This window comes from Myotis daubentonii, chromosome 1 (genome assembly GCF_963259705.1).
Source record: "Myotis daubentonii chromosome 1, mMyoDau2.1, whole genome shotgun sequence".
Lineage (NCBI taxonomy): Eukaryota > Metazoa > Chordata > Mammalia > Chiroptera > Vespertilionidae > Myotis > Myotis daubentonii.
This window is the reverse complement of record NC_081840.1, coordinates 95,872,262-95,944,350: the sequence shown is the minus strand read 5'-3', so window position 1 is coordinate 95,944,350 and position 72,089 is coordinate 95,872,262. Positions and strand designations below refer to the sequence as shown.

The window sequence follows — 72,089 nt, the reverse complement described above, 5'->3', positions numbered from 1 at the left end:
ATGTGGGATACAAAACCCAAAGAGTCCACGTATGGAAAATGGAAAATGTTCGAAGGGATATCTGAAAAAATTTCAAAATACAGCCATTGGAAATATTGATGGATATCCCAAAGACAAACGTAGATCTAGTAGCACCATATCTATTGGAAGTAAAATTGTTGATAATGCTTGGATTGTCCCTTACCCCTTGTCCCTTATAAGGCACACCTGTATTTGTGCCTTAAGTATAACTGTCATATGAATGTTGAAGTCTGCGCATCAATGAAAAGTGTCAAATATTTATTTAAATACATCTATAAAGGGCACGATTGTGCAAATACTCAGATTTCTGAAAAAAAATTATTATCAATCATGACGAAGTACAGGACTTCACTGACTCCAGGATGTGAGTGCTCCTGAGGCTGATTGGAGACTTTTTGCAATGCAAATGCATGACCAATCTCATGTAGTCACAAGATTAGCTATTCATTTGCCAAATGAACAGAATTTGTATTTTCATACGGACGATTTTGCTGAAGTTATAGATAGGGCTAAAAGACGTAACTCGATTTTGATGGCTTGGTTCTTACTGAATAGAGAAGATTCTTATGCACATAATTATTATTATTGGGAGATTCCACAACATTATGTGTTTAATAATTCTTTGTGGACAAAATGCCAAAAGAGTGGGAATAAACTATTAGGTAGACTGTTCACTGTGAGCTTTAGAGAACCAGAACAATATTACCTTAGACTTTTGCTTCTGCATGTAAACGGTGTGATAAATTTTGATGATTTGCTTCTACATAATAGGAGGTGCAATTTATGATACATTTTGTGAAGCTGCTAAACATCGAGGATTATTGATGACACTATTTGTAAAGATATGATTGACGATGCGATCATCATTAATATGTCCAAACTACTACGGCAACTTTTTGCATACATATGTGTGTTTGGATGTCCTTCTGATGCAAATTATGAGATGAGAATAAATGTCATTTTATTGAAGATTTTTGTTGGAAATTACACTGAAGAGAAGGTGCCTGTGTGAACTGTGAAATGCATGCCCTTAACGAAATTCAAGAGGTATTCACATTGTATGGAATGAAATGTTCACATTTCAAACTTCCAGACTATCCTTTACTTATGAATACAAATACATGTGATGAATCGTACAAGCGACAATAGGCAAAGGTTTTGATAAATTCTCTGAATGATGAATAGTTGGCAGCTTTTCAGACTATAACTTTAGCCATCGAAGATCAAACTGTATACCCCAAATGCTTTTTCTTAGATGGTCCAGGCAGTAGTGGAAAAACATATCTTTATAAAGTTTTAATACATTATATTAGAAGTCATGGTGGTGGTACTGTTTTACCCACAGCGTCTACAGGAATTGCTGCAAATTTACTTCTCAGTGGAAGAACCTTTCATTCCCAATATAAATGAACAATCCCATTAAATGAAACTTCAATTTCTAGACTCGATATAAAGAGTGAAGTTGCTAAAACCATTAAAAAGGCCCAACTTCTGCCCTAACCGGTTTGGCTCAGTGAATAGAGCGTCAGCCTGCGGACTCAAGGGTCCCAGGTTCGATTCCAGTCAAGGTCATGTACCTTGGTTGCAGGCACATCCCCAGTGGGTGATGTGCAGGAGGCAGCTGATCAATGTTTCTAACTCTCTATCCCTCCCCCTTCCTCTCTGTAAAGAATCAATAAAATATGTATTTTCTCATTATTGATGAATGCACCCATGGCATTCAGTCATGCTATAAATGCCATAGACAGATTACTAAGAGAAATTATGAGTCTGAATGTTGTATTTGGTGGGAAAGTTCTCCTTCTTGGAGGGGATTTTTGACAATGTCTCAGTATTGTACCGCATGCTATGCGATCAGTCATAGTAGAAACGAGTTTAAAGTACTGTAATGTTTGGGGATGTTTCAGAAGTTGTCTCTTACAACAAATATGAGATCAGAGGATTCTGCTTGAGTGAATGGTTAGTAACACTTGAAGATGGCAAACTTGATAGCAGTTTTCATTTAGGAATGGATATTACTGAAATCCCCTATGATTTGTAACTGATCTATTATTGAAGCTACCTTTGGAAATACTATATCTATAGATAATATTAAAAATATATCTAAACATGCAACTCTTTGTCCAAAAAATGAGCACGTTCAAAAATTAAATGAAGAAATTTTGGATATACTCGATGGAGATTTTCACACATATTTAAGTGATGATTCCATTGATTCAATGGATGATGCTGAAAAGGAAAATTTTCCCATCAAATTTCTTAATAGTATTAACTCCTGTGGGAATGCTGTGTCATAAATTAAAAGTGAAAGTGGATGCAATCATCATGCTACTGAGAAATCTTAATAGTAAATGGGGTTTTTGTAATGGCACTAGATATTTTATCAAAAGATTGTGACCTAACATTATTGAAGCTGAAGTATTAACAGGATCTGCAGAAGAAGAGGTTGTTCTGATTCCAAGAATTGATTTGTCCCCATCTGACAATGGCCTCTCATTTAAATTAATTCAAAGACAGTTTCGCATGATGCCAGCATTTGTGATGATTATCAGTAAATCACAAGGACAAACTCTAGACAGAATAGGAATATTTCTACCTGAACCCGTTTTCAAACATGGTCAGTTATATGTTGCTTTCTCTCGAGTTCAAAGAGCATGTGATGTTGAAGTTCTAAGTACTTCATCACAAGGGAAATTAGTCAAGCACTCTGAAAGTGTTTTCACTCTTACTGTGGTATACAGGGAGATATTAGAATAAGTTTAATCAATTTATCAGTCATTGTTTGTATCAATGTTTTTATATCATGTTTTTGTTGCTTTCACATGTTTTTGTTGTTTTATATCATGTCTTTGTTGTTATATCATATTGTTATTGTTTACCTATATTAATAAATTTATATATTATTTTCATATACATTTTACTAATTTTCTTTAATCTCTGATACATCTATTATAGAGAAAGGGCAAATAGCAATATTAAAATATTTACTCTAATTAATTTCCTTTCAATGTGCACAAATTCGTTCACCAGGCCACTAGTATCAAATAATAGGGCAGTATGTTTTATATTACAGTCAGAATATAATATGGCTAAAATATAGTAAAAATTTCTATAACTTTCAGTTTTGTACATTGTATATCATTTGGGGGAACTGACCCACTGTCATCTTGTATAGGGTACTTTCAAAAATCAAAACTAGCAAAAGCTTCTCCTGTTAACAGCCCAGATTAGAGGTGAAAGTTAACTCTACCTTCTTGTCACTCTCTTCCCTCTGCTTCTGTCCACCACCAACAAGTAAATTACAAGTCAAGAGTCTAACAGAAATCAGGTCAAGTGTAGTGAAAGTCAAACACTGGTTTTTGAATGGGCTTTTTTCCTTCCTGCACTCCTACTGGGAATGCAGATGTGGTTATTTTTGGCTCTTTTTTTTTTTTTTTTTTTTTTTTACTAAAGCTAAATTTTAAAAAATATCTTCCTCACACTTAGGGCTACAGGGGAGTTAAACTAGTAACTTCCACAATCACCTCTTTAACAGCAGATATTGGCTCACATACATAGTTTGTGGTATCAGCCTCATTATTTTATGTAACAACTTATAAATTATTGCTGTGAAGAAAGATTAATGTGGGTACATTAAATAGACCTCAAATGACTTCAAGAAGTCTAACAGCTACAATTATTTATGAATAACGCACTGAACACACCTTTTCTCCTAATATTTTAAATGTATCTCTCACCTTTTCAATTTTTCTAAGACTAAGTTTTCTTCTTGTTTGTTCCCACTGTCCATCCGGAGGCAGTGCTGCTCTTCTGCTCTGCGCTCACATTGTTCTAATTTCCTACTTATCCAAACCCTACATCGTAAAACCCTAATATGCAATTTGAATAAATGGCGGAACGACCGGTTGCATGATGCGCATTGACCACCAGGGAGCAGACGTTCAATGCAGGAGCTGCCCCCTGGTGATCAGTGCACTCCCACAGGGGGAGCACCACTCAGCCAGAAGCCGGGCTCACGGCTGGTGAGCACAGTGGTTGTGGCAGGAATCTCTCCCGCCTCCACGGCAGCGCTAAGGACTCCTTGGGCAATGTCCAACTGCTGGCTTAGGTCTGCATACCACATACCCCAAGGAGTCCCAGACTGTGAGAGGGTGCAGGCCGGGCTGAGGGACCCCTCTACAGTGCACAAATGTCGTGCACCAGGCCTCTAGTATCTACATAAAAGTACAAATGCAAGTGAAGGTTAATTGGGTGTACCCATTATAGTGACATCAGCTGCTTTGATATGCCCAAACCACCTCCTTACTCAATTTTTATTTCTTGAACTACAGGAATTTTACAGTTTTTCTATCAGCTCTGTTCATGGATTTGTAAGCCAGCTCTCACCACCATGTTCTTATGGCCAAGACAATGGTAAAATGTGGAGCAGGCTCATTAAAAACATTTCGCACAGTAATATCCATAATTCAGTGGGTTTAGGGATAAGTTTTCAAAGAAGGCTGGGATGACTGAAAATTGATTTCATATCTAGAAAAAAAAAAACAGATTTGAATTTCCTAAGAAAAAGATGTATCCTGGGTCCCCTGTGACTTACAGAGCCTTGAACAAATCTTCCATCTATAGTCAGGTCTTGGTATGTCAATATGCTTATGGAATTACCACAAAATGAACCCACAGAATATAAAAGTCAGGCTGTGCAGCCTAATCCCTCACCTTAGAGAAGGAGGAGAGAGGAGGAGGAAAAAACTATAATGTTCCTTCACTTCCTAAGATATGCGCTTGACCGCAGAATGGTAATGGTTGACCACGAAGAGGTAATATCTGAAGAGGTACACATTTTCACTTAGGGACAATGCATATTTATACTGGCATTAGATATAGTTTAATCAGACATCTATTTTTGACTTTGCACTAATAACTTCCTCAAATTTGATGCTGTCAACCATTAAAGATGAATCATAAAAAGCATGTGCTAAAAGATTCTTTTCCTCCATTTCCAATTATATGAAGGATTTTGGATCTGATTCTCCCTTTAGTTATCAGTTTGGATTACCTCTGGGACTCCCAGGAAGCCTGGTGGACATTGCTCTTCCTTCCCTTGCCATCTAAGTTCCCAATTTCTGTACCTCTTGGTCTCTCCCTTCCTCTCTATCCTGAGGGCAGTAGTGGAGTTAGTGTCTAGTACAATAAAAAAATTCCTAACTCCAATTCTTTCTTGAATTTTTCCAATGTATTTGAGTTCACAACCTATACATAAAATATGCATTAACTTCAATTTCACCTGGGCCTTATTAATTGCTCCTGGTCCTTAAAAGCTTGGGTGTCTTCCCATAACAACCAATTTTGGAACTGTGCAGCATCAGAAAATCCAGGTAGTTGATTGTTTCCTTGTAGTTTACTTGTTTTGAAAGCAATTTCTATTTTTAAAAAGTGTATTTCATATATATGCACATATATTGTATATGTGTATATGTAAATATGAAGTGTTTTTAAGGTTTATAGAAATAAAACTGTTCTTTGACCTACCTTTTTATATTTAGTGTTTAGTAAAATTCCTGTACTTTCTAAATAACTAATTCTGTTTAGCTGCATTTAAATCTATTTTGAATCCATTACAGACATGGGTAACTGAACCAAAGTAAAAGTTTCTCTCTCTGAAAATGAAAGATAAATATCTCATCATACATTTCCATCCATTCTAAAAAAAAATTAATGAAAATATGGAAGAAGGGCAGAAGCTATAGACACAGAAGGGAAAATGGGGGATGATATAGAACACTTAAAGGTATAGGAAAGTTATTCTCATTTCTATACTACTCTCTTACCTTAGAACATACATTTGTAAAAGTACACATATGCATACCTTTCTAATTTTTATTCAACCCTCTTGATTCTAAAATCAAATGCACTCACTCACTAACTCCTTTCAAAAATAATGTTATGAGGAGAAATTACCCGCGAGACAGGCAACCACGGCAAGCCAAGAATTTGGTGAAACAGGTCCTCTCCCAAGCCAATCTGGAGAGGGAGTTTCTTTATTAGCAGATTTGAATCCGGGCTGCCGCCGGCAAGACGCGCGCAGAAAAGCAGCAGCAGCCCCGAGCGGCTACAGTTACAGCTTTTTATACACAATTCAAAATAGGGGTGGGGTGTAACGGGGACAAAGTGGATTCATGCATCAGCCAGGGGTCTCCTGGAACATTTGTTATCTTCTGACAAGACATCCTGTCTGCTAGGTCAGCTTGACCTGTTGGCCAAGACTCCGGGCCAAATGGCCAATCAAGGAAACTAAAATCTTTCATGTAGGAGGGAGTAAAGGGAACAAAGAAATTCCAGAGGGGTCTGTGCTGTGTCCTAAGGGCATGGGAGTTTTATCACTCCTGCCTGGTATTCTCACCTCCCGCTTATTTTGACAATTAATCGGAGCCTAACTTCTTCAGCCTGTTCCTGGTGCCGACTATCCATCTCCGGGGACAGCTTCAAGGTCTGCACTCCCCTCCGTGCAGGGCTGGTAATTTTCCACTGCCCTACAACTAACTCCTTTCAAAAATTGAAAGGAGCCTGGCCAGTGTGGCTCAGTTGGTTGTGTGTTGTCTCATGCACTGAGAGGTTGCTGGATTAATTCTCTGTCAGGGCACCTGCCCGGCATGGACTTGAACCCCATTAGGGGGCACGCAGGAGGCAGCTGATTGATGTGATGTTTCGCCCTCACATCAATCTTTACCTTTTCTACCTCCCTCTCTCTCTAAAAAAAATTAAAATTGCCGAAACCGGTTTGGCTCAGTGGATAGAGCGTCGGCCTGTGGACTGAAAGGTCCCAGGTTCGATTCCGGTCAAGGGCATGTACCTTGGTTGTGGGCACATCCCCAGTAGGAGATGTGCAGGAGGCAGCTGATCGATGTTTCTAACTCTCTATCTCTCTCTCTTCCTCTCTGTAAAAAATCAATAAAATATATTTGAAAAAAAATTAAAACTGTTTTTTAAAAATAATAAAATGAAAGGATATCACTATTTATACCCACTCACTCTACACCTAATCATTCACTTTACTTTTATCATATAACTAGAGGCCTGGTGCACACGTACACCAGTGGGGTTCCTTGGCCTGGCCTGTGGGGATCGGGCCAAAACCAGCTCTCAGACATTCTCTGAGGGGTCCTGGGTTGTGAGAAGGCACAGGCTAGGCCATGGGACCCCACCAATGCACGATCAGGGCCAGGGAGAGACCGACCGCAGGAGGGCTCTAGGGCGTGTCTGGCCTGTCTCACCCAGTCCCGATTGGCCAGGCCACAGCAGCAAGCTAACCTACTGGTTGGAGTGTCTGCTCCCTGGTGGTCAGTGAGCGTCATAGCGACCAGTCGAATGAAAGATCGGATACTTAGGATATTAGGCTTTTATTATATAGGATTTTTTACTGGCTGAACATAGCTGCATGTGTGTGGGTGCAAACACACAGTGTGCATGTTCTTGAGTCACCCATAGGACATTATAACTGTGCTAACTGTTCCTCTCCTGTCACACAGGCTGGTTTTGGTTCCAGCTTAAGAATTGTGCTGCCATACATAGGTTAACACCGGAGTTTGCTGCTTTGAACAACTACTTCAAAAGTGAAACCAAAAAATGGAAGGGACATCACCCAGAACCACAGGAACGCTGGCTGAGTGGAAGTCCTACAACTAGGAGGAAAGAGAAACGCATACGGACACTCAGAGGAGCCACAGTGCTGAAGTCAAATTCTGAGGTGTGGAGTGCTCAGAGCGGGCTGGCGGCGGAGGGCGCGGTTGGCGTTTTCAATCGGGAGGGAGTCGCAGACTCTGAGCTCCAGATCCGGGCAAGTCTTTAGGGACCCAGACTCAAACGGGAGAAGCGGGACTGTCTGGCTTCGGTCAGAGCGAGTGCAGCTTTCTCTCCGAGGTTTGCAGCGGGTGCTGGGACTCAGAGAGGCAGAGCCCCTGGGGACAGGACTGAGAGCCGCCATAACTGCTCTCTCCGGCCCACCCTATTGATCCTGTGCGACCCGCTCCGCCCAAGCCCTGCACAGAGGCATTTGCCAGATAGCCTCAGGCAAAGGCTAGATTAGCACCTCCCTAGAGGACAGAAGTTCTCTAACTGCTGACACAGCTGATTCTCATAGCCACTTGGCCTGGAGGTCAAACCCTCCCTGGAATTAGCTACAACAATCAAGATTTAACTATAAGACTGCAAACAAAGACCACTAGGGGGTGCACCAAGGAAGCATAACAAAATGCGGAGACAAAGAAACAGGACAAAATTGTCAATGGAAGATATAGAGTTCAGAACCACACTTTTAAGGTCTCTCAAGAACTGTTTAGAAGCCGCCGATAAACTTAATGAGATCTACAAGAAAACTAATGAGACCCTCGATCTTATATTGGGGAACCAACGAGAAATTAAGCATACATGGACTGAAATAATGAATATTATACAGACTCCCAACAGCAGACCAGAGGAGCGCAAGAATCAAGTCAGTGATTTGAAATGCAAGGAAGCAAAAAACACCCAACCGGAAAAGCAAAATGAAAAAAGAATCCAAAAATGCGAGGATAGTGTAAGGAGCCTCTGGGACAGCTTCAAGCGTACCAACATCAGAATTATAGGGGTGCCAGAAGATGAGAGAGAGCAAGATATTGAAAACCTATTTGAAGAAATAATGACACAAAACTTCCCCCACCTGGTTAAAGAAATAGACTTACAAGTCCAAGAAGCACGGAGAACCCCAAACAAAAGGAATCCAAAGAGGACCACACCAAGACACATCATAATTAAAATGCCAAGAGCAAAAGATAAAGAGAGAATCTTAAAAACAGCAAGAGAAAGAAACTCAGTTACCTACAAGGGAATACCCATACGACTGTCAGCTGATTTCTCAACAGAAACTTTGCAGGCCAGAAGGGAGTGGCAAGAAATATTCAAAGTGATGAATACCAAGAACCTACAACCAAGATTACTTTATCCAGCAAAGCTATCATTTAGAATTGAAGGTCAGATAAAGAGCTTCACAGATAAGGAAAAGCTAAAGGAGTTCATCACCACCAAACCAGGATTATATGAAATGCTGAAAGGTATCCTTTAAGAAGAGGAAGAGTGCCGAAACCGGTTTGGCTCAGTGGATAGAGCGTCGGCCTGCGGACTGAAGGGTCCCAGGTTCGATTCTGGTCAAGGGCATGTACCTGGGTTGCGGGCACATCCCCAGTAGGGGATGTGCAAGAGGCAGCTGATCGATGTTTCTCTCTCATCGATGTTTCTAACTCTCTATCTCTCTCCCTTCCTCTCTGTAAAAAATCAATAAAATATATTAAAAAAAAAAAAGAAGAGGAAGAAAAGGTAAAGATACAAATTATGAACAACAAATATGCATCTATGAACAAGTGAATCTAAGAATCAAGTGAATAAATAATCTGATGAACAGAATGAACTGGTGATTATAATAGAATCAGGGACATAGAAAGGGAATGGACTGACTATTCTTGGGGGGGAAAGGGGTGTGGGAGATGCGGGAAGAGACTGGACAAAAATCGTGCACCTATGGATGAGGACAGTGGGTGGGGAGTGAGGGCGGAGGGTGGGGCGGGAACTGGGAGGAGGGGAGTTATGGGGGGGAAAAAAAGAGGAACAAATGTAATAATCTGAACAATAAAGATTTAATTTAAAAAAAAAAAAAGAATTGTGCTGCCATAATAGACTCTTCCTATTGGCCCCAGCTCTGATAGAAGGAACACATTGGAATAGCAACTGAATTACTAAATTATTCCATTTACCACTGACATATTAATAGATGACTTGGTCCCTTTCCTTTTCTTGGCCAAATAAAGCAACCTCAAATTATTCTTTATTCCTGTTCAAAATTTTCATTTGGAAAAAATATTTAATTAGTCTGTCAAAATTAAGGTAAAAATATTTTAAGAAAGTACTTGTCATACAAGTAAAGCTTTCTTCCAAACCCTATGTAGGAAAACAAATTAAGTATTTTACTTACATGTTCTTTTATGTAGTTTTCTTTTGAAATTTAACTTTAGACTTGTTAAGATATGGCCTGTACCTATTAAATTCTCTCAAGTTACATGCAAGCTAAAAAACAAAACAATAACAAAAAATATAAATACAAACATTTAAAAATCATAGCAATCACTTTCAGGAGGAAAATAGTAATAATATAAAATTTGCTAACATTATAGTATCAAGTAATAAATTTAGTACACACAATTGAAGTTATTAGAATAAAATACCAATGAAATAATAATATCCAATACAAATCTACACTAATAAGAAACATGCAATCAAACAAAAGCCCAGGACCAGACGGCTTCACAGGGGAGTTTTACCAAACATTCAAGGAAGAACTAAAACCTATCCTCCTCAGACTACTACAAAAAATTCAAGAGGAAGGAACACTTCCAAGCTCATTCTATGAAGTCAGCATCACCCTAATACCAAAACCAGGTAAAGACAACACAATGAAAGAGAATTACAGGCCAATATCCCTCATGAACATAGATGCCAAAATCCTCAACAAAATCTTAGCAAATCGGATCCAGCAGTACATCAGAAAGATCATACACCATGACCAAGTAGGATTTATCCCAGGGATGCAAGGATGGTACAATATCCGCAAATCAATAAACGTGATACATCACATAAACAAATTGAAAGAAAAAAACCACATGGTCATATCAATTGATGCAGAAAAAGCATTTGACAAAATTCAACACCCATTTTTGATAAAAACTCTCAGCAAGGTGGGAGTAGAAGGATCATACCTCAACATAATAAAAGCCATATATGACAGGCCCACAGCCAACAACATACTCAACGGACAAAAACTAACACCATTTCCGCTAAGAACAGGAACAAGACAGGGATGCCCCCTCTCACCACTCCTGTTCAACATAGTACTGGAAGTGTTAGCCATTGCAATTCGGCAAGAAGAAGAAATAAAAGGCATCCAAATTGGAAAAGAGGAAGTAAAACTGTCCTTATTTGCAGACGACATGATATTATACATACAAAACCCTAGAGATTCCATCAAAAAGCTACTAGACTTAATACATGAATTTGGCAATGTAGCAGGATACAAAATTAACCCCAAGAAATCTGAGGCATTTCTATACACCAATAGTGAACTTTCAGAAAGAGAGATTATAAAAACAATCCCGTTTACCATTGCACCGAAAAAACTAAGCTACCTAGGAATAAACTTAACTAAAGAGGTAAAAGACCTCTACTCAGAAAACTACAGGACGTTGAAAAAAGACATAGAGGAAGACATAAACAGATGGAAGAACATACCGTGTTCATGGATTGGTAGAATCAACATCATTAAAATGTCCATACTACCCAAAGCAATCTATAAATTCAACGCACTTCCCATTAAAATACCAACGGCATACTTCAGAGATCTAGAACGAACTCTCCAAAAATTCATCTGGAATAAAAAAAGACCCCGAATAGCTGCAGCAATCCTGAAAAAGAACAAAGTAGGTGGGATCTCAATACCAGATATCAAGTTGTATTACAAAGCCACTGTTCTCAAAACTGCCTGGTACTGGCACAAGAATAGGCATATAGATCAATGGAATAGAATAGAGAGCCCAGAAATCGGCCCGAACCAATATGCTCAATTAATATTTGACAAAGGAGGCAAGAACATACAATGGAGCCAAGATAGTCTCTTCAATAAATGGTGTTGGGAAAATTGGACAGATATATGCAAGAAAATGAAACTAGACCACCAACTTACACCATACACAAAAATAAACTCAAAATGGATAAAGGACTTAAATGTACGACAGGATACCATAAAAATTCTAGAAGAATCCAAAGGCAACAAAATCTCAGACATATGCCGAAGCAATTTCTTCACTGATACAGCTCCTAGGGCACTTGAAACTAAAGAAAAAATGAACAAATGGGACTACATCAAAATAAAAAGCTTCTGCACAGCAAAAGAAACCATCAACAAAACAACGAGAAAACCCACTGTGTGGGAAAACATATTTGCCAATGACATATCTGATAAGGGCCTAATCTCCAAAATTTATAGGGAACTCATACAACTTAACAAAAGGAAGATAAACAATCCAATCAAAAAATGGGCAAAGGACCTAAATAGACACCTTTCAAAAGAGGACATTCAGAAAGCCAAGAGACATATGAAAACATGCTCAAAGTCACTAATCATCCGAGAGATGCAAATCAAAACAGCAATGAGGTACCATCTCACACCTGTCAGACTGGCTATCATCAACAAATCACCAAACGACAAGTGCTGGAGAGGATGTGGAGAAAAAGGAACACTTGTGCACTGCTGGTGGGAATGCAGACTGGTGCAGCCACTATGGAAGACAGTATGGAGTTTCCTTAAAAAACTGAAAATGGAACTCCCATTTGACCCTGTGATCCCACTTCTAGGAATATATCCCAAGAAACCAGAAACACCAATCAGAAAGGATATATGCACCCCTATGTTCATAGCAGCACAATTCACCATAGCTAAGATCTGGAAACAGCCTAAGTGCCCATCAGTAGATGAATGGATTAGAAAACTGTGGTACATCTACACGATGGAATACTATGCTGCTGTAAAAAGGAAGGAACTCTTACCATTTGCAACGTCATGGATGGAACTGGAGAGCATTATGCTAAGTGAAATAAGCCAGTCAATAAAGGAAAAATACCACATGATCTCACTCATTCATGGACAATAGAGACCATTATAAACTTTTGAACAGTAATAGATACAGAGGCAGAGCTGCCTCAAACAGATTGTCAAACTGCAGCGGGAAGGCCGGGGAGGGTTGGGGGGCAGGAGGTAGGGGGGTAAGAGATCAACTAAAGGACTTGTATGCATGCATATAAGCATAACCAATGGACATAAGACACTGGGTGATAGGGCAGGCTAGGGGACTGTCTAGGGCGGGGGGATAAAATGGATACATATGTAATACCCTTTGTAATACTTTAAGCAATAAAAAAAAATGCAAAAAAAAAAGAAACATGCAAATTGGTGTCACTCTGCTACATCTACCAGCCAATCAGGATGAGCATGCAAATTAACCCAACAAAGATGGCGGTTAATTTGCATATGCAGGTGCGGAGCTAAGACTGAAGGCTTCTGCCAGAGCGAAGATTGAAGACAACTGAAGACTGAAGACGACTGAAGACTGAAGAGGCTTGGCTTCTCCGCTGTGGCTGGAGCAGAGAAGCCTTGAGGCTTGCCTTCTCTGCTGTGGTCGGAGTGGAGAAACCTCCAGGCCTGGCTTCTCCACTGCAGCCGGAGCAAAGGCCTGGGTCCCGGGTGCTGGAGGAAAACCGGTGCTGGCAGCCAGGGGATGGAAGGCCTATTGCACGAATCTCTTCATGCAACGGGCCTCTAGTTAGAATATAAGACTATTCTTATGTTCCATTAAAATTCTATCACCCCACCAGTGTTGCTCAGTGGTTGAGTGTCAATCCATGAACCAGGAGGTCATGGTTCAATTCCTGGTCAGGGCACATGCCTGAGTTATAGGCTTGATCCCCAGTGCGGGGCATGTGAGAGGCAGCTGATTAATTATTCTCTCTCATCATTGATGTTTCTATCTCTCTCCCTCTCCCTTCCTCCCTGAAATCAATAGAAAACAAAACAAAAAAACTAGATTACATATAAAAAAGATTCTATCAGGCTAATTTTGCTATGTTGCTATTTTGTCTCAAATTTTTTTCCAATTTCATAGGACATAATCCTTGACAAGCATACAGAACCATTGGAGACAGAGAAAGAGAACTATGATACAGTTGGGAAATTATATCTTCAAATTATTTTATCATCACCTTTTGATATTACAAATAAAAAAAGATGGAAGAAGTAGCATCATTTAGAAACAACTGTCTTCTGATTTCCCTTGACCCAAAATACTAAGTAATTTATAGAATTTCCCATTAAGTATCTCTCATGACCAAGTTAAAGGTGAAACCCATCCCTACCCCAGTGAGGTATAGGAGAAAGCTTACATCAAGTCTTGGAAATCCTTAATGATTAAAATGAAGTAATCTTCAACCCACTTCGTTACTGCTGGTGGTGTAGCCTCCTTCCTTTAATCTCTTCTGGATATCTTTGCGTGAATGGTATGCTCTTAAATGTGGATCATGGAGACTATTATATTGGTTTTCCAAAAGTCGACAATAAGGATCAGTCAGATTGAAACCATAAGGTTGAAAAAGCTGCAAATACAGATTTTAAAATATGACAAACGTGAAATTAATGAATTTCATTTTTAAATATCAACCTATTAAAATGACTAGAATAGTCACTGAAAATAAAGCATGCAAGAAGAATTTGAAGTGGGGAGAACCATCAACAGAAAGATTTGGATTGAGTAATGCTAATTGCTTATTCCTACTTTTCCCCCACTGACCTGAATTATTCTAAACATCCACCCTCACTCAGTTCCTCCACTGATCTCCATCTGTCCCTGGCCCTGAGCTGAGAAGAAAGGAAGAGATTAAAAGAAAGAGAAGAGGATAAAATTTGTTTTAATGTGTAAAGCTAATGCCAAGTTTCTTCATTTCCCTCCTCCCTCTTCCAGGTCAAGGCACTGTACTCAAAGTATACAGAGATAATATTAATAATTATGACTATTATATCTCAATAATCTGAAAATGAAGAAAATGGACAATCTTCCAAGATGCATGGAAACAAGTTTATTAAAAAAAAACACACAGAAGTAAAACTCCGATGTTAAAGATGATGGATTAAAAAGTTATTGTATCTTGGGGGTCTTATCTAATACAAGAAACACAACAATCTTTGAGTGTTTCAGTCAGGAAAAAAATTCAAGATCTGAATTATAAAGTTCAATACATTGAAGAACCAGTTATAAAGGATAGTGATGGGAATTGCGATTTCTGCATATGTGTAAAGAATACAACCTGTGTTGTTCTGTCTGGCAGTAGCCATGTCAGTCATATTTTGAACACAAAGTAGCCTGGCTGGGTGGGATCCTCAGGGAACTCCCTTAAGGTAGGTGGAGGATGCTTCATATGTGGGCAAAGGGGCAGACTGGTGGAACCCGATAGGATGCTATCTTTCCTTTCCGTTTAAAGCTTCCTTGGAAAGTTTCTGTTCTCATGGAAGACTTTAATCCCTTCCAAGGGGCCAAAATCATAAAGTGTAATCATTCCTTAATTGCCAGTGCTTCCCTGAGAAGGCAAAGAAAGGAATTCTATGGGGCAATGTCTTGAAATTCAGTGAAGCCAGATATGAAGCAACCAACAATCGTGAGTCAAGGATCGGTCTGTTTCTTTTAGATGTTGACATTTAGCTGTTGACTTCTTTTAGATACTGACTTTTAGTTGTGATAAGATGTTTCTCAAGATCAAACCTGGGCTATTGACCTATAAACAAAGAACACCTTTTAAACAAATCATTCACAGGAGCTAGTGTAACCCTATTGTTGTCAATTAAAATAGTTTCCCTTTAAAAAAATTTTTTTAAAAACCCTAAAAGTGTAAATATTACTTCATTGAGAAGCTTTTACTGGAAGAAAAGAAGAGCTCTCACAAACTCAGTCTTCAAGGAAATAGTTTGGTGCTTAATTATAATTAAATAAAGACAGTTGTGGTGGGTATGAATGTAATAAAGAATAGAGAGAACATCTTTTTAAAAGTAGCTGACAAGTGCCCTGGCTAGTATTGCTCAGTGGTTGGAGACTTCGCCTGCACACCAAAGGGTCATGGGTTCAATTCCCAATCAAGGGTACATACTTAGGTTGTGGTTCACTCCCCACCCCTGGTTGGAGCGCATGTGGGAGGCAACCAGTTGATGTGTCTCACATAGATGTTTCTCTCTCTCTCTCTCTCTTTCTCTTCCTCCTCCCTCCCTTTTACTCTCTCTAAAAAGCAATGGGGGGGGGGGGGAATCCTCAGGTGAGGATTAACAACAACAAAAAAAGCAGTTGACAAGTGAATTAATATTTGACAGAAAATGGTAGTACAGCAAACAATATATTTGAGGAAGCAGACAAAAGAAAGACAGGGTTAAGTTTAGAAACAAAAGAGGAGTGATATAGGTTTCAAGCACGCTTTAGGAAAGCTAGTTTGTGTGAATGTGACCCAGTTAAATTGTGTGAGGTAGGCATGTGTTCAGTTAGCTTGCTCTATCTTAGAACAGATTTGTTTTAAAAAACAAATATTTTCTATAACGCATAACCCATGGGCACAGACAAAAGTGTGAAGGCCTGGGGCAGGGGGCAGTGGCAGGCTAGAAGGGGTCAATGGGGGGGGAAAAGGGACATATGTAATACTTTCAACAACAAAGTTTGAAAACAAATATTTTCCAGAAGCAAAGCCTGCGTTAAGAAATCATGTTTACTTGGCAAGAATCAAATACGAAGGAGCCCTACACATTTCTGACAACAGTGAGTATAAGGGTAAGCGGATCACTTGGAATTCTTCCTTATAGAATTTTTTTGTGTTAATAATCAAAGAAATGATTTTATTTATTTATTTTTTTATTTTAATATATATTTTATTGATTTTTTACAGAGAGGAAGGGAGAGAGATAGAGAGTTAGAAACATCGATGAGATAGAAACATCGATCAGCTGCCTCCTGCACATCTCCCACTGGGGATGTGCCCGCAACCCAGGTACATGCCCTTGACCGGAATCGAACCTGGGACCTTTCAGTCCGCAGGCCGACGCTCTATCCACTGAGTCAAACCGGTTTCGGCCAAAGAAATGATTTTAAAAGCATTTACTGGACCTCCTTCAGTGTTAGTGATTGAGTCAAGGGCTGAGGAGGTTTGCAGGTGGGAGTAGCATTGAGGACTAAAAACAAAAACTTGAGGGAAGTACACACTATAACCCACTATGATTTAAGTTGTAAAATTGTAAATATAGAATTGTAGTGCTGAATAAAACTATACAAATCAAGGACAATGCAAATTCTAAAAATTTGGGGGCTATGATAGTTCAGGAAAAAAATCTTGAAAGATGGCTGAAATTCATAGACTGAGGAGAAAAGTAAGGGTACTATCATCCTAGTGAATTATTTTCCACTCATTTCCTTCAACTGTAATTTTTTTTAAAAAGTTATGCTTGAAAACCTGAAAAAGAAATGTCACTGAACTGTTTAAATTTTTAAAATTCTTCCTTGGAAATGTGCTATTAGAATTTGCCAATGTAACTGCAGAGGTAGGAAAGAAAACAATGACATCACAGACACATTTTAGCTCAAGGAGGCAATAGTGCATCACAGTCCCACAGGGAAAGCAAGATGTATATCACAATCAATCAAAATGTACTTTCTAGAAATAATAGTTAATGGAATGCATTATAAGTAGAATAAGTCATTTATTCAATACTAGAGGCCTGGTGCACAAATTCATGAACGGGTGGGGTCCCTAGACCTGGCTGGTGATCAGGGCCCACGGAGGCCGGCTGGGGGGAGGCAGGAGGGACTGCAGGAGGTTGGCTGGCGGTCAGGGGGAGGGACCAGCCGGGCGGAGGGATCATGGGAAGCTGGCTGGCAGGGGGACGGCACAAGGTTGGCTGTGGGAGTGCACTGACCACCAGGGGGCAGCTCCTGCATTGAGCATCTGCCCCCTGGTGGTCAGTGAGCATCATAGTGACTGGTTGACAGGTTGTTTCGGTCGTTTGGTTGTAACCGTCACTTAGGCTTTTATAGCTATACTAATAAAAGAGAGAGAGATGCAAACTGACTGTACCTTCCAATGCCCACCAGCCAATCAGGAGTGAGTATGCAAATAAACCTAACAAAGATGGCAGGTTAATTTGCATACACAGGCATGGAGCAGCTGTGGGCAGGGTGGGACGCTTGTGTTGTCACCATGGCAATGGCGCAGGCATTCTGCACCACCTCAGCCGCTCCGGGCCTCTGGGCTGGAGCAAAGGCGGAAAGGCAGCTCTGGCCAGAGCAAAGGTAGTGCTGGCAGTCAGGGGAAGGAAGGCCCATTCTTGCACGAATCTTTGTGCATCGGGCCTCTAATATATAGACAAGCACTTGGAAGTACCAATTAGCAAAAGCCACCTGCTAGCAAGATAGTTCCTGGAAAGAAAAATAGAACAGCAACTACTTTCATGTAGCTTCTGTACCACCAGAAATCTCCATTTTACTAGTTCATTATGGTAGTTTTTAGACCAGTTACATATTAATTTTCAACGGCTAAAAACTACAGGATATATGATTTTTATGAGAACAGTTATTTATTTTAAAGAGAAATCTTCACCCTGCCTGGGTGGCTTAGTTCCCATGCACTGAGGGGTCATGGCTTTGATTCCTGATTGTGGTCTTGATCCCGGGACTCGGGGACTGTACGGGAAGCAAACAACAGATGTTATCTCTCTCACATCTATGTTTCTTTCTCTCTCTCTGCCTCCCTTCCTCTCTCTCTAACATCAATGAAAAAAAAAAGAGAAATCTTCTAAGGCTGAAAAGCTGAAATTAAAGCTCATAATTAAAATTACTTTAAAATAATTCATATATAGCAACAATGTCCAGAAAGTTCAGGAGGAAAGGAAACAATGAATAATGGGGGGGGGAGGGGGGAGGGAAAGAGTATCCATTTTGCTTTAGGAAACAACAAAAAAATATTTAGGAAATTTTCTAATGTCAAAAAAATCGCTTCCCCACCAATATCAAAGTAAACATTAAAGCATTTGAAACTTTAGTACATAGAAATATACTTTAAACTTTCTAAATGAGAGTACCAATGTTCAAAAGAGAATGTCATATAGGTTAACTAGAACTTTTTAAAAAATTTAAAAGATAATTTCCTTTTTCTCCAAAAATGAAAGCAAAAATAAACAAATGTAATATCCTGTAGTAATTAAAATAATCAAAACAGAAATTAAAAATACTAATGCTTCATTTTTTATAAGAGTCCTAACAGCTCGTTTTGGGGCAGGAAAGGTGATATATCTTGAGGGTTTTTGTTTTGTTTTAGATTAGATTAGAAGCTCATGATGTTACAACTATTCATTTCACTTTTAAGAGATTTTTTATTTGCATCTCTCTGATGATTAGTGACCTTGAGCATTTTTTCTTGTCTACTGGCCACCTGTATGCCCTTTGATAGCAGTTTCTATTCAGGTCCTTAGCCCATTTTTTAATTGGATGGTTTGTCTTCCTGGTTTGAGTTGTATGAGTACTTTATATATTTTGGAATGTATCACTGGTGAATATGTTCTTCTATTCAGTGGGTTCTTTTTTCATTTTCCAGCAGGATAATTGATATTTCTCATGTAACTGTAGATGAGTGGCTCATAATGTTACAACCCCTCTTCTCTCCCTTAAGAGCGGAAATAATAACTGCTGGATTTTGAGTAAAAGAGGTGATATTTCTCTAGTTTTTGTTTTTGTAGATAAAAGGCTCATAATGATACAACCCTAATTTCTCTTTCAAGACAGGAAACACTTACCTTCTGGGTTTTGAGTAGAAGTAGTATTTCTACAGTCCTTGTACTTGTAGATGAGGGCCTCATGATGACACAGCCCCTCCTTTTTTCATTAAGAGTGCAAATAAGGCAGATAAGCCCGGGCTGGTGTGGGTAAGTTGGTTTTTGAACAGGAGCAATTGGGTGTCATTCTGTTCAGCGAAGGGTTGCAAGTTTGATTCCCAGTTGGGGCACATGCCCTGGTTGCGTGCTGGATCCCTGGTAGGGGGCGTGCAGGAGACAGCTGATTGATGTTTCACTCTCACATCAATGTTTCTCTTTCTCTCCCTTCCTCCCTCTCTAAAAATCAATTTAAATAATAGCTTTGCTGGTTTTTGAGCAATAAGTTAATATTTTTCCAGTTCTTTTTGTAGATGAGAGGTTCATGATGGTACAATACCTCATTTCTTTCTTAAGAGAGAAAAAGTTTGCTGGGTTTTGAGCAGGAGCGGTGACATTTCTCCAGTCCATGCCCTTGCAGATGAGGGTTCATGACGTTATAACCCTTCATTTTTTTTTTTTTTTAAGAGGAGAATACCAACTTTGCTTGTTTTTGAGCAGGAAAGGTGATATATCTATCTCCAGGTCTTATTTTTGTAGATGACAAGTTGATGATGTTACAACCTCTCATTTCTTCCTTAAGAGAGGAAATACGAACTTGGTTGGTTTTTGAGCAGGAAAGGTGATATTTTTTTAGTTCTTCACCTTGTAGACAAAGGGCTTATAATATTACAACCCCTCATTTCTCCCTGGTGAGGAATACTAGCTTTGTTGGTTTCTGAGCGGGAGTGCTGACATTTCTCCAGTTATTGTAGATGAGGGGTTCATCATGTCACAGCCCCTCATTTTTAGTTTAAGATAAAATGGTGTTGGCATACTTCATATCAGTAAAATTATCACAGCTGCTAGATTTTTTTATAGCCACCCTGCACAGGTTTTTGTTTTCACAATATCTGGAAATGGCCTAGGAAGAGAAATGAGATAGAGCACAGGTACGTTAAAAATGCAAGAGTTGCAGCCTTCCCAAAGAAAGCATCACTGATAAGCCACACAGTCCCATTTTTTACATGGATTATAGTTACTGCCTCTTTGGAAAGCTGTGGTCTACACTGCTAGGTCCTTGGGATCTACTTAATGCTAATTCACTAAGGTAAGTTATTTAGGGACTATGATTAGATTTCCAGCGCAAAGGGGAACTTAGAATTTTTTAAAGTTTGGGTTTTCTCAATGATGTCAAAGGCACGACAGGTTCCTAACAACAATATCATCTGCTGCCTGTAAACTTGGTTCCTTGAATATAATAGACATACACTTGGGCAAATCAGTGTTTACTCAGCTTTTAAATTCTATCCAATCTTTATTAGTTAGTATATACTTTAAGCAGATTTTAATGAGACAGGCATGTGCTGTACTTTATTGAAAGGTAGGAAAGGTCTAATGATTGAAGCACCATAAGGTACTACTTCACTTGCACATTAACTGAGGTGGAAACACATCTTATTCTAAAGTACCACCAAAGTACCACAGAAAGTGTCCATTTTAAAAGTATCAATTTTAGTTGTGAATAATTTTGTTGCATACAAACCAAAGTCTTAAGTCATATATATTACTTTGTGCCATGCACTTTACAATTTCCATTAAAAACCCATGTACTTTCTACACCAAGTGTTTGAAACACATATTCTACAATCTAAGTGTAGGTCTCTCAGGTTAGCTTTGTCTAACAGACTCATTGGACTGAACTGTGATATATACAGAAAAGACATGGATTTGCAAACTGAGTTAAGAGTGGTAAGTAGATTATATTTGTAGAAATGATTAGTGATACAATTGTAAGACATTATTTATGTATGGTTAGAAAAAAAAGAACAGTGTAAAAAAACCATCAAAGATTAAATTTGATTTAAATTATTCTGAATCATGGTCACAGAAGAGATAAATTTTTTTTATAATGTGGGATTCTCAAATAAACCATAAAAGATACCGGCAATACGATGTGAAAGAGTTAATAAATCTTCAATGTGTTAGTTTAAAAAACTTTTAATTTTCCTAGTCACTACATAATATGACTTATCCACAGATGTTGGTTTTGATGTCTGGCAGAAAACAGCCTTACCTCTAGGTTCTGTGCTCTTTCTTTTCGAAGAGGAGCAAACACAACAGGCAGTCCGTGGTCACTGGCTAAGGACCGAAGGTCAAAATAGTATTTGGCATAGACACTGGCAGAAACATTAAGACGAAATTGGAGTAGATATAAATATTGCCTTTCCAAGTCACTTCTGGGGAAGAAGGAAAACACAAAACCAACACGGGACAATTTTAGTCAATGAGGCTATCTTCAAAATTATCCTTCTAAGCTACTAAGATGGCTGTAAGTTTTGATTTGAAACAAATAAAGGTCACCCGGCTATACTAATACACTGCTGTTCAAACAACAAACAAGGTACAACTATTTGTGGTCCCTTTTGCCTCTAGCACTTTGAGTTTCGGGCAAGGGTGAGGAGGTCCCCTCTCTCTTGTTCACTCTTGCTGCTGACTTGGGGCTCATTCATCCAAGTCCCATTAGTGCAGCTGTAGATTCATGCTCCTCGCTCACTCACAGGGCCTCACTCTAGTGTTCAGAAGAAACGAATGATGTGTGCTGTCTCTAGGCTCTGAGGAACTTGCAGACATTTTCACCAGGCCAATAACAGGAAGGGGCTTATTAAAGTAGAGAGGTGCCAACCAAAGGAGTGGGCACATCACCATGGCAACAAATGAATCCACTGAGAGCCACCACTATTATCTCTGAGGGGGAAGACTCCAGGCAACAAGGATTCATTGCTAATAAATCTATATCTATAAAAGGCTAATATGCAAAGTGTCCCTTCGGGAGTTGGACAGGAAGAACAGGAGTTTGATCGCTCACTATGACGTGCGCCGACCACCAGGGGGTGGCGTGGAACATGGCGGGCAACCAGAGGTGGCAGCTAGGTGCTGAGGTAGTGAGGGAAGGAGGAGGCAGGGAGGTGGGGGAACATGATCGGCCCTGATCACCAGTCAGGCCTAGGGACCCTTCCGTGCATAATTTTCATGCACCGGGCCTCTGTAAATAAATAAATAAATGTGCTACATCTGATGGGAAAGGGACCCCCCCCCCCCTCCGCCCCACCCCGGGGCCTGGGGCTAATGTCAAAGAGCATATGCGAGCTTCTGTTCATTTTAATCTTACTGGGGTGAGAAACTGTCACTATGACAGAACTGGATGCACTTCTAAAACTTTGGAAGGCAGAAAGGTTAAAGATAGATGTCTTGGCTGGACTAATAGAGCATGGCAGTCAGACTCAGAGTTCTCCCGTGTTGGGAATGGAATCCCGAGACATTCGGCATCCCCTGACCCTTGCCGGAACAGAAGAGGTGAGTTCAATAAAGCAGGAAAGGAAATTTGGGAGCAGTGCTTTGCTATGTGACCATACTGCTGTCACTTGCCAAGTAGTTAAATAAAATTAGTAAACTGTACTACTTCCAGTCATCCTTTGATAGAGTTAATTAATAAAATAGTAACTACCCGAACAAACATGAGAGGGTTTTTAAACATATTTGGTGTCTTAGTTTCAAAGTTTTAGTATTTTATTCATTGGATAGGTCAACAAAAGTTTGATGTTCTCCTGCATGGAGAGGGGTCAGAATATAAGCAGAGATGAGGCTTTCTCACTTGTTAAACTTCAAACCTAGTGAACCTACTTCCAAAATTAATTCCCTGTTCATATGACCATAAGCCTATAGAAATGTAAATCAGATAATGTTTTGATAATCAGCTAAACAGGACTTAATTTACTACAGGAATAAATGCACTTTACCATCCTTTTTATATTTCCTTCACTAATATATGTTAATTGTGAAGAAATATAGTACCTTCATAGGACTACCAGTCTACTAATAGAGGCTTAATCATGGAAGAAAGCCTTATGTCTAACGATTATGCATCATCTGGGATTTTTTTGTTTGTTTGGGGTTGATTTTTATGGGCTTTTTTGGTTTTTCAATGGCAAGACAGCTGAATGGTATACCGTTTACAAACACAACAAATTTTCTGAATAGCAGCTGCTCAGTTTAACTTATTCTTTTGAAGGGAAATAATATTCTAAAAAGATACATGGATGTTGGAAAGTTTTAAGGAAAAGCTGATAGACACCAATTTTTCAATTTAGATTCAAGAGAGAACATTACAAATAGTAGTCAGCAGCAGGGGCTTGACACCGATGTATACTAAGCACTGTTATAATACCTTCCAATTCCTAAAGATCATAAATAAAAGCAGCCTATCATAAACATAGCTCCTGGTATTTCTCTGTTCATACACACAAAGCATTCTTTACAAGGAGTCTGTGGCTTGATACTGCCACCATTTCCTCTAGGGCTCACATCTATGCAAACCCATACATTTCTCTGCATGGTCTCTGATGTTATAACTAGAACCAGAGCCCCACCAGTTGAGTTGCAGGTTTTGAGAAAATCTCAGTGGCCATCATGGCAGGGCTAGTGTTCATGAGCACAAGTTATACTTCCTCCAAGGGGCCAGTTTGAAGACTGATGACAGTGGTGTCAAGGTCATTTTAGCTTCTGCGACTTCCAAAAGTGCTTTCATTTGTTTCAAGTTTATTATTTGCTGTCATGTCATTTGCTAATGGCCACCAGCAAGATAACGGTGACTCTTCAGTTTACACTATTACGTGAAGAACTTAGACTTCCCCGCCTGCCTGAGAGGTCGGAGCTTGCTAAATCATCAGACCTACTTTCAAACATGTGCAATGCTCTTTAAAAAGCAGGAGCGAGCACAGGGACCTGAAACCTTTACATGTGGTTAATTTTCTACCATGGTTTCTTTAACAACATGACTTTAGATATAAAGGAGGAAAAGACAGGTAAATGCAGATATACACGGTGTGACTCAGATTTAAGCTATAAGCACCCCCATCAATAGTCTAGAAGCCCTAAGACCATAACAGTGGCCAAACACTTATTCCAAAGGCCAGATGTATGCCCTTTAAAAGTGGACTGGAAACAACAGAAAAACACTGGGTGGGATGAGTGGCAGAAGAGGTAAAAGTTATACTCACCTCTTCCCAGGACCGAACTGGAATTTCAACTAAAATATAGAACATTCAACCTGAATAACCAATTGCAGACTACTTGAACAGATTTCTTATAACCAAGGATTTATGAAGAAGCCACCGTGACACTGGAAGGAAGGGCTGGCCCCAGCACCCACATGCAGTGTCTGAGAATCCATAGGGATATCTCAGCTACAAAGATCCCTTCTTAAAAGCGAGGGGTCTCAGCCCCATGCCAAGCTACCCAGCCCAGAGCACCAGAGCTGGGAAGAGGAGCCCACATAATGTCTGGCTGTGAAAATAAGCAGGGATCTGTCTTCCAGGGAGAGACAGGAGATAGGGATCTGCTAGAAATCCAGGTGCCCTCTTTAAAGAGCCAGCACACAATCTTTTTGTGGCCATTTGCCCTGAGCTTAGACAGAGGGAGGGTGGCTGGGAGTGGACTAGTGAGAAGAGACTGGATTGTGTGGCTTTCCTCCGGCTGCTGGCAGGCACCCGGGACCCGGGCTTCACTCGTCCGGAAGGACTTCTGGTCTAATTAGCATATTACACTTTTATTATTATAGATAATGAACTATTAGTAAAAGAGAAGGATCTCTTACCCTTTGAAATAGCAAGGAGGGACTTGGAGAGCATTATGCTAAGCAAAATAAGCCAGTCAAGGAAAGACAAGTACCACTGATTTCACTCATAAGTGGGATCTAATGAACAAAATAAACCAATGAACAAAATTGATCCAAAGACATAGAAGCATGGAAAAGACAGTGGAATCTCAGAGGGAAGGTAGGGGAGGGTCGGTGGGTGGGAAGAGATCAACCAAAGAATGTGTATGTACGTACATAAGCATAACCCATGGACACAGACAATAGGGTAGTGAAGGCTTGGGGTGGGGGGCAGGGGTGGGCTAGAAAGGTCAAAGGGGGAAAAAAGGGGATATATGTAATACTTTCAACAATAAAGATTAAAAATAAAGGGAAACTAAAAAACAATCCATATGCAATTGCATAAAAAAACACCCACCAAAATACCTAGGAATAAATTTAACCAAGGAGGTAAAAGACCTGTACTCAGAAAATTATAAGACACTGAAGAAAAAAACTGTAGAAGATACATGTAAATGGAAGCATATACCATGTTCATGGATAGGAAGAATGAGCACCTTTAAAATGTACATACTACCCAAAGCAATCTATAGATGCAATGCAATTCCTATCAAGATACCAAGGGTGTATTTTACAGAAATAGAACAATAATCCCAAATTTTATATGGAGCCACAAAAGACCCCGAATAGTCACAGCAATCTCAAGAAAAAAAGAACAAGGATGGAGGTATCACACTATCTGATATCAAACTACACTACAAGGTTATAGTAATCAAAACAGCATGGTACTGGCATAAAAACAGACATGTAGATAAATGGAAGAGAATAGAAAGCCCAGAAATAAATCCACACCTACATGGTCAATTAATATTTGACAAAGGAGAGAAGGTCATATATGGGGTAAAGACAGTCTATTTAATAAATAGTGTTGGGTAATTTGGACAGATAAATACAAAAAATGAAACTAAACCACCTTCTTACACCATATACAAGTATAAACTCAAAATTGATTATTAACTTAAATGTAAGATTCAAAACCATAAAACTCCTAGAAGAAAACATTAGGCAGTAAAATGTGGAACATTTCCCTTAGTAATATATTTTTTTTATAGAGCATCTCAAGCAAGTGTAACAAAAGAAAAAATAAACAAATTGGAGTACATCAAACTAAAATGTTTTAGCACAGCAAAGAAGAACATCAACAAAATAAAAAGACAACCCACTGATGGGAAAACATTATTTGACAATAATATAAGGGATTAATATTCAAAATTTATAAAAAACTTACACAACTCATGCGAGGGTAGCAGGCTCGATCCCTGGTAGGGGGTGTGCAGGAAGCAGCCAAACAGTGTTTCACTCTCAGATTGATGTCTCTCTCTCTCTCTCTCTCTCTCTCTCTTCCTTCCTCTCTCTCTAAAAAAATAATAATTCAATTAATAAAAATCTTGTAAACATTTTTTACAAATTAAAACTTATACAACTCAACATCTATGAAAAAACAATCCAATTAAAAAATGGACAGGGGACCTCAATGTCTCCAAAGCAGACATACAGATGGCCAATAGACATATGAAAAGATGCTTAACATCACTAATCATCCAAGAAATGCAAGTTAAAACCACAATGAGATATCACCTCGCACCTGTCAGAATGGCTACCATCAATAAATCAACAAGCAGCAAGTGTTGGTGAGGATGTATAGAAAAAGGAACCTTCATGCACTTTTGGTGGGAATGTAGATTGGTGTAGCCACTATGGAAAACAGTATGGCATTTCTTTGAGAAATTAAAAATGGAACTGCCTTATGACTCAGTAATTCCACTTTTGGGTATATATATATATCCGAAGAAGCCCAAAACATAATTCAATGAATATATTTACCTCTATGTTCATTGCAGCATTACTTACAATAGCTAAGCTATGGAAACAACCCAAGTGCCAATCAACAGATGAATGGATTAAAAAGTGGTGGAATATTACTCAGCCATAAAAAAGAATTAAATCTTGCAATTTGTGACAACACAGATGGACCTACAGGGTATTATGCTAAGTGAACTAAATCAGAAAAGTACAAATACTGTATCATTTCACTTGTATGTGGAATCTAAAGAATATAAATGAACATACAACAGAAGCAAACTCATAGATATAGAGAACAGACTGATGGCTTCCAGAAGGGAAGAGGGAGGGGGACTGGGTGAAAAAGGTGAAGGTACTGAGAAGTACAGATTGGTTATAAAATAGTCATGGGGATGCAAATTAAACCATAGAAAATATAGTCAATAACACTGTAATAACTATGTATGGTGACAAGTTGTACTGAAAATATTGGGGAAAACACTTTGTAAAGTATATGATTTTGTAACCACCATGCTGTACACCTGAGACTAATACAAAATAATACTGAATGAAAAGTCTTATTGAAACAAATAAATAATAATAATAAAGAGGGAGTGGGGAAAGGACTGGAACTGGTAGCTAGACTGCTTTAAGAAAGCCATGAATATATTTAAAGTACTGTTGTTCTCAGAAGTGAGTTTGTATAATGGTTGCCAATAACCACCAGAGAAATACATTTCAAATTATCACAGATTATTATAACAATAATACATGAAGACCTAATAGTTAATGAGGAGGAATATGAATTGTTACAGCAAATGTAGATTAAAAATGTATGTAATTTTTGCCTACTTCAATTCTCTGCATAATGTAACCTTTAAAAATATTTCTTAATATGTAAACTTTATTGGAGCAAATAAGTTATTGGAAAATGGTAAGAAAGTTCACAAAAACCTTGCTAACTCACATGTCCTTGACTGTAATGCCCTTGAAGATTTGGCAGAAGTCTGCATTCCTTACAGCCTGATCATGCAAATACTTGGAGGAAAGAAGAATAGCTCCCAAAATAATTCTTTTCCAGTTAGTGGGGCAAATGTCGATCTCAGCATAAATTAAAAGTCTTTCTAAGTAAACCTGCAAAAGTAGAACATGGGTCTTTGGTTTTATTTCAGGGTTTAAGTGCTATAGTAAGAACTTAAACTTTCACGTGTTTTTGACATGCCTTTTATTCTTGGGTTCTATGGAGACTGCTTGGCCAGCCAAAGCCAGAGACCAAGTTACAGTTGCAGATGAGATACTTCTGTTGCCTACTTTGCCATGTGAATTTCCAGTCCAATTTTTGGTCACAGGAATGAATGGACATCTTAGCCAAGGACTTCCTGAAGAAATGTTACTACCTTTCCACTTGTAAAGGGCCCAGTGTAGATACTCAAGTGCCTACCACGTGCACTGTTTCATACCTGGCTGGTAGTTATATGGTGATTTTACATAGTACTTGTATATGTAAATCCCTGGCAATACTGGCCACATTTGTATCTTCTTTACATATTAACTAGTCCTTTTGTGGCACAAGCTGAAGATAAACCCTGGTCATCAAGACAGCCCCGCAGTGGCTGCTGTGTGGTGCAGCAGGACAGGCAGTACAAACAGGTGTGCTTGAGGCAGGTCTTTACAACTGTCAAGTAATCCTGGACTTAGTGCCTTTGTGAGAAACACACATGCACACAAGGGGTAGCCCTTTTATATCCCCTAATCTTCACATCTCCATCATCATTTTATGAACTCCACCTCCGTCTTACACAACCTGTTCTGTTGGTTTCAGGTGGTAGCAGAGCTGCCAGTCTCTGTCTCCCTGGCTCTCCAGGTAGCTGGTGAAGTTTCATGAATTCCTCACATGTATTGCATGTCTATTCTACAAAGAACTGGGTAAAGTTAACAGCTAAAAACAGATTTTAGAGGCAAGCTGGGATTTGTTGTTATTTCAAAGGGTGCTTTACAGAAGAGTATGCATGCCATTTTACAAAAAGAAAAATGTCCAATTTTAAAGAGTATATTTACTGTCGGAGGTTATCAGATTGGCAGCTCTGATTTGCTATTGCTCTTCAAACTCAACTGTATTTTAAGAAAGCAAATGGTTATTGAACATTATGCATTCTTAGTGAAAATTTCCACCAACCCTCTCCCCGCAAAACTCAGTGCTCTCAGATATCCTAAGAATGAACCTCCTTACAAAGTTCAACTGTCTACTTGATGGGATTAATTAGAGGCACTAATACAACATTGGCAATCTCTCACCTTCCCGTAACTTTACCGCAGACGTGGTATGTGCCAATACTCGTTCATTTACACCACTTGCCCTCCGGTGACAGTGGAATTGAGATTTCTCTTCTCACTGAAACTCTTCTAGCAGTGAAGTCGATCCCATCCCACTTCTGAAGAACACCTCCCACAATTACCTCTTTTTGAAGAACCCTCCCTGTCTGCCAGAGATTCTCCCCAATATGTGTTTACATGCTTCCCACCCCCCAACCCCTAGAAAGCTTCCTCTCCTTTTGCTCACAGTGAATGCCCATGCTGCTTCTCATGTCTCATTCTCTCCTTAATCCACTGCGGTCTGCCTGGCACTGTCACTCTCCCGAAAGCACAATGCTAAGGTCATTAGTGCCTTTGCCCATACAAATCAGAGCTCTTTACTCAGTTCCACTCCCCAAGCATTCCCTAATGTCATAAAGGGCACACCATTGCCTAAGTTCTGGGCCAAAACCTTCAATTGAGTTAACCTGCTCCAATCTGTTAGCAATTCTTGTAATCAGACCACTTTCTATTTGTCACTTCTCACCTGTATCACTGGCTTCTCGGCCCCCACTCGGCCTCCCACTTACTATCTAGTCTCCCCAAAGCAGCCAGGAGAGCCTCTTTAATTAAGAGCACTTCACTACCCTACTCTGCCAAAGGTTTCCCATCAAACAAATGAAAATGTACCTTATTCCCATGACCTGGAAGCTACAAAGCGCTATGAGATAGGACATTGCTCTTCTATGCTCTCATGTCCTACATTCTTTCCCTCATTCCACACTCTGACCACACTGGCCATACCTCACTGTTCCTCAAATACACAAAACGTTCCTGTCTCCGAATCTGGCACTTGTCCCCTTTGTCTATCACACCAGAGCTCATCTGTCTCAGTTCAGTCATGTCAGGGTTCAAATGTTATCTTTTAAAGAGGCTCTTCCTGATCATTCTATCTAGAGTTTCAAGCCCTTGTCATCACTTTATCACTTCACCCTGCTCAACCTTCTTGGTATTTACTACTACCTGAAATATTCATCTTTTTAATAAAACTCTTTTAAAGAAATATGTATGCCTTCCTTATAAGAATATAAGCTCCATAAAAGCAAAAAACTTTATTCAACCTCGTTTCCCCTCTATCCTCAGCACTTAGATCTGTAAGGACTATCAACACTGAAGGAAGAAGTCCCCAGAAATGGCTTAGAGTGGTGGCAAAACCAGGAGAAAATAATAAAAAAGAAGGCAAGATAGGTGAGGTCAAGAGAGTGTGGTCAAAATGCTGCAAGAAGTTGTTCATTCCATAAATAGCCACTGAATATCTAACTCTTTGTCACTATTCTCTCTTCTATACACTTTTCCATTTATAGTCTTCCTCTGCACTGGAACAGCTAATCTTAATTTCCTACTGTAGCTCAGATTCATGCTAATTCCATATATTCAAACCATTACTAGAGACTGCCCCTCCGCTGTCTCGCAGGTGCATCAAACTTAACTCGCCTACAAAGGACTCACCCTCTTCCACCCAGACGCCCTCCTTCCTGTGTTACCTAGCTCTCCCTATGAGAGCACCACTCCTGCCTCTCCCCAGCATGCGCTCAGCACTCCACATGGCTGGCAGCTCCATGGAGAGGCCTGTGTCTGATCCAGTGCCCACTGAGGGTCTCTATTCAGAAGCACAGGCTGCCTCTCCAAAATGTTAACTGAAGGAGGAGGCACTGACCTAAGTACTCTTCCCTCCAGACCACGCAGGAGACTTTCCCCTTTAGGACTGCCCGAGGGAGGAGTGACACAATCCCCATTCCTTCTCACTAGAATGGACCACTCATTCCAACTGATAAAATCTTACCTTAGGAATTCTGTATGAATGATACAATGGTTCTTATACAGCTGTAGCTGAGCAGGCAACTAGCAAAGCCCTTTTAGATCCTACTGGCACTAGAATCCTGGGCAACGTCACAGGCAGGCACAAGAGCACAGCAAGGACGGATGAACACCCATCATCCAAGGAACAGAGAACTTAGGGCTCTAGTTCTCAACCAGGACACATATTACAACTGCCTGGGGAATCCAGCCTGCAACTCAGCTTAGACCTACACTGAACCTGTCACTGCCTGGGGCCCAGAGGGTCTGCTATTGCCCCATCCCACGCCACAGCACGCCTTGTATGTGTGCCTGTGTGTGCACTGCATGCGCATGTGTCTCCTGAGGTGTGGAGGAAGAAACCGGGTATCTCTCCTGCTGCCTTTAAAAGCAACTGTGTTGTGATGAGAAAAGCAAGGACATGTTAAATCATGATTAGTAAGCTCAAATGTGTGTATTTTACTTCCTTTGATAATTTTCCCTTAATAAAGTTCTGATGATCATTTCAGGAACCTACTTTTACTAGTATTTGAAAAACAAGATCATACCCTGTGGACAGGACAGAAAGGAGGCTTTCTGAAAGAACTATCTTACCAAAGTTGTTATTGCCCATTCAGCTGTTAGCTTTGTGGCACTGAAAAAAGGGTGAATAAATCTGTAAATACTTTCGGAATCAGGATTATGATTAAAGTATTCCTCTGGAACTATTTCATGCTGAAAGGAGAAAAAATGCAAAGTAAGTATCCACTGAAGAAAAACACTGAAGTACTTTTATGATAGCTTGTGCCCACATGCCTCTAATATCATAGTCTTCTGTTTGTGCCCACATGCCGCTTAAGATAATTTTGATTGGGTGACATGTCTTTTAGTCTTTTAAATATAAACAATGAGGCCTTAAAAAACAACAGTGAGCCCTAGCCGGCTTGGCTCAGTGGATGAAGCATCGGCCTGCAGACTGAAGGGTCCCAGGTTCGATTCTGGTCAAGGGCACATGCCTGGGTTGCGGGCTCAATCCCCGGCGGGGGGCGTGCAGAAAGCAGCTGATCAATGATTCTCTCTCATCATTAATGTTTCTATCTCTGTCTCCCTCTCCCTTTCTCTCTGAAATCAATACCAATAGTGATTCAATACCAACACTCATTAAAGATAAATACAGGCACACCCTCAGAAAATTGATACGTTCCTTTCCACCTTCCTTCTACAAAATTCTATCTAAACATAAACCATCTTTAGGTTCAAAAGTCTTGTTGATCACCATGTCATACTTCTGCAATCAACTCTGAAAATGTATTTTCAGTTTCCTGTAATCATCAGGCTCTAAGGCCATGCCGTGCTGTACAGTGGTCACCAGCCATATAGACCAGTGGTTCTCAACCTTCCTAATGCCACGACCCTTTAATACAGTTCCTCATGTTGTGGAGACCCCTAATTTCATTGTTACAAATTGAACATAATTAAAGCATAGTGATTAATCACAAAAACAATATGTAATTATATATGTGTTTTCTGATGGTCTTAGGCGACCCCTGTGAAAGGGTCGTTCGACTCCCAAAGGGGTCGCGACCCACAGGTTGAGAAGCGCTGCTATAGAGCATCTGAAGAAGTGAATTTGAAATTCTTTTGTCATTCTAATTAACCCAAAGTTTAAATAGCTGTTTAATTTTCTTCATAGAGATCTTAAAATATCTGTTAGGTTTATTTACAAATATTCATATTGTTTGATGTTACTGAAAATTATCTTTTCAAAAGATACTTTTTTGGGAGGAGCATGTTGACTTACTTTAGCTTACTAGTTATACAAAGCTACAACTCAGTTCTTGCTGACATATTTCTTATGTATTTGTTTTGTAAAATCATTAGATGCAACACGGGGTGGGGAAGAAAACTTAAAAGAAGATAATTTTGACTTCAAGCTGGAGGGAGTAATTTTCTTCTAGTGATTAATTTCAAAGCAAATTAGCATAAAATAAACACAATTGTAAGAGAGAGAAATATAACTTTAATACAACTGGCACTTACTGTAAATGGATGTAACCTTTCATCAAAAATGTCCTCAGATCTATTTGCATCTCTAAAAAATAAGAAAGTGATTTAAGAAACAAATCCAGGAATTGTTAATATCTTAGTAACACATCTCCTGGGAGTAGAGAGAGGGGTGGAAGGAGAAGCTTAACCTTCAACAAAGTCCTTCTACAAATTCTTCTCTTAGGTTCTGTAAGAATTTTCTCACCTCTTTTTACTCAGCACATCAGTTCTGTGAAATTTTTTCTATAATGACCAGCCAAAGTTGCCTTTATAAGCATTGACCTTCCCTAATAGGCAATGCTAGACAACCAAATTAATTGCCCACTCCTCTAAGCTCACGTCGGAAGACACAGGAACATTTTATAAAGCAGGAGGGGTGGGCAACATTCATGTGAATATGAGATTCATTTTTTTCTGTGTTTTTTTTTTCTCTTTTTAGTTTCCTATATTATTATGTATTTCTTCTTGCCACTTTTAAGTAGACTGAGTTAAAAATTCGCCTTTTTATTTTAAAAGTGACCAGACCATTGATTTTAGAGAGGAAGGGAGAGAGAGACAGAGAGGAAGAAAGGAAGAGGAAGAAAGGGAGAGGAAGAAAGGAAGGAGAGGAAGAAAGGGAGAAGAAGAAAGGGAGAGGAGAGGGATAAGGAGGGAGAGAGGAAGGGGGAGGGGGAGAGGGAGGGAGAGAGAGAAACATTGGTTGGCTGCCTCCTGCAAGCATCCAACTGGGGATCTAACCTGCCACCTTTTGATGTATGGCCCTGACCAGTAATCAAACACTCCCGCCACTTTTTGGTGTATGGGATGATGCTCCCAACCAACTGAAGCCACGCAGGCCAGGGCAACCAGTCTTCTTCTTCTTCTTCTTTTAAGTTTAATTTTCCACACTAACATACTCTGCTCATTTAAACAGTGGTTCTCCAAGTGTGTTTTGCAGGCCTGTGGGGTTCTCTTAGACCAGTGGTCGGCAAACTGCGGCTCGCGAGCCGCATGTGGCTCTTTGGCCCCTTGAGTGTGGCTCTTCCTAAGCCTTAGGAGTACCCTAATTAAGTTAATAACAATGTACCTACCTATATAGTTTAAGTTTTAAAAATTTGGCTCTCAAAAGAAATTTCAATCGTTGTACTGTTGATATTTGGCTCTGTTGACTAATGAGTTTGCTGACCACTATCTTAGACCATTTCAGGAGACCCATGAGGCCAAACTATTTTTACAGAAATATTAAGGCATTGCCTCCATTTGCACTGACATTTGCAACCATTGTATAAAAGCAAAAGTCATGGTTTGTGAGAACGAATCAAGGCAGGAATACTACACTGTACTAGTAGTCATTTTATTTTTCACTGCCTCTTGTTGAAACACAAAATTCTGCTTTACTTAAGAACATCTTTGATAAAGCAGTAACAATTAGTAATGGCTGATTCTTCTTTTTCTATTCCGAATAAGGGGTAAGTATACATTAAGCACTTCTGCATACTGAAATGTGCTTGTTAGGTAAAAGCACTTGTGACTTAGTAGTGAGCTGAGCGAGCTACTTTTTTTCATTGAATAACATCTTTATACAACTGTCTTTCTCTCAAAACTGAACAGTGAGCCTGTCACTTCAAGGAAAATAACTTGTGTTATTTGTTGCCAATGACACAATTCAAGCTATCAAGCTAAAAATCAATATTAGGGGGAAATTGTACCTTTTTTTGTGAGCTTGACAGCTTTTCAATATTTAGGCTTTTCTGGTAAAACTGGTGTTGATATGATGCTGACTAACAAAAGTGAGCTTTAATACTGTATAAAGAAATGTGAACCAATACTTTCCAAATAACCAATGAATAATATTATAAATTATATACAAGTAAAAAGATTCATTCAGTGTAAAAGATATATGAATGAGTATTAATTTAACAGAGACCTACTGCAAGTTCATAAATATGATTTAAAATCCCACTGTAACTAATTTAACAAACCAGCGCTTGTGGACTTCAAATACAGTATGAAAGAATATCCATAATTATCTGGAGACTTTAAAAACACACCCTTTTCTAGCTATAGAGCAACATGAGGCTGGGCCTTCACATTGTTTCTTCAAAACGAATTATTGAGATGATTGAAGTAATCACAGAGGATTGAAGACAGGGTGTACATGAGAATCAGCTGTTCTATTAAATCAGACATAAAGAGATTTGCAAAAATATATATAAGTGACAATTTCCACTCAACTTTTTGTTGTGGAAAATAATTATCTTTTATAAAGAGTTACGCTAATGCTATGGCTCCCTAGTGCAGTGATGGCGAACCTATGACACGTGTGTCAGAGGTGACACGCAAACTCATTTTTTTGGTTGATTTTTCTTTGTTAAATGGCATTTAAATATATAAAATAAATATCAAAAATATAAGTCTTTGTTTTACTATGGTTGCAAATATCAAAAATTTCTATATGTGACACGGCACCAGAGTTAAGTTAGGGTTTTTCAAAATGCTGACACGCCGAGCTCAAAAGGTTCTCCATCACTGCTCTAGTGGATGAATTTATCTCCCGGGGAAACATATGGCCATGGCTGGAGGCATTTTTTGTTTTAGAATGTGGTCTGGGAAGAGTGTGCTATTGGCATCTAGTGAGGAGAGGCCAGGGATGCTGTTAAGCATCCTGTAACGCACAAGGCAGCCCCCTACAGCAAAGAATTATCCTGCTGAAAATTTCAACAGTGCTATAAAAAAAGACATGTTTCAACATATAAGGGACTTATTCTAAAGTCTCAATTTTAATTTCTAATACAGTAAATATCAATATAGCCTACATAAACAAACATTCTTTGGGATCCTCAATAACTTAAGCATTAAGAATCCTAAGAGAAAAACAAATGATTCCCTTCAATAATGTAATAAAAGCACTATATAGCTTACTCCAATAATGTCTATAGTTATTATCTAACACTAAACTTCATATCTTGTATGTTTATTAGCTAGAATAACAAGACAGGTTTAAAACTCACCTGTTCTTTATGTGGTAATATATTGCTAATGCCAGGCTGAGAAAAAAAAATTGTAACAATTGATTTTATGTTAGGTCTGAAGACTCTTTGTTGTTGTTAATCCTCACCTGAGGATATTTTTCCATTAATTTTTAGAGAGAGTGGGAGGGAGGGGGAGAGACACAGAGAGAAAAACATGGATGTGAAAGAGACACATCGATTGGTTGCCTCCCGTACACCCCCAACAAGGGCAGGAGATTGAGCCTGCAACCCAAGTAAGTGCCCTTGACCGAAATCGAACCCAGGACCCTCAGTCCACAGACGAATGCTCTATCCACTGAGCCAAACTGGCTAGGGCTGAAGACATTTTTTAAATGTGGTGAGGGAAGACCTTCCCAGTTGCCCAGTGGCTACAAAATCCTCATTCAGAACAGTATAGCCTGGGCACTTTTCACCTTGTAATTCTTTGGCTTTTAGCAAAATTAAGAAAACCAAAACGCTAGAGAATATACTGTTAGAAGAGAATCATTGATCAACTGCCTCCTGTACACCGCACATTGGCGATCGAGCCTGCAATCCAGGCATGTGACCTGACCGGGCATTGAACAGAGACCTCACTGAGGCATGTCAAATTGATTTTAAAATCACAGAATTAAAGCATAAACTGAAAGGAACCAATGAACTTTTGATGACATTTAATTCAACAACCCATTTTACAGAGAAGGTAACCAAGGCTTAAAACTGACTTGCTCAAGGTCCCACCAAGAGTGAGAAGCCGTTCTCCATCTACACTCTACCAGGCAGTGTGGTTCCCAGGCGTGGCTGTGCACTGGGGTCATCAGAGGAGCTTTAAAAACAGCCTTCTCCCACCTTGAGATAATCTGATTTAATAGGCATTGGGTACGACTTGGGATTGTTTTGAAAGCTTCTCAGGTGATTGTAATGTGCAATTTGAGAACACAGGAATTAGGGTTAAAATCAGAAGCACCCTGTATGCTTTGCTTCATAAAATATGCCTCCCATCCTTCCTCAGCTTATCAAAAGGCTTGTATGTTAGGGGAGAGGAAATGGAATACATCTGTTGAGACATTATTTTGAAAAAAGTTACTAAGTGATTCTAATAAGTCTCATGCACCCCATTGAGAACAATGCACTACTACCCCATAACATTTTTTCTAAACCATACCTAAAAGCCCATTAGCTCTATTAATTTTCTCAGTAAACCTTTATTTCATCAATAGTAAATATACTGAATGATCATTTTCAAATCTTGATGAGAACAAATTAAAACTTATTGTACTTCCAAAAATTAGACTAATTTGGAGAACAAAATAGCATAACATCTACTTGTCTGAGCAAAGCTAATCTTTAAAACTACCTTTGAATTATATACTGCAACATCAGAACCCTTTGATTCAAAAGAAGCTATGGAATAGAGGCAGAGTGAAGTGGGTTTTTTTTACTCGTGGATTTAGTGTCCTGGCAGAAAAAAAAAAGACTAAACGATTATGTGACAGCTGCCAAAGTTCAGGACTTTAGGTAGAGATGGGGCTCAATTTTTGCTAAGAAACAGTTTGATCTCGACTATTGTTATAAGTGAGAGAAGGAAGTTATAGTATTATGATTGTGAACCTGCTGTTTTTAAGTAAAGTAGAAGTTACTGGTAAGTTAATTAGCAAAAAAGCTGGTACAATAGAAATAAAATTAAGTTTAATAAAATTAAAACAAATTATGTTTTTAGGACTGAAAAGTACAATTAGGAATGAGAACATTAATATTCTCAGGTAGCATTTCCCAAACTGTGTTCTGGAATATCAATACTCATACCCCAGGGAGACACTGATAATATTCCTTGAACACCCCAATGAGATTCAGGAAGCCCTACATTCTAGTTTGGTTTTCTTTGGCTCTTAAATAAGCTTAAAAGTTTCATCTTAAGGTTTTTTAAAGTGCATCTCCAATTGTGGAGTATGTGATGCTCACAGAACTCAATGAAGTTATGTTTGCTTAAGTATAAGCCTGACTGTGGCGAAGTTTCCAAAACTTCACCTCTCTCATTTTTCTCTGCTGTGATTTTCTTATATATGGATTGATACAGTGTCTTGGATATATATATATATATATATAGATTTAGTTTTACATATATATACACATGCACACACATATATGTATATATACATATATATATCTAATACATCTATAAAATTAAAATCTCAGTTGAACACATTTTATCCACAAAGAAATTGGCTTGAAAAGTTGTTCCTTAAGACTGGTTTGATACATTTTTCCTGGAAGGAGACGTGAATTTTAACATAGAAATAGTGCAGGAAAAAAAGTAAGCAGGGGGAAATCTGGCAGGAAAGAAACGGAATGCAAACGCAGATGCCTCTGGTGCCAGTAGGGGACAAGCCAGTCTTTCTTCCAAGAGTAGCTTCCAAAGTGGGACACACTGTTTTAAGCCTGTATCTCATAAAGAAATACTTCTTTTCCCTAGAAATATTCAATAAAAAGCACCTCTCCTTTCATGGTGTTTAACAATGTCTCAACAACAGTAATGCATCAAGTAAATATGAAAACTTTTGGGGGGAATTTTGTATTTGCCAACAGCCTTTCCCTTCTTCCATCCGCTCTAAGATTAAAATGGAAACTGAAATCATAATTGACGCCAGTTTCTTAGCCCGATCACTGAGAAGGACACTCAGATGGAATTACATGTGGGTAGGATCCTTTTAGCAACAGGGTCTGTCACTGAGTCCTGGGCTACTTATTTGTACTCACCATTGCACGGTGATTCTAACATTAGGCTGGCAAATTGTGCTGTCATCTAAAAATATTGTTGAGCATGAGCTGTACTTTTCACTACGGTGACCTGGAGATACCTGAATGGAAGGGGAATAGAAGGAAATATCACAGTACGTTAAACCTATAAAAGTGTGGTTTTTTTCCTTGGTTAAAATGTCAAACAATTAAGCATTACAACTATTCTCATACTCCATGACCTACTTTAATGCGATATCATGTGCAGCTCTATGGTAAACCCATTAGATGCTCTAACTTGCAACCATGAAATCTGAGGCAGGGGTCATAAAATGCTGCCCTTGATGTACCTATAATCCAACTTGGCAAACATCTATGATAAACCCCCTTTACAATAAGGCAAAACATTAAAAATAAGACTTCAGTGCTTTTTGTTTTCTTAAGAAATGAAAAGCAGCTCAGATTTTTATTTCTATTCTTTATTTTATACATTAAAACATAATTCTTTAAATAATATTGAAAGGCCCTAACCGGTTTGGCTCAGTGGATAGAGCGTTGGCCTGAGGACTGAAGGGTCCCAGGTTCGATTCAGGTCAGTGGCATATACCTTGGTTGCAGGCACATCCCAGTAAGGGGTGTGCAGGAGGCAGCTGATCGATGTTTCTAACTCTCTATCCCTCTCCCTTCCTCTCTGTAAAAAAATCAATAAAATATATTTAAAAAAATAATAATATTGAAGGAAGAGCATTTCATTGAAGTAAATGAAAGCCAATAATAACTATGAGTTCAGGAGACAGTGTGACAAAACACATGTATTTGCGTCAGAGGTGTGTGTGCTGGGGCTGGCCTATGGCCAACAAGCCTGGGGGCCAGAATTCTCTCTGGCCTCAGTTTCCTTATCTTAAGAGTATCTTTTGAAGATTCTCTCACATCCAACACACAGATAAAACAACTCTGAGAATTTAACCCTCACTTCATGTTTAATTAAGACTACCATTACATTACTCAAATGAGAACCTCAGAGAACACTTCACATTACGTTATTAATTCTATTCTCTAAGTTGCTTGACACTCATCAAGACTCTGCCTCATCATGCTGCTCCCTGACTACAAGGCCTTTTCTTCCTCCTTTTTCCAGCAAGTTAACGTCCCACTTCCCACCTATCTCCGGGATACGTGGGCCAGCAGATTCTCCCTTTCTCTGCATTCACACACCCTAGACACCACTTGTTAAGTGGTCTCAGCTGCTTCCAGGGCATCTCCCTCATAAAAAGTGAGCTTCTCTAGGGAAGGCAGGACTTGTACTCCTCTTCTACCTCTAGCGGCTGAGCACAGAATCTAGGGCAAATTAGGAGTTCAATAAGTGTTTGACTATTTAAAATCAATTACAACTGGAAGATAACTGATACAAATTAAAATTTATCTACTGTGCTATCAGAGAGATGACAGGAAATTTTTGAGAACCTCTAAAGCAGCGGTTCTCAACCTTGGCTGCACATTAGAATGACCTGGGAATCTCTTTAAAATCCCAATTTCCGGGCCTCATCCTCTGGAAATTCTGTTTCTTTGTTATGGGGTGGGGCCACAACATTAATAACAAAGAAATAGAATTTCTGGAGGATGAGGCCCAGAAATCAAGATTTTTTAACAAGACTCCCAGGTGATTCTAATGTGCAGCCAAGGTTGAGAACCACTGCTCTAGAGAATTAACTTTAAAACACTTTAGAAGTATTCATTTATTTTAAAAGTATTTATTGATTTTCAAAGAGCCCAACAATATAACAATAACCAAATTTGGAAACAGCCCAAGCTATGTTAGGACAATCCTTTGAAAGTAAAACTAATCCCAGTCGCTGTAACTAGTTGGAAGTAACCGTAACATTCTTTAAGATCACAGAACACCAACTAGTTTAATATGCCTGGTTTTGTTAGTGGCCAAACAGCACCAGATGTTAGATCTAAGTCCTTGAGATCAGCTGAGAAAGAATTTATAGCCAAGAACTCAAATTATAAGAGAAAATTTATGTAGAAAGTCACAGAGGTAGAAGAGAGCCAGCTGGTCTGCATGGATTCAGGACTCAAGTTACAGAGCAAAAGAAGGGCCCTTGGAGCTTTGGAGAAAGAAAGCAAGGATATACCTGCCTGAGGAAAGGAGAGGGGGAAAGGCACCGACTAGCTCTAGAGCAGCCATCGCCAACCTTTCGGACCTCACGGGCCACCAGTGGTCTGAGGACCACCAGTTGGCGACCACTGCAAGAGAGAGAGAGAGAGAGAGAGAGAGAGAGAGAGAGAGAGAGAGAGAGAGAGATTCACTAAGTCCTTCATCTTAAGAGTTTTTGTCTAAATGTAGAAATTTTAGGAGAGGTCATAAGGGAAGATCTCAAGAGAATATTCATGAGCTTTCCAGGTGTCCCTTCAGGATCGTGGTCCCCACTTATTGTTCCGTGCAGGGCAGGGCAGGGTGATTGGCTATCACAGTTGGTCCTGAGGCGGCCATGGCACTGCCCCACCTAGCCCTGCTGCTTTCCTGGGCTTGGAGCTGAAACACAACTGAGTCCTAGCTGTTATCTCTAGTTTGACCAAAACTCTGTCTCTGTGGTCAACAGACTAAGGCTTTGTTCCTAAGATTATTTGATGCAGGTCAGAACCTCATTGTCCTGAGGGCTTAATGCTTAAGGGAGTGGTCATGCAAGGGCTTGCATGGGAGTCATATGAGGCTCTTCTCTGGCTCCCTTGTTCCTCCTCTAAGGAGGTCAATATGCTGGGGGAGGAAAGTTCAGGGGAGGGTCTGAGCCACATGACCAGTGGTATAAAAGGGCAAGATGTGTGAACCGCATGACCATCCATTTGCTAGGGGAAGAAAGGTCACTCTGGGGGTGAGGTCCCACCCTACAATATTTAGTTTCCCAGTTTTGCCCACTGCTAGGCAGGTCAAATTTTCTGCCCTACTGACATACTTGGCGTATTGTTCCTACTCTGTTCATATCTTCTTAATTGCCTACTATAACAGTTATGTTGTATTTTAAAACAAATTCATATGAGCCTACCGTCCCCATCCTATACAATAAAAGCCAAATATGCTAAGTGTCTGGTCGACAGGTTATCCGTTCAACCAATCAAAGCATAATATGCTAATGATATGCTAAGGCTGCTCAACTGCTTGCTCTGATGTGCACTGACCTCCAGAGGGCAGACAGTCGACTGGTCGACCAGTCGCTATGATGTGCACTGACCACCAGGGGGCAGATGCTCCAACCAGTAGGTTAGCTTGGTGCTGGGGTCCGGCCAATTGGGACTGAGTGAGATGGGCCGGACATGCCCTGGAGCCCTCCTGCAGTCCATCTCTGGCTGGCCAACCTCCTGTGTCTCTCCCTGGCCTCAATCATGCACCAGTAGGGTCCCTCGGCCAGGCCTGAGCCCTCTCGCAATTCAGGACTCCTCGGAGGATGTCAGAGGGCTGGTTTTGGCCCAATCCCACAGGCCAGGCCAAGGGACCCCAATGGTGCACGAATTCGTGCACTGGGCCTCTAGTATTAACATAAAATAGCTTTCATCATGCTCTCATACTTTCCCATCAGTTTCCCCACAAACACACAAACAACAAGACAGGGAGAAAATCTAGTTGATATCTTTGAAAACACAGAGCATTTAAAAATTGCTAGTGAATAGTCAGAAATTTCTTTATCTATCTATATAAAAGGCTAATATGTTAAGTGTCCTTCCAACCTTCTGACTGGTCACTATGACAAGCACTGATCACCAGGGGGCAGACACTCAATGCAGGAGCTGCCATGATGCACATAGAGAAATGGCACCATGGACCTGGCACCCAGAAAGCAACACTCAGCTTCCCCAAAATGGGACACAGGCCCCGCCACCACCCTGGAGTGAAAGCCCATCAAATTGCAGCCAACACTGCTGAGATCCCATGGCGCAAAATGCAGCCCATAGCCCAGCCCAGCCTGGAAACGGTTGCTGTGGGTGCTAGGTAATGGTGTCACATAGCAATGCCCAGCTTCCTCTCCCTAGCGACTAGCCTCCTTGAAGTTCCAGGAACACAGGTGGAAACATTTTACACTTTAACCAAATGTCTGTGAAGCATTTTCCCATGCTTCATCTCATTTGATCCTCACAGAAGTCCTGGAGTAGGTACATAGGAGACTCAGTGGAATCCTTTTTTCTTTTCATTAGCTGGAAAATGGAGATTTAGAAAGCTTAGAAACTTGACGGGACTGAAAAGAAGTAAGAAATGGTGGACCTTGAAAATGACTTCAGGTTTGCACACTGCACAGAATATAGTCAAACACTGCTACAGTTAAATATTTTGTCCTTTGTTCTCCCTGCATGATCTACAATAATAATCAGCTTTGTGTTGATATTTACCACTGTGTTACTGTCAGTTACCTGAAAGAGAAGTTGGGGTGCTTCACTGGGCTGGAAAAAGTTTAGCTAAATCAGAATGCAGCTCTAATTAAGCAAGTTTATCTATCCTATATAATAAAGAGCTAATATGCAAATGGTCATCACACTCTTGCACCGGGGGACCTGAGGCCGGGCTGGGAAACCTGGAGCCGCACCCCCAGCTCTGGCGCTGGGGGACCTGAGGCCAGGCTGGGGGACCTGAGGCAGCGCCTCCTGCCCCGGCGCTGAGGTTGGGGGACCTGAGGCCATGCCCCCAACCCTGGAGCCGGGGCCAGGAGATCTGAGGCTGCGCCCCCCCACCCGGAAGGGCTTGATGGGGGACCTGAGGTTGTGCCCTCTGCCCAGTGCTGGGCTGGGGGAACTGAGGCTGCACCCTCCACCCTTGGGGCTTGACGGGGGTGGGGCTGGCTGGGTCTGGGTCTCACACGATTTCAAGGTGCACACTGGTGGGTGGGGAATGGACTCTGGGTCCCACAGCACACCCCAGATGGACAGGAGGGTGATTTTCATATACATTTTACTAATTTTCTTTCATCTCTGACACTTCTATTATAGAGAAAGGGCAAATAGCAATATTAAAATATTTCCTCTAATTAATTCCTTTTTAATGTGCATGATTTCATGCACCGGGCCACTAGTGTATCCTATCTAATAAAAGAAAAACATGGTAATTAGCCGTACGTCCGCTACCCTTCCCATTGGCTAATCAGGGTGATATGCAAATTAACTGCCAGCCAAGATGGCAGCTGGCAGCCAGGCAGCTTGAAGCGAACATGAGGCTTGCTTGCTTCAGTGACAGAGGACTCCAACGTTCCCCGCCTGCCGCTGCTGGCCTCTGAGCTTGCAGTTTGAAACACTGTTACAAATATAGAAGCTAAACAAAACCCCAGAAACCTGCTTTAAGCCAGCCGGGATCTCAGAGCTGGAGTTGAAATAGTGTTTCGATTATAGAACCCAAACAAACCAGATACCTGTTTTCAGCAGCGGAGGCCTAAGAGCTGGAGCCAAGCCTCAGAGCTAAAGCTGGCCCAGAATTTAAAAAAAAAGAAAAAAGTAGCGGTTGGGAGCTTCAGTCACCCACCAGTCTGAAAACAGCCCTCAGCCCCTCACCCAGACTGGCCAGGCACCCCAGTGGGGACCCCCACCCTGATCCAGGACACCCTTCAGGGCAAACCAGCCGGCCCCCACCCGTGCACCAGGCCTCTATCCTATATAGTAAAAGGGTAATATGCCTCCCAGCACCAGGATCAGCGGAGCCGTGAGGCCTCCCGGCACCGGGATCAGAGTGACAGGGGGCAGCGCCCAAATCCCCTGATTGCCCTGCGGCTCTGTGTGTGACAGGGTGCGGCGCCCCAACCCCCTGATTGGCCCTGCTCTGTGAGTGACAGGGGGTGGCGCCACTACCTCCCCATCGACCCTGCCTTGAGTGTGACAGGGGGCGGTGCCCCAACACCCCAATTGGCCCTACCCTGAGCGTGACTGAGGGTGGCATCACAACTTCCCAATCTGCCCTGCTCTGTGCATGACAGGGGGCGACTCCCCAACTCCCCAATCGGCCCTGCTCTGAGCCCGACCAGGGGCTGCACCTAGGGATTGGGCCTGCCCTCTGCCACCCGGCAGCAGGCCTAAGCCAGAAGGTTGTTATCTCCCAAGGGGTCCCAGACTGCGAGAGGGCACAGGCCGGGCTGAGGGACCCCCCCCTCCCCCCCGAGTCCACAAATTTTTGTGCACCGGGCCTCTAGTAAAATATAAAAGGCTAAATTGATTCACACATGAGCAATACATATAAAGCTCTCACTGGTGCCAATAGCATGTGTGTGTTTCAATCTGTCATTATTGATCATGAATTTGGTTGACACTTCTATTGTAGAGAAAGGGTAAATAGCGATATTAAACTATTTCTTCTAATTAATTTTCTTTCAATGTGCACGAATTCTTGCACAGGGCCACTAGTATTATATAAAACACCATTTTGTCTATTTCCGATGTTTTACTTCAAGGCCACTTATTCCTCATTAACCAAAAGTTCCAGATGGCATTTTTTTTTTTAAATCATTATTTGGGGGAACAAATTCTCCTTCAAGCCAGTAATGTCTTAACTGTAACTAAAACCCTGACATGTTCCTTAAGCTATGCAGTTAACACATAATTTACTTTTGGAATCTCAAAAGGACGAATACAGAATAAAATATGAAAACTCATTGATATACTTTATTTTAAACTAGAGGTCTGGTGCATGAAATTCTTGCACGGGGGATTGGTCCCTCAGCCTGGCCTCTAGTTAATTTTCTCTCACAATCCAGAACCCCTCAGGGGATGTCTGACTACCGGTTTAGAGGTTAGGAAAAAACCGTGTGAGAGAATAAACCAAAAATACAGAGGCCACTCCAGTGAGGTGGGTGCTGAGAAGCTAGGGTTAACTTTCTGCGTGAAGATTCGCCAGGCCAGGGAAGAGGGGAGGAAGGAATGAATGTGTGTGTGTGTGTGTGTGTGTGTGTGTGTGTGTGTGAGAGAGAGAGAGAGAGAGAGAGAGAGAGAGAGAGAGAGAGAATGAGAGAGAAAGAGACATCCCCCCACAAAGATTCCAGACTCTCTTGTTTTAAAGCACAAAACTTTGCTTTCCCCACATTTATTGCTTATCTAAACACAAACCATTGTGTACTTCAAGCAACATGTGTTAGGGAAGGAGAATGCAGCCTTCAAGCAAAGGGTGGGGGTGTCAGGAGTGAGTAACTTCTTTCATGCCCTCAGCTGAAGCTCCTCGGGGCCTGCCTCTTTGCAAATCCACGTTTATCTCTTGGCGCGTGGGAGGTTAGGGATCGCAGCATTATCCTGGGAGGGGAAGGTTATGGGGACTGCACCCATGGTACTCGCCCCAAGTTTCATTTCCTCACCCTCCTGGGTCGCTTTCCACCCCACCACTGATCCAGTTAATGGGGTCAGAGGTCTGCAGTTGGACACCTCCAGGCAGAGAGGGCACTGGGGGCCGGGTGGTCCAGTCCAAGGCCCCTGCATCCATGCTCCACCCCCACCAGCTTCTTGCCTGTGAGCAGCGGCTTGGGGTGTTCCACCCTACCGTGCACCAGACTCAATCCGACTGGGTGTAGGGAGAGATTGGGCGGCTCCGTGGCTAGCACCTTTGAGTTGCATGCCACTGAGAAGAAAAGAAAAGCCTCCCCAGAAAGAGGTTTTTCTTTTTTTAAAAAAAATATATATTTTATTGATTTTTCACAGAGAGGAAGGGAGAGAGACAGAGAGCCAGAAACATCGATGAGAGAGAAACATCGATCAGCTGCCTCCTGCACATCCCCCACTGGGGATGTGCCCGCAACCCAGGTACATGCCCCCGACCGGAATCGAACCTGGGACCCTTCAGTCCCCAGGCCCACGCTCCATCCACTGAGCCAAACCGGCTTTGGCAGAAAGAGGTTTTTCAAAAGCCTTCAGGGACCAGGAGGTTGGCTGGCTGGGGCCTTCCTTCCCCCAGCTGCTGGAAGCTGGCCCCACTCCCTGCCTGCACCCTCCTTGGCCTGGTGCTGCCCACATCCGGTGCCACCCACCACAGGTTCCCCATTCCCCCCTGGGCAATCAGCGCCTGCTAGCCAGGGGGAGGGACTGGGAGGTTGGCCAGCAGGCCCGGATCAGGCGATTGGGTGGTCAGTGTGCGTCATAGTAACTGGTCATTCTGGTCGTTCGGTTGTTCCGCCGTAACGGTTGCTTAGGCTTTTATATATCTAGATGAGACATTATCAACTATACAGGTGTAATATGGCATGTAATACAGCATAATAACTTCAATTATGACCAAAGCCTATAAAAAGGGGAGTAAAAAGAACAGGAAAAAAAATGCACCAAAATATAGACTAGTTGGTAAAGCTTTGGGTGATATTTGCTCCCATTTTCCTCTATTTAAAATTTTTTTCCATTATAGTGGTTTGCATTTGAAAATATTAGTGCTAAAACATTGAAAATTTTTTATTAGACATGGGCTCACAGCTCTATGAGGGTTCATTTAGTAGATCAAAAAGGTGCAATCTACTGGCTAGATACAACGAAAGAAACACTGAACACTTCACCATCACTCCAGTATCAAATATCTGTGGGTCACAACCCCTTTGGGGGTCGAATGACCTTTTCACAGGGATTGCCTAAGACCATCGGAAAACACATATATAATTACATACTGTTTTTGTGATTAATCACTATCCTTTAATTATGTTCAATTTGTAACAATGAAAATACATCCTGCATATCAGATATTTACATTACGATTCATAACAGTAACAAAATTACAGTTATGAAGTAGCAACGAAAATAATTTTATGGTTGGGGGTCACCACAACATGAGGAACTGTATTAAAGGGTCGTGGCATTAGGAAGGTTGAGAACCACTGCACTAGAGCAGCAGTCATCAACCTTTCGGACCTCACAGACCACCAGTGGTCCGCAGACCACCAGTTGGCGACTGCTGCACTAGGTCCGAAAGGTTGGCGACCACTGGTTTAAGGAAACCTTTGGAGCAGCGGTTGCCAACCAGCGGTCTGTGGACCACTGGTGGTCTGTGGAATCTGAAAGGGTGGCAACCGCTGCACTAGACGGTGGCAGAATTAAGCTTACTAGCAAAGTCTGGATACACTGGCTGCCAGAATGTTACTTTCCTTTCACCTTGCTTGAAAATTTTAAATAATTGTTCTTTATGGTTGAAACTTTACTATTGCTGACCTCCAACCTTCATAAACTACACTTACAAATATCAAGATAAAAAACGCAAATATAAAAAAGTTAAAAAGCTAAAATAATATTGACAATTTATTTAATTGGTATAAGGTATTTCAATTGGTCACTAGACAGGAACAAAAATCCCACTGTATCTTCAATTCATTCAGTACAAATTGCCGAATAGATGGACTTTCATTTTATAATCTTTGCAAGGAAGGGAAGGGGTTCCTTAGACTTAAAGTTTAATAGCAAAGACTGGGAAAATAACCATACCTAGAAGTCTAATAAATGACAACCCAAACCTTACTATCCAGTCAAGTACTCACTGAAGTCCTGCCCTCACCAATTGTGCCTACTGTCTCACCTTAACCCATCCACAACTAAAGCTGAAGTGTACTGTTTTCTCTCGACTTTTTCACAAGACAAGTTTGGGATATTCAGAACTAATGACTTTTAATTAACTTAAAAATTTCTAACACTTTATGCATTAATGAAAATTGCTCCATCTATGTTGCACACAAATTGCACAGTATGGCAAAATTGATGGTTTAAAGAGAATTCTGAATCAAGATTTTAGTAGAAAAGTGTAGTATGCTAGCTATAGGTATAACCAAAAATAATGATCTGAATTAATGTTATTAATTTCATTGAATTAAAACTTTATTTTTTAATTAAATTTATTGGGGTGACATTGGTCAACATGAACGTATAGGTTTCAGGTTGAATTAAAACTTTGAACTTTGACTTACACTTTAATGATAGGTTCTAAGTTTGAGTTAGAACCTGTAAGTTTGAGATTTGTGAACTGACCACAAATCTATTTCCTTTTAGAGCTATGTCATTAGAATTAAAGGCATAAAAGGAGCTATACACAGGATAAGGTAAACAGATGATTTTTAATGTTTGAAAGTTGAAGACTACATAAATGAGTGGCAACTGACATGGCAGAAGAAAGGAGAGGAAGCACAGCTTGGTGCCTACAGAGAGCGGCTGGGAAAGGAGTCAGAAAGCCTTAAAGAACCCAAGGCAGGCTCAGAATTGGGCCCCCAAATTCTTGCAACGAAGCCCTGTCAGTTAAATAGTTCTGTTCACTCCTAGCACTTCCAGTTAGAGATCAAAGGCAGCCAGAGACTACCACACATCTGAGAGAAGCCAACCAGTAAGAGAGATGGAAACAGAATGGCTATTATCAACAAGACAGGTAATAACAAATGTTGGAGAGGATGTGGAGAGAAAGAAACCCCCGTTCACCGCTGATAGGAATAAAACTGCCATTATGGAAAACAGTATGGAGTTTCCTCAAAAAATTAAGAACAGAGTTACCATATGACCCAGCAACCCCTCTTCTGAGTATCTACCTCAAAACTTTAAAAACATTAATTTGCAATGATATATGCACCCCTATGTTCCTTGCAGCATTATTCATGGTGGGCAAGACACAGAAACAATCCAAGTGTCCTTCAATAAGTGAATGGATAAAGAAGTGGTACATGGAATACTACTCAGTCATAAGAAAAGATGAAGTTCTGCCATTTATGACACCATGGATATTATTATGGTAAGCGAAGTCAGTCAGAAAAAGCTAAGAACCATATTATTTCACTCATATGTGGGATATAAAACTAAAACTTATGGACACAGACAACCTTATGGTTGTTACCAGAGGGAAGAGGTGGGGGAGGGAGGTAGTAAAAGGTAAAGGGGTCCAAACATATGGTGAAGGGAGATGATGTGACTTTGGGTGGTGGGCACACAGTGCCATATATCAATCAGGTAACATAGAAATGTACACTTGAAACCTACATAATCTTATTAACCAATGCCCCAATGAATTCAATTTTAAAAAATCTGAACTCATAAAAAAGTTGAAAACATTTCCTAAAATCTCCATGCTAAGAACATCACATTTTTTAGAGATTACTTAATAGAGCAACTTAGACTCTATGGTATCAGCAAATGAGTTGTCCTGAATAAAATAAAACTACTATATATGAAAAAAATTAATGGGAATGATACCATTCAGAAGTAAATAAAAACTTAAAAAAATAATCTTTAACCTCAGAAAGGCAAAAAATTGTATTGGTAAAGAACAAAATGCTATAAAAAAAAGAATGACAGGATATAAGAGAACACTATAAATTAAAAATAAGATAAACAAAACAAAGAATGATAAAAGGATTGGAACATAGAGTCAAGGAAATCGCCAAAGTAGAAAAAGACAAAATGAAAAATAAGAGGGAAAAAATTTAGAGATTCTTGTAGGAATACTGCCCTAAGAGTTCCAAATTTCCAAGTAATGGGGATAACTAGAAACAAGAAGGAATAAAGAATAATATAAAAGAAACAAAAATTCCCACCCTCACTGGTGTTGTTCAGTGGTGAGAGCATCCGCTCAGCACCAAAGGGTCATGGGCTCAATTCTCAGTCAAGGGGCACGTACCTGGGTTGCAAGTTCAATCCCTGGCCTTGGTCAGGGAGCGTGAGGGAGGCAACCAATCGATGTCTCTTTCACATCGATGTTTCTCTCTCTCTGTCTCTCTCTCTCTCCTTCCCTCCCTCCCTCCCTCTCTCTCTTCCACTCTCTAAAAATCAATGGAAAAAATATCCTTGAGTGTGAGTTAACAATAAAAATTTCCCCGAAAGTAGGCAAGACCTGCAGTCTTGATGACCACAATAAAATGAAAAGGTACATACCAAATCACATTATAATATTTCAGAATCCCAGGAAGAGAGAAGGTTCTAAAAGTGTCCAGAGAATAAAGGGATGAGGGAAATTACCAAAATTGGTTAATATACAACATATCATACAATGACTTTGTCTCCAGAAAATAATAGAAACATCTTTAGAACTGTAAAAATTAATTTCAACCTAGAACTCTGTACTTTATTAAATAGAAGGCATTTCAGAGAGGCTAGATAGATCTCTAGAATATGTCTGCCCATGTATCCTTTCCCAGGGAACAGTGCTCCAGTAAAACAAGGGAGTATAACAAGACAGAGGAAAATATACAACCTAGGACAGGGATTTTCAACCAGTGTACCACATGGCACACTGGTGTGCCACAAGAATTTTTAAAACATGCAATACCTGACTAGACAGGGGCACTGACCTCTTTTCCTTTAGATTGTCAAATAATAAAATGACAATAGAAAACACAACAACAGATGTCCTGTGTGAATGAATCAAAATTACACCTGTTATTTTTTGTCAGATCAGCAAACAATATATATTTTGGTGAGCTGCAGAATTTTAGTAATTACTTTATATATGCCATGAGATGAAAAAGGTTGAAAATCACTGATCTAAGACATAGGGGATCCAACACAAGAGAACACTTATGTGAAATCCTAGATGACCTTAAAGAAATAGGCCAGCAAAACAGGAACAGAACAGGCCCAGGGAAAACAAGTCTAAAGTAGAATAGATAACAAAGGCTGGGGGAGACGGCTTCCACTAGAACATGGAACAAATGTGTTCAGTAAATGGAAAATATTTTTGACAAAACTGTGACAAATGTTACAGCATTTTCTGGGGGGAAAAACTATTAGCAAACAGAAAGTGAATATAGTAAAAAAATTAATTCCACACACACACACACAAATGAGGACTTATTAGGTATTATGTTAATGTACCATAAAAGTAGTGTTTCTGTCTGACAGTTATCTTTTCAGCCAAATTACTAGATAATTAGGTACAAAATATATTATTTTTGAAAAATGGGAGACCAGCCTACTTGCTGCATTTGGCTGTGTGAGATCATGTTGACTAGGAAGAAAGGGGTGGATTATCCGGGAGAAGTGTAGAAGTGCTCAAATTTCAGTAATATTTGAGAAAAAAAATGAAGGGTATACAAGAAAGAGACATAGCCAGAGAACTCTATGGCTCAGCAGTAAAAAATAGTCATAATAATGTAAACATTGATTCTGATTTAATAAAAACCATGATACATGTTGAGGGGACAAAGGGAGGGAAATAAGGCTTTGCCAGAGTGAGAGAGTTAGCTTGCAGCTGCTATGACAATGAGTCAATAGACAGTGTTAAAATTGACTTAGCTATTTTATTATTTATTTTGTTAAAAAACAAGATTAAAAATTAAGGTAGATCTTTATACCATAACCATTTACTGATATTTAATGTAAAGTCAGAATGTCCTTAAAAAATGGACATTACTAAGCCAAAAACTTTCCTGAATATGTAAGTTTAATAATTAAGATAACAGAAGAGATTTAGAAAATCTACCCAAAAAGGTGTATGCTAATGATATTAGGTCCATTATATATTTTTAAAAACCATGGCAGACAATTTTTAATTCAAATAATTAATTTCTTACTTAACTTTTCAACTGTTTACTTACATGGTATGAATAGTTCTTCTTCTTCTTTTCTCCCACTAAGAATAAAAAAAAATTAACTGATCAATTATGATACAAATACCATAGGAAAACAAAAGTTTGTATGTTGAAAGACTACCAACATACGAAATATCACAAAATTTTATTCCATTTTTTAAAATAATTTTTAACAAAGTTTATAATTTAAATCACCTGGCAAGATGAGTCCCATGAAGTAAAATCTTAAAACTTATACTTTTCTGACCTAACAAAAAATATTCTATATTAGGTACAAATAAAAGTCTCTTCATGTACAAAAGAAAAGGGCAAAGCAAATTAGGCCAGTGAGAAACTTAGCTAATAAAGAAGTTTAACTGCACAAGCTTTTGAACCACTACTCAATTGCAGTTTCTAATTCTACATTTATACCCACTCTACTTGAATCATCAGGATCTAACAGTTGAGAGCTCTAAGAACCTGCCAGGCACCTGGAAGCATCCTCAACCACTGATTGGTAATCAACTAGGATATTTTACTAAGAAAATATGAATGGAGGGCATGTGCCGGGGGGTAGGGGAGACTGGGGGGAAGTCCATGGGGGGAAAAAGAAGACATATCTACTACTATTTGTAATATTTTAAACAATAAATAAAATAAAGTAAAATAAAATAAAATAAAATAAAGGAAAAAATAAAAATATGAATGGGTCTTTACTCAATTGCAAAGTAACTGATCTAATTTAAATTTTACAATGATGTGGCTAACCTAACTAAACATATGTACAACGCACAAAATCATTTTTCTCTAACAAAGATCAGAAGAAAAATAAAAGCTCCAAAGAGGGTCTTGGGCTGGACTCTGTTTCCTACACTGCCTCCTTTATTATGCAGGACGGCATCATAGGCACACATTCCTTAGGACTGAAGATAGGGGCACGGGATAGCTTCTCCATTACTGGCTCACCCTCTCTCTACACGTGAGCAGAACCATGACTCTGGAAGAAACTGAGAAATACAGCAATCCTAACCAAAAATGATCAGCTTCAGACAGTCAAAATGCACACATGCCATGAAAACAAGTGTTAAAACCCCATTTTTTATTGTGCTGCATGGCTTCAAATAAAATGGAACCGCCATTTCTTGTACTTCTGCTTTCATAATCAACTGGAAGATTTGACTATATATGCCTTTTTAAGCAAGTAAACTCGACTGAACATAACATTAAGGAAAATAAGCAGGCAAGCAGAAGTGTCAAAATCCTATACTGGTTCTTATCCTAACACAAACAGGACAGAGGAAATTGGCAGAGTTGCACATGCTGGTGCTAAGCTCCTGGGGACCCTATAGGGCTCTGTTCCTCTGATGCACCCTGGCAGCATGACATAGAATGAGAGAGTTTGAATAGCTTAAGGGTTCTAGATGTGAGACAGGATCACTTGGTTGAGTGTTATGTAAAATAAAGCCAAAATCACAAAGTCAATCCTCATATATAAACAGCAGATATTTTTGATTTCTTCAAATAAAAACCTGTGACCTACATCCTATCTTGACTTACCATCCATTTGAGATTTCTTCAGGAAAATTGTGCTTGCCTTTGGATGGTCAGAAGGGATTAATTCTAAAACCAACTCTATATAGGAAGAAGAGAAAAAAACATACTAATTTAGTTGAGTAGAAAATACATAATTTTAAAAATAGCTACACATCACTTTTAATCACTTATAACAGTGTTGGGAAGAGATTTTTTAAGTAATGGTAACAAGCCAATTTTAGTAAAGGCAACAATATAAAAATTCTACTGGGAAAACTCAAAATTGTAGAATCTTTCCATATATGTGGAATAAAACCAGGCTATGTTTTAGACTTTTTTAAACTTGTACCTAAGTAATCTCTGAACTATATATGTGTTTTCCACCTTCTACTTTATCAATTAGAAATACAGTCACTCTCTTTTATTTTGATATTACTAGCACATTCCAGAAAGTGTCAAGAAGCAAGTTATGCTATGGCCAATTAATGTCAGATACCTGCTAGTATGTCAAATATGCCCTAATCACGTGAGCTGTTCTTGGCAAATGTTCTTTACACATTTAGGTTAATTCTAACTCCATTAAAAAAAATGAACGTATTTAGTTAGTTGCAGCTTACATGGGGCTATTCATTACGGCACATTTAAAAGGATAGCATAAAAGCTCAATGCTCTACTCTACTTTCATGGTAGTGACTTTTTATACTTTCATCAAAGTGATTTTTAAATTCTGCCTTCAATTTCGAAAGCTAAAGTTTCACTTCTTCCTTCCATGCCCCACGATTAATTTGAGACTTCAATAAGAATACGTCTGGACCTGACCCTAGGGCTGCTTGTACAAATGAAATGCGCTGTAACTATGTAAAGGTAGGTCTGCCTGCAGTCCACCTTGCATCAAGGTGAGACAATCTTTTATTTTGGCAGGAATACAAAACTACTACTTTTAAATTGTAATAATATAAAGTTTTTTCACACATCAACAAAAATGCAATTGGCACATCTATCACCCCCCCGTCGGCCTCTTCTGTCCAGCAGCTGTGTTACACAGTCATTTCACGTCTGTAGGTATCGATTTCTCCATCAGCAATAGAGGGAGAATATTCATGAGGCTTTATTTGCAGTTAGAAGGGCCAAATGAGATATACATGTAAGAGAGTTGTAAATCTTGAAAGAATGACATAACGGTCCTAATTTGGTCTCTCATCCAACACGACTCATCTACCAACTGTTTGTAAACTCACTCAGACAGAGGCTCACCTCACAGCACACGCAGAGCAAGCAGAAGGTTTCACAGGTAATCGCTTGCTTTGTGTTTAAAGGTGCACAATATGGAGTCTTAACTCCTAAGATTTTATGTTACAAATTAAAGCCTAAATTTATGCTCCTAATTTGTTCATTTTTCCCCCCACAATACTTGAGTATGCTGAAAAGGGAGTACTTTTCAGTTAGAAAGCCATGTGCACCCAGGGGAATCCACCGGCTACTTTTAAAGAATTTAAAAGCTCAACTAAAGTTTAAATAGAATAAGAGCTAATAATACATTTCCTCTATGAAATAATGGGGTTTTAACATCTTTGTGAAAGTATATTTTCTACTTAAAAAAACACAGTCTTGCCCTAGCTGGAGCAGCTCAGTGGTTAGAGGATCGGCCTGGGCACCAGAGGGTTGAGGGTTTGATTCCCAGTCAAGGGCATGTACCTGGGTTACAGGTTCATTCCCAGGCCCTGGAGTGGGGTGTGTGCAGTAGGCAACCAATCAATATGTCTCAAATCAATGTTTCTCTCTCTCTCTTTACCCCCCCTTCCACCCTCTCTAAATATCAATGGAAAAAATATCCTCCAGTGAGGATTAACACAAAACAAAACAGAACAAAACAAAACAAAACAAAACAAAAGCAACACAGTCTTTGTTAGCTACGTTGTTACCCAGAATTATTTTAAACCAATTATTTCCTATTTTCTTTCTCTCTCCTTCCTCTTCTCCACTCCCCACCCCCACCACCACCCCTTTAGGCATCTGGTCTTTAGAACCTTTACCTCAACAGTCTTACAGTTAAACAGGCATCTGCTGGCAGGAGGGGAGAGGATGGAGGGGGAGCCATGGAGACAAATATTCGTGTGCACAATATGGTGTCTTAACCCCCAAAACTTTATGTTACAAATTAAAGTCTAGAGTTATGCGTTCTTCTCTTTTGATACCTGTGACCAGCACTTTTGTGAGCCACCCCACCACTCCTTTAGAACAAATAATATGAAAGTGAAGTCTGTTAGGTCAGTGAAGTAAGACTGAAGACATATTTGTGTCAAAGTAGATATATTAATCAGAACTATGTGGGTTCTCCTTCGTGTAAAAAATAAACATGCAAAAACCGATTCTCTGCAGCACTGGCAGTAACATTTCACATCATGCAGGTCCTTCTCCCGCCATTTCCTTCTGTGTTCAAATTATAGTTGGAAGGAATTAAAGCAGCTTCTATCCAGGCAACTGAAAACAGCTTACTTAAAAACACCGTATAGGTTCTATGTTGGTTATCTGCTTTGAATTTAAATTAAAAAACCCTAAAATCTTTGCAGCTGAACTGTCCCGAACATCAATTATCTTAAGAGGTGGGAGCAAGGGTATCACCAGGCCTTACCTGGCTCCTTCACTTAAGTGCCACATGGATAGGTAAGGACAGGGAGATGATGGATACTCTGAGGTTGAGGTATTAAGTTTTCATTGAGAAAAAGAAGAAAATACACCCAGAAGTCTTCATAGAGTCCCAGGAGACACTAAACAGAGCCATGCACGAACAGGAAGAAGGGCCACTGACTGGAGTGTCTCAGGCTGAGTTGGGAACGGAAGAAAGAACCAGGGGTTTGGGTAGTGAAAAGGGAAAGAAACTGGCCAGACATGACCAGAAAAGAATAAGGGGCGGGGATGCCAAGAAGAGCCAGCTCTTGGAAACCAGCTCCAGGCAAGGAGGAGCCTGATGGTGGCTCCCTTCTCCGAAATCCTGGGGTCAGGGGAGGCCAGAGGTACGCCTGAGAGCATCAAACACCTGCCAGCTCCTTACCTTTGGGCATTTCCAGGTCACCGAGGCACAGCACAGGGTGGCCCTCGCAGGCTTGGGAATCCCACTCGGCAGGTTCCAGGGCAGTTGGAGCTGGTGGTGCTGCCACCGAGTTCCTGGCGCCCGCCACACAGACACCAGACCCATCACCCCGATTCACCCACCCAGAGTGCTGGCTCAGCCTGGGGCTGCGGTTGGACTTCAGGCAGCAGGTCAGTTTGTTCCCCATGAGGATCTTCCCCTCCTGGCTGCTGCCACCGCCTTCGCTCAGCAGTCCCCTCCACCCCCGCCCGACCACGCCCCACCGGTGTCAGCTGCTACTGCCTCCACTGAGTTGACTGGCCCGTGAGGATGGTAAGCAGCCTGACTTATTTAAAAGGTGTGGTGCTCAGACCACTGCTGAGAATCACAACCACTTCAAGAGGAGAGCACAGCCAAAGCTGCTCCTCCCACAGTTGCCTCTCAACTGAAGGCAGTTCTCCTGGCTGGCACCAGCCAACCAGCACACATTCTGTGGTCACCTGATTACAAGGGACCAATGGTGCCCAGAGTTCCCTCCACCCACCTTACAGAAAAGGCCCTGCAGCCACTCCACCCCCTCCCCTTGCCAAGCGCACACCTTGACCCAGTCTTGGGTTCCATCCATAATTTCCTAAACATAGTCAAATGTTATCAGGAGAACAGGAAAGCTACAGATGCCATTGCCTATGGCAACTGGGTGGAGGAGTGAATAGGAAGTGAGAAAGTGAAGAAAGCAACTAAGAGCTTCTCTTTCCAAGTGTCTGGCTGAGCAGAGAGATGTGGTCGTAGAAGGAAATACTGTTAGGGTTTTTTACTTTTAAGATGAAAAAATATGAGTACACTTATATGTTAAAGGTAAGAGTCAATGGAGAAAAAAAGTCTGAAGAGAAGAGAGCATGATCAGAACAAGGCCCCCAAATAAGCAGAAGTGGATGCCTCCTGAGCAAGGATAGATTAGCTTTGGAACAACAGAAAAACAAGGAGGGAGAAGAACATGACCAGAGACACATTTCTGGTAGAGGAGAGATTTAGGGAGACCTTATTTGATGACCTCTATTATTCTTTATTTTAATATATGGAAAGCATGTGGCTGGTATGGCTCAGTGGTTGAGTGTTGACCTATGAACCAGGATGTCACAGTTCAATTCCCAGTCAGGGCACATGCCTGGATTGCAAGCTCAATTCTCAGTAGGGGACATGAAGGAGGTCGATCGATGATTCGCTCTTATCATTGATGTTTCTATCTCTCTCTCCCTTTCCCTTCCTCTCTGAAATCAATAAAAATATATTTAAATATATATATATATATATATATATATATATATATATATATATATATACACACACACACACACACACACACACACACACACACACACTACTCTGGGAAGGAGAGGATAATGTGAAGAGAAGTATACACTTCAGAAAACCTCAAAACACTTAATGAAAACCAAATATCTTTCCTCAAAGGTGGGTAGGTTGAAAAGACATTTGAACCAAAACCAAGGAGCTCTACTATAAATAAGTATGTCACAAAAGTAGAAGAGAAGGCTAATTATTTCTCCCAAATAGTTCCCAAATTTGTTAACATGATCAGATGGCACCAATTGGGAGAGATCTAAATCAGCAGCCTGGTGCTACCATTTACTATACAACTGTTAGCAAGTATCACTGTGACAGGCTTCTCTCAGTCAGTACTTACATTTAGTTTTTGTAGGGAGCGGCTATAAGGCCAAGCCTTGGAATGACCTGTGGCAGGGCCACCAACAAGTCCCAGCTTGGAGGGCAGAGCCCTCCAGCATAATTAAGCTTAACCTTATAGTCCTCCCTAGTTCCTTCCTAGGTAGCTAATGGGCTGTGGGAGGTGCAGCAAGTGCTGCCAAAACAAGGTGAAACTCACAAGAACATTGTAAACATGTTAACCACTTCCCTTGTTTTGCTTTCTGTGCTCTGACTATAAAATAAAGCTTCTGCTTACAGGCTGGGTCTCTCTGTGTCAGAGATCCACCTAGCCCATAGCCCCAGATATAGTCTCTTTGTCTTCTTTAACCCTTCACCACCCCTCCTCAGGCTCACCAAACCTGGCCTTGCACAAGTTATGTTCTGTTTCACACATCATTTTAACTATCCCAGGTTAACATCACTAAAGTCACACCAACAAACTGCAGAGCATGACAGGTTAATGACAATTGGAAAATAAGTATGAGTGCCATTGCCACCTCCATAAAATTTCAAGCTCCCATAACATTTCAAATCCAATTTGCGGCATTCTAGTGTGTCAAGTCTGGCCCTCACCAGCCCCATTTGTCAATGGTTTTGAAAATGCAGTCGGCACACACATGGGTTTCTGATCATGGGGGCCACTCCTGGAAGAGCTTGGAAGCCCTTCCAACGAGTCATGGCCCAGAATTAAACCTGCATGTGATTACTCCATAAGCAAGGATTCCGTCACTCACCATTCCTCCTCCACACTGGCACTCAGAGAATACTTCAAGACAACACATGATGCCGAAACTCAGCCGGTCTCAACTCCAGCTGCAAACCGGACCAGAGGGAGGGCTCTGGGAAAGTTAGGCATGTCCAGGCCCCACCAGACCCTGAATCAGAATCTCTGGGGTATATCCTAAGCATCAATGTGACTTTGATATTGGTGATTATTATACCCACCCAGGTTGAGCCCCACTGGGAATGCTATTGTTCCTCCCAAGACTGTGAGGCAGACAGTTTAACACACTCTACATTACAAATGGAATACTTAAAAAATTATTGCTAAACTAAACTGAATATAGTTCCACATAACACAACTTCCACTTCTATAACAGGCAAGGAACCTCGGGGATGGAAGATGGGTTGCCATCTGTGATCTCATTTTCCCAACCATGCAACACTGTAACACCAGGTGTCAGACCTCCAGGTTGAAGGAAGTGCAATGATGGAGTGAGTGTGCCTTCTCCTCACTGTTCCTCCAGCTTAGTGTTGAGAAACCTTCTAAAAGTGGGGCTGATATTACAGTTAACAAAGCAGCAGCTGCCACCAAATACAGGGGTGTTCCTCTGGCACATTGCCATGACCAAAAATGAGAGCTAAAAATGGTTCATCCCAACAATGGCCTCTGCTCAAATCATGATTGCCAGACTAAGCAAATAAAAAGGCAAGACACCAATCATGTTTGAATTTCAGAGGCACCGTAAATATTTTTCGAGCGTAAATATGTCCTGCGCATTACTGGGCACCCTTACACTAAGAACGTGTCCATGGATTACCTGAAGCGTCACTACACCGAACGTCTGGCATTTCATCTGACAACTCTACCAGTACCTGCCCCAAAATAAACGGTCTAGCTTTATTGCTTTGTGTTGCTTTGTTTCTGGAAAAAGGAACGATAGTATTACAAGATAAGAACATTTGAAAACTTCATGTTTGTCTCCAACAACATAACAGTACTTTGGTATTTATAGACACAGGCACTACCTAGAATCCTATATCATCCTATATGATAAAGAGGTAATATGCAAATTGACCATCACACCTTAGCACAAGATGGCCACGCCCATGTCATCACAAGATGGCTGCCACAAGATGGCCAGCAGGGGAGGGCAGTTGTGGGCCATCAGGCCAGCAGGTGAGGGCAGCAGGGGGTGAACAGGCCAGCAGGAGAGGGCAGTAGGGGGTGAACAGGCCAGCAGGTGAGGGCAGTAGGGGGTGAACAGGACAGCAGGGAGGGCAGTAGGGGGTGAACAGGCCAGCAGGGGAGGCAGTTGGGGGGCAATCAGGCCGGCAGGGGAGGGCAGTTGGGGGTGACCAGGTCAGCAGGAGAGTGGTTAGGGGGTGATCAGACTGGCAGGCAGAAGCGGTTAGGGGCAATCAGGCAAGCAAGCAGGCGAGTAGTTGGGAGCCAGCAGTCCCAGATTAAGAGAGGGATCTGACTGCCCGTTTAGGCCTGACCCCTGTGGGCCTAAACGGGCAGTCAGACATCCCTTGAGGGGTTCCAGATTGGGGGGGGGGGGGTGCAGGCTGGGCTGAGGCACAACCCCCAGTGTATGAATTTCATGCACCGGGCCTCTAGTAAGATATAAGCAGAATGTCCCTTTCTCTCAGTGACTTTTCAAAGAACTGAGTTCTTCAGCTCTGAACAAAGAACTCAACAGAAAGGAACTTCATTATTAGCCACAGCAGAGCAAATTCATCAACCAAAGAAAGCACTGAACTCACACTTTACACCTCACCCTTCCCCTCTCATCCCCCCCCCCCCCAAAAAAACCAAAAAACTTCAAGGAATTGTGTGTAGAATCCAAAAAGAGATGAAATTTTATCCACTAATCTTTTAATTATGAAATTCTATTTCCTGTTTTTGCACCTGGGAGAGAGTAAGACCACAGTAAAAAAGGGAGAAGAGAGAAGCAAGAAAAGTGGCATAATCAGATTTGCTCTCAGCAAACAACGGCTGAGGACGAGCAGAGTGAGAGGCAGCTCTGGCCTCCAGGAGAGACCGCTGGATTATGGGTGAGTACACACACCTCTCAACACAGGGCAGTGTTTGGACAAAGTTTTCTGCTGTGCCCTCACCAGCTAGAACAGTGCCTGGCACACAGAAGCACTCAGTCAGTATTTGTTGAATAAACAGTGAAGGTATGCACTCAGACCCGGGGAGAGACAGGGAAACCAGAGATGGCTCCTCAAAGGCAGGGAGGCCTGGTGTTTTAGGAAGAGTGAAAATGAGTTAGTCAGGCCAAAGCATTCCAGGAAGGAGGCGCGGCTTGCACCAAGGCACACCAGAGTGAGACTGCTGGACTCTCACGGGTGAAGACACCAACGAACAGCTAAAGCACAGGTTGTTGTTCACAAGGGAGGTCTGGATGGGGACAAGATCTGGGAAACTGATGCTCGGGGGTGAGAGTGGGGGAAGGTTCAAGGATGAAACCACATCTTCCTCTTAAGGGGAAGTGAAGGAGAGGAGGGACCTGAAGGACACTTACGAAGGGCAGTCCTAGCAGGAGGAGCCAAGCCACAAGAGGCTACTGCCACAAAAGCTGGGACAGCATGTCATGGGCATGGAGGCACCATTGTCAAAGGGGAGATAAAGCAGAGCATTAAGGAGTGAACTGGGGGAGGAGAAAAGGGGGTGAGTGTGGACAGCAGCTTTTCTGGCAATTAATGGAAGAAATGAATTGTTTGAGGGGGCTATGGGGCCAAGAGGGTGCCATTTCACAGGTATGTCCTTATGGTGAGAGAGGCCTTAAGACCCATAAGATGAAGAGATGGAGCCACAGGCAGGGAGACACTGACTACATACCTCAAACTACAAGTTGAATGCTATGCACCAGGACTAGGGGATGTCTTTCCTCAACTTCCTCTCCCTCGCATTCCCTCCAGGAGCCCCATACTCCCTATAGCACGAACAAGCCATGGCCCAGCTGGGTCTTGGGACCACTCCTGAGCGCCCTGGCTCTTTCCTGGGTGAGTGGTGCTGCTTCCGGACAGGAGGAGATGAACATTTCAAGAGGTAAGGGACTAGTGGGCTCAACGCCACTGCCACTTCATTCATTTAAAAACACCAAACAGAAACAGAAACTGCCATGAACTAGAAAGACACGCGCTCACACAGATGACTATTCTGCTGATTCCTCGAAGGTCTTGTGGAACTAGACAGACAGCCAGGAATCTCCAGGGAGATAAATTACAAAGGAGTCACTCAGAAATTCCGCGTCCTCAGCGGTGCCTGTGCCGCCTTCAGCTCTGGGCAGAGAGCCGTGTTATCTGGGTGTGGTGCAAAAAGCTATGGTGTGTTTTTTATTTTTAAAAAATGTCTTAATAATTGTATTTTTATTTTTTAAACCATTTTATATTTGTTAATATTTATTCCTTAAAATTTAATTTAGTGGAGTAACATTACTTAACAACATTGTATGAGTTTTAATTCTATAATACATCATCTGTATATTGCATTATGCGCTCACCACACGAAGCCTAGTTCCCTTCCATCACCATACCTTTTTCACCCTCCACCCATCTCCTCCCTGTCTGGTAACCACCATTCTGTTGTCTGTGTCTCTGAGTTTGAAAAAACATGTCTTTTTAATAAAGCAACTCATTCATCCTTAAGCAAATATGGGACTCTACATCTCTGAGTAACAACAGTTAATTATGTTTTTAAACAAGCCCCCCAAAGCAGGTTATAAATGACTTATTCAAGATGCCAATTGCACAATATTAAAAACCATCCTATATAATAAAAGGGTAATATGCAAATAGACCGAATGGCAGAACAACTGGAACGCATGTGGCCCCTCGCCCCAGCCAGTTCCACCCCCCAGTGGGCCCCTCACCCTGATCAGGGGCAGGGCCAGCTGGCAAACCACCTGTGGCCCCTCACCCTGGCTGGCCCCACCCCCCCTATTGGCTCCCAGCCCCAGCTGGCCCACCCCTAATGGCCACCATGGGGGATGGGCTGGCTGGACCCCACCAGTGCATTAATTCATGCACCGGGCCTCTAGTACTAACATAAAACTGATAAAAATGTGCAAGCTTTATAGTTTATAATAGTCACACTTTATTTAAAAAGAAACAGTATAAAAAAGTAGTTCAATATCAAGTGCAAACTGGAACTAGGGCAATATTTCTGTTGCTCCCTGAAATTGTTTTTTTAGGTCAGAAATACATGCAGTGTGGTGGCCTAGGGCAGATTAAAGTGATGGAACCAAAAATCCACAATGAGGATCTCTGAGGGCTATGAAGAGATTTTTATGATGTACACAATACATATTCTAATTATATGAATGTGTAACCAAGTGAACACTCACCTAGAAAAAGACAAGCAATATCCCTTCCACACAACACTTAAATGTACTAATTCAGTCACCTCTCTTGAAGCTAGGCTTTGACTAGGGTGAAAATACATTCTCGAGGTAGCTTTCTTAAGCTGAGAAGTTAAAAATCTAAGGAGAAAGTAGCAGCTCTCAGCCTGTTGGCACAAGTGGTGGCAGTGTGGCATAGAGTGTATGCAAGTAGCTAGAGTCGAAGTCTCCCCGTCTCCGATGTGCAGTGGGGAGCCTCACTTGAAACAGTATGGCCCACTGACCACCAGCTGGTAAGAGCGGCAGCATCTTAGAAGCTGCACTGGACACACTGAATCAGAACCTGGCATGTGGTTTATATCCGTGTTGAAGTTTGGAAAGCCATGGTTAGGAGAGCAAGATCGGCTGGCTTTCTGTAGGGCCCCCACACCCAGAGGTCATAGGAAGACCAGGCAAGTTATCAAGTACTACTGTCATTATATTACATTTCATGTCATAACATATTTTGGTTTTATTTACCTTTTCTCTCAAGTAACAGCTGTTTTATCCATAGCCTTAGCTTTTCAAAGTAGTTTGGCTTCAAGCTTCCATCTAAAGTAATGCCAACTTTAAGTTATGTACGGGATCAGAATGGGGAAATGGAAAATATTTTTCAAGTTCAATTTTAGATATGATTATATTTTTTAATTTTTAGTGACAATTGACTAATTAGCAAGCCAGTGTTTCACAGCAAAGATGTCACTTAAAGCATTATCTAGAAAAATGACATATAGTCAGAATCACACAGAAGGGGCCAAGGCTGGTGCCACAGCGTGCACAGAACAAGGCTGCATGCACAGCCACACTATGGATGGGAGTTCAACAACAGGCCTAAGCCCATATGTTGCATATGTTTCCAGCTGCAACAGCAGTCCCACTACCTGAATAGATAACTACATCCACTACACTGTAAACTCCTGAAGAGGGGGATCATGGATCTGTTTTATATTGCCTGACAAACAGCAGGGAGGGGTAAAAAATATTGATGAATAAGTGAATGAATGAATAGCATGTAAACCCAGGTTCATGCTATAACACTCTGTCCCTTCCATTCAATTCCTGCAAAGGCAGGAGAACTGAAGGAACCCCCAACCCATTCCTGATTGTCAAGAAGCTACTCCCCACCTGAGAGGTCTTTGGCTCCCAGGGAGACCACTGGAGGGGCCTAAGCCCCATCACCACTAATTAGCATCCGCTAATGTATAAAGAAAGGGACAGAGAAAGAGAGAGAGGGAAAGAGAGAAGGAGAGAGGGAGAAAGAAATATGATCAATTGCCTCCCGTACACACTCTGACCAGGTATAGAACCCACAAACTAGGTATGTCCCCTGACCAGGAATTGAACCCGCAACCTGTTTGGTGTATGAGATAGTGCTCCAACTAAGCCACCTAGCCATGGCCATATTTGATTATCTTATCTCCTCATAATAATTACAGAAACAATTGTATAAAGCAATTTAAGTAATATGAGCTTTATACAATTGTTTCTGTAATTATTTTATTCAGAGCATCAACTGACGTTGGAAATCACTATAGAACCAATATTTTCCAATCTATGGTCACTGCTTAAACATCTGATCACTAAAAGTTTTCTTACAATTTTTAGGAATACTCAGTGATGTGCTGAATACTTATAATCTAGGAAAGAAAACTTCCTGTGTCTCACTATGGATAAATTCTTAGAGTATCAGAAATAAACAACACAGACAACTAATAGCTGGACTTTTAGTCATCCAAGTGTTTCTAGTATCTTACTCAAGAAACTCTTGCCAAATTACATTAAAAGTATCTTAGTGATGTCCTTCTTACTTTATGAATTTATTTTTCCATTTCTTTTCCAACTGGCTTGTAAAATAGTGCAGGGTAAAGACTTCTAAATAATTAAGCTTTCACAAAAATATACTGTCTCCCTCCATGCTACCTTTTTTTTTGTCTAATAAGTAGCATACTATCTTCATACAGCAGATACTCAATATTTAGGATTTCAAGAGCAGAAAAGAGAACATAGCTGTAAGTGAGGGGAAGTGAGGATGAACACTTGCCATGCAGGGGGTGAGGAGTGATATGTTCCAGCTGGAGAAGACCATTTAAACTAGCAAAGAATAGGTCAAGTTAGAACAGGCATGGGAGAAAAGGCAGGAAGATTGTAAAGGCCAGACTTAGTAATTTAGACATACTTTGGGCAATATGTATGAAAATACTAAATGTTTTTCTGCAGGAAAGAAATATGACTTAAATGGTGTTTGAAGAGGGACATCATGGAAGAGATTTGGTTAAAAGAACAGACTAAAACAGGGAGAAAAACATGCTGCCTTCAACAAGTACCCTCTGAGGACGAAGGTATGCATAATAGTGAAAATGAAGAAAACGGAATGAATGAATGTTTATGAGATATGCTAGGAAGATATGTATGACACCTTAACAAGCGGTAAGGTCTTTAGCCTTAAAATAACTGAGTGAGTCCTTCTCTTTCTCCATTATTTATTTGCCTCTTGGCCAAAACCCTAAAATTGAGGAGGTTCAAACTTCTCTCCATTCTTGAGTTCATGTCCTTGGGAAGTGACTCAAGCCAGGACACTTCATTATCCTTCTCCTTTTAGCTGTAAGCTTTGAATCTCACAAAATTACCAGTGACCCCTTCAGCTGCTGTTCTGGGACCTGCCCAAATGTCACATGCCTTCCTTCTCTGGACTACACTGAACTTTACCCAATTGAGATGGAAAATTCACAAGACAAGTAGTTTTATGCTTCCTGTATTTCCTAACAGGTGTAGCGTCAAGAATAACCCAGGTGTTCCCATATTGCCTCTTCCCTCGCCTGAATGGGGTGTCTTCAATTGTTCACGTGGTCCAGGCCCAGGGCTGGTGGGACTCATTTGCCTAAGAGAGGCAGATAAATATCAGAAGGGCTGTTCTGAGCCTGAGACAACACCTGGGAGGCCATTCCAAGTTGGAGAGGGGACCCTATCGTTTCATTCTATGAAGGCATTGGGAGCCTATGGTGATAGTCAATCACAATTATCTTTTACCTCATTTATTACCAATAGATACGTTTCAACAAAAATCAGAGCAAAGCTTAAAAGCAAGTGAGATTTCTAAAAGTGGCTTTTGGCGGGGATTTGGGAGCTGCATGTTCTCCCTTCATGTGTGAATAATCCCAACTCTGAAAGGAACACAGAGGACTCGAGCACCTTGCTTACAAATTAAAGAGATCAAATGACATCACACCCCACTGATCTCATTGGGGGAAAATTAGTCATTTTGGTGGTTGTAGTAAGGGTCCTTTAGGCAATCCTCAAGGATCCCCAACATGGATCCAATTTGGTAGAATTATAAAAGGCTAATATGCACATTGACTGAATGGCAGAATGACCGGTTGCTATGATTCGCACTGGCCACCAGGGGGCAGACGCTCAATGCAGGAGCTGCCCCCTGGTGGTCAGTGCACTTCCATACGGGGAGTGCCACTCAGCCAGAAGCTGGCTCATGGCTGGCCAGCGCAGTGGTGGTGGTAGCACTAAGAATGTCCAACTAACGGTTTAGACCTGATCCCTTGGGGGCCTAAGCCTTTAGTTGGACATCCCCCCGAGGGCTCCCTAGCTGCCAGAAGGATGTCTGGCTGAAAGCTTAGGCCTGATCCCCCGGGGAGTGGGCCTAAGTCGACAGGTGGACATTTCCCAAGGGGTCCTGGACTGTGAATGGGCACAGGCCGGGCTGAGGGACACCCCTCCCCCCACCACCCCCAGTGCACCGGACATCTAGTCACTTGTATTATAAGATAAGAACATTCCATTTCTCGCCGAAACTGGTTTGGCTCAGTGGATAGAGTGTCGGCCTGCGGACTGAAGGGTCCCGGGTTCGATACCGGTCAAGGGCATGTACCTGGGTTGCGGGCATATCCCCAGTAGGAGATGTGCAGGAGGCAGCTGATCGATGTTTCTAACTCTCTATCTCTCTCCCTTCCTCTCTGTAAAAAATCAATAAAATATATTTAAAAAAAAAAAGGTAAGAACATTCCATTACTGGAAGTTAAGTTACCTGATCTGATTTTTAGCAAAAATCTCTGAAATGTGGTCTCCAGCCAAAACCTAGGTTTTTTCCAGTTGAGGCCAACCAAGCCTTCCCCTATCTTACAAGTGCATGAACTTTTAATATTTCCATATATTGCATTTCAAGAGCATACAAAAAATTCAACCTTTCTTTGGAATTAATGGCCTCCTGAAATGCAAATATCATTCATTAAAATAGCTGATTCAAAAGGCAGTAGGGTATTAATGAAAGAGGCTACAATGATCTAATGTCCTCAACATTCATTCACTACATGAAGAGAGACATAGATACTATTGTAGCTTACCAATGTCCCCCTTCCTAATATAATACTAAATTTATACAAAATTTATAAGTTATATTATACCATAGCTACAGCAAAAACAATGAATGTAAGAGATGCCAGCAAATGGTACAGCAAGAGATGGATATGAAAACCTTTCATTCAACATGTAGGGAGCAAACTAAACCCGGCAGCCAGTGGTAGAACCTCCCTCCCTCTCACAACATCACGAGTGGAAGGCAGGCCGTCCAGGTTCTCTGCTCCCGCATTTGTCATAAGGGGGGTAAGGCAGGGTCTGAGCAAGAGGACACTGGGTGGAGCGCTCTTCGTTCATTTTGTCTGCAGGACTGACTTCACAAGACACACACCTATCTGCAGAAGAGGACATGAGCAAGGAAGCGGTGTGGGGAGTGTCTCCAGCGCTGCAGGGGCCCTTGCGGGAGAGCTGAGAGGCCCGGCCCGCAGCGGAGTCCTGCGTGGATGCAGGCACTCCTCTGCGGTGGCCTCACTCACCCTTTTGAAAGGGACGGCAACAGAGAAGCACCCACATAGGCGTGCAAAGGAAGCTTCGCGTCCTCCTCGCCCCCACCCGCGCAAAAAAAAAAATCAGTATTTTAAAGACAAAAGCGACCACATTACTGCAGGGCTGGAAAGCAAATTTGCAGAGGCCAAAGATTAGACAAAAAGCAGGAGCCAGCTACCTACAGACCTGGAAATGATTGTTGTTTTAAAGTGCTTAGGGGCCCCAGTTCCAAGTCTTTTTCCCTCCGGGAGCGTTTCCTGGGCCGATGAGGAAATGCCTCAAAGCCTGGAGAAGACGTCGGACAGGGAGGAGGAGGAGACCCCAAAACTTTCCCGAGCTGCGGCGTGCGGGTGGCTGGCAGCAGCCGCGGACCTTGGAGTCGCGAATTGCAATGGGCATCCCAGGGGCAGCGGCCACCGCTCGCCTCCACCACAAAAGGGCGGAGCACTGCCTTCGCGCCCGGGCTTCCAGCGCGAGAGCCCGGAGGGGAGAGCGGGCGCCGCGACCCGGGCTGCCCCTGTCGCCAGGGTGAAGGAGGGGATGGAGCCGCGTGTCCATGTCACAGCATAAAGGAAAGGACCTTCGGGTGCACCCGAACGCGCCACCCGAAGCAGCAAAGCTGGTGCCACCCGCACCCCCACCTGTCTCCGGGCCTCGGTAACGTGCGGTCCAGGTCCCTCGGCGTCCGGGCGGCGCCACAACCTCCGAAGCGCAGCGAGGAGCCTCCCCAGCTCCGCGGAAGACCCGTGACCCCCCCAAAAGCCCGCCGCCAGGCCCCGCCGTGCACCCTCCTAGGGCTCCGCCGTGCACCCTCCTAGGGCTCCGCCGTGCACCCTCCTAGGGCTCCGCCGCGCACCCACTTTGGGTTCCGGTGCCCGGACCCCGCAGCGTCGTAGTCACCACCTTCCAGACGTGGCGGCCCAGCAGGCAGAGCGGGACCGACCACCCGGACGGAGCTGCGCTCAGGGCAGCGGGCGGCCTCGCTGCCTCTTGGCCGCCAGTCCGCTCGCGCTCGGCCCGCTGTCCATTTGGCCGCGCCCCCGCCCGGTACGCGCCCCATCCCCCGGCCGCTCCCGCCGCCGCGCACCTTTAGTGGGTCCCCCAAAGCCTGCGCCGCGCCCCAGCCCGCTCACCTTTAACCCCTCCGCGCCCTGCGCCGCCGCGGGCGGGGTCCTGGTGCCCCCTGGCGGTCGCGGCGGCGCCACGGTAGGACTGTGCGCCCCGGAGCCTGGCTACTGCCACGTGAGGAAGTCCTTGGCTCCCCGCACCTCCACCTCTGCCCCTAGAGCAACTGAGCATGCCCTTTGGCACCGATACAGCCCTTACCCTCCCATCCCCCGCCACTTGGAAAAAATCCCACCTGCCTTTCAGGTCCGAGGCCTTCACACCTGGCTAAGGGTCTCAGAGTGTGGCCTGCCTCGGTTTCCTCAGTGTAATGCCATCCTGCAGCCATTCTTGTCCCAATCCACCTGTGCTCCCAGGGCGGATTTGACACCCACCCTAAAGGTCAACGGAAAGGGAATCCTAAGCTGGTATAAACTGTCCCCAGGCCCTCAGTGCCTGAGTGTTGACAGATGACATTTCTAGGTTGAATTGCGCTTAGATATTTTTGGAAAGTTAGAGTGGGTAGGAAGGAAATTTACCTTGATTGAGGCGTTAGATTTTCTTCACTTTTGTTTTGTCTTCACTATAATATGATCTATTCTAAGAGGTAGGTATTGTTATCCCCAATTACAGATGAGAAAATAGTCTAAGGAGGGTTACGGAATTTGTCATTATCACACAGCTGGTCAGTGGCAGAGCTGAGGTTCAAATAAAACATCCCAAGGATGAAGCTCTTCACAAACACCCCAGGCTTCCCTTAAGCAGAGGTACACTCGCCCCACCCCAACTTCCCATTCTCTCAACTTGCTCCTGTCTGTGCATTCCTCCACACAACCTCATGACGCCCTTGACTCTCTCTATCCCATCTCCAACCAGCACTGCATTGACCCCAGGACCTCTGCAAGGGAGCAAGGCTCTAGAGCAGTGGTTCTCAACCCTCCTGATGCCGCGACCCTTTAATACAGTTCCTCATGTTGTGGTGACCCCCAACCATAAAATTACTTTCATTGCTACTTCATAACTGTAATTTTGCTACTGTTATGAACCATAATGTAAATATCTGATATGCAGGATGTATCTTCATTGTTACAAACTGAACATAATCAAAGCATAGTGATTAATCACAAAAACAATATGTAATTATATATATGTTTTCCGATGGTCTTTGGCGACCCCTGGGAAAGGGTCGTTCAACCCCCGAAGGGGTCGCAACCCACAGGTTGAGAACCACTGCTCTAAGGAAATCCGCACCAGATTCACCCTCTGCCCAGTGCAGCCTCCAGAACACTAGGCCAAAGGAGGGTTATTACTATAATTTTATTAATTGGGCATTAAGACATGGCAAGCACTGTACCAAAAGGAGACTAAAGGGTGGCACTTGCCCAGTTGGCTTATAATAGACAAATTATTGCGAGACACAATAAAAAACAGGAGGTGGAGAAACCCATATGGGTTTTATCATCACCCTCAGGACAATGGTACAATTAGTGCAAATTGCACACCTGCACGTGGTGGCAGGTAGTTAGGAAGGTGGAAAGAAAACTCACAATTAGGGACACCCTGACCCCTCCTCCTTCTAACAGAGCCTCAGGAGTGAAGCAAATGGGATGACAGTCCAGCTCAGCCCTCAACTCCAGCCCACAGGAGCACAGAGTCCAGGCCAGCTAGATGGCTAGGTGGAGGATGGCTTCATGGAGCAGCCCTTCCCCCCAGCCACAAAATTTTTGTGGATGACATAGCACTTTAGAGAGGTTTATGTACCCTTGCAGGAGTGGGGAATGTCTGGCTATGGGCCATATAAGGCCTGTGAAACCATTTGGCTTGGCACTATATAGTGAATGGTATTGTGCATATGTCAACTTCCTGGATTTGATAATATATAAGATGTTGTGGGGAGGTTGGTTCACAGGGTGTAAGGGACCTCTCTGTACTATTTTTTGTAACTTCTCATGAGTCCATAATTATTTCAAAATAAAAAGTTAAAAAACAAAACCCTGCTCTATACCAGTTTTTTTAAGCTTTACTGTTCACTCAAAACACTAGTGTTTGTGATCTTAGAGTTCTAGAACTTTTAAGATGAGAGTGGTCTTAGTAAACATTAAATGATTCATCTGATCAAGTTTGGGTTACAATCATGACTAAAGATACTCAGGTATAATGGTTGCTATTTTGTGTTTGTAACAAAATTTTTGTGGATGACATAGCACTTTAGAGAGGCTTATGTACCCTTGCAGGAGTGGGGAATGTCTGGCTGTGGGCCATATAAGGCCTGTGAAACCATTTGGCTTGGCACTTATAAGGCATTAGGGGTGAGTTAA

General features: G+C 41.5%; 1 protein-coding gene across 1 annotated transcript; it reads right to left on the bottom strand.

The window, feature by feature from the left end:
- Window positions 1–19,465: 19,465 nt before the first annotated feature.
- LOC132226014 (cyclin-Y-like protein 1) lies at window positions 19,466–57,191 on the bottom strand. The gene is made up of 10 exons (XM_059680917.1): window positions 56,966–57,191; window positions 53,938–54,012; window positions 52,408–52,442; window positions 38,933–39,033; window positions 36,176–36,211; window positions 33,180–33,231; window positions 31,755–31,874; window positions 27,979–28,145; window positions 21,591–21,753; window positions 19,466–20,438 (listed from the first exon to the last, which is right to left on the bottom strand). The coding sequence occupies exons 1-10, from the start codon at window positions 57,189–57,191 to the stop codon at window positions 20,328–20,330; spliced, it is 1,086 nt and encodes a 361-aa protein (XP_059536900.1). The 3' UTR covers window positions 19,466–20,327.
- Window positions 57,192–72,089: the final 14,898 nt, after the last annotated feature.

Excerpts from the sequence above, each read along its gene's own strand:
- LOC132226014 (XM_059680917.1), bottom strand. The coding sequence starts at position 57,191 with ATGGGGAACAAACTGACCTGCTGCCTGAAGTCCAACCGCAGCCCCAGG. Across the intron at positions 52,443-53,937 it reads GAAGAAATCTCAAATGGATG|TGGGAGAAAAGAAGAAGAAG; the intron begins GTAAGTCAAGAT and ends TTTTATTCTTAG. Across the intron at positions 21,754-27,978 it reads GGCATTACAGTCAAGGACAT|AAGTGACTTGGAAAGGCAAT; the intron begins GTGAGTTAGCAA and ends CTTCTTCCCCAG.